Source organism: Triticum urartu, chromosome 6A (genome assembly GCF_056163025.1).
Source record: "Triticum urartu cultivar PI428250 chromosome 6A, HENAU_Tu73, whole genome shotgun sequence".
Taxonomy (NCBI): domain Eukaryota; kingdom Viridiplantae; phylum Streptophyta; class Magnoliopsida; order Poales; family Poaceae; genus Triticum; species Triticum urartu.
Window position 1 is genome coordinate 127,206,349 of NC_141878.1, and position 70,484 is coordinate 127,276,832.

General features: G+C 49.5%; 4 protein-coding genes, 1 long non-coding RNA gene and 4 pseudogenes across 5 annotated transcripts; 3 read left to right on the top strand and 6 right to left on the bottom strand.

The window, feature by feature from the left end:
- Nucleotides 1-10,695: 10,695 nt before the first annotated feature.
- HEMC (hydroxymethylbilane synthase) lies at nucleotides 10,696-14,195 on the top strand. Its single transcript, XM_048681734.2, has 5 exons — nucleotides 10,696-11,016; nucleotides 11,717-12,122; nucleotides 12,598-12,801; nucleotides 13,531-13,708; nucleotides 13,803-14,195. Exons 1-5 carry the CDS (start codon nucleotides 10,868-10,870, stop codon nucleotides 13,919-13,921), a joined length of 1,056 nt encoding a protein of 351 aa, XP_048537691.1. The 5' UTR covers nucleotides 10,696-10,867; the 3' UTR covers nucleotides 13,922-14,195.
- Nucleotides 14,196-14,589: 394 nt separating this feature from the next.
- On the bottom strand, nucleotides 14,590-17,316 carry LOC125516248 (ribonuclease H2 subunit C-like protein). Its single transcript, XM_048681735.2, has 4 exons — nucleotides 17,103-17,316; nucleotides 16,918-17,010; nucleotides 15,883-16,061; nucleotides 14,590-15,023 (listed from the first exon to the last, which is right to left on the bottom strand). Exons 1-4 carry the CDS (start codon nucleotides 17,245-17,247, stop codon nucleotides 14,958-14,960), a joined length of 483 nt encoding a protein of 160 aa, XP_048537692.1. The 5' UTR covers nucleotides 17,248-17,316; the 3' UTR covers nucleotides 14,590-14,957.
- Nucleotides 17,317-17,466: 150 nt separating this feature from the next.
- Nucleotides 17,467-18,619, top strand: LOC125516653 (F-box/kelch-repeat protein SKIP25 pseudogene; annotated as a pseudogene).
- Nucleotides 18,620-25,510: 6,891 nt separating this feature from the next.
- LOC147964440 (uncharacterized) lies at nucleotides 25,511-27,002 on the top strand (annotated as a pseudogene).
- Nucleotides 27,003-28,367: 1,365 nt separating this feature from the next.
- Nucleotides 28,368-29,942, bottom strand: LOC147964441 (uncharacterized). The gene is made up of 3 exons (XM_087529978.1): nucleotides 29,868-29,942; nucleotides 29,677-29,754; nucleotides 28,368-29,045 (listed from the first exon to the last, which is right to left on the bottom strand). The coding sequence occupies exons 1-3, from the start codon at nucleotides 29,940-29,942 to the stop codon at nucleotides 28,368-28,370; spliced, it is 831 nt and encodes a 276-aa protein (XP_087386104.1).
- A 1,975-nt stretch (nucleotides 29,943-31,917) lies between these two features.
- LOC125516652 (protein DETOXIFICATION 33-like) lies at nucleotides 31,918-33,139 on the bottom strand (annotated as a pseudogene).
- An 11,845-nt stretch (nucleotides 33,140-44,984) lies between these two features.
- On the bottom strand, nucleotides 44,985-45,522 carry LOC147964442 (uncharacterized). Its single transcript, XR_015609332.1, has 2 exons — nucleotides 45,354-45,522; nucleotides 44,985-45,262 (listed from the first exon to the last, which is right to left on the bottom strand). It is a non-coding gene; the product is annotated as an uncharacterized LOC147964442 (long non-coding RNA).
- A 622-nt stretch (nucleotides 45,523-46,144) lies between these two features.
- LOC125517378 (subtilisin-like protease SBT3 pseudogene) lies at nucleotides 46,145-48,858 on the bottom strand (annotated as a pseudogene).
- A 1,009-nt stretch (nucleotides 48,859-49,867) lies between these two features.
- On the bottom strand, nucleotides 49,868-50,254 carry LOC147964443 (uncharacterized). The gene has a single exon (XM_087529980.1). The coding sequence runs from the start codon at nucleotides 50,252-50,254 to the stop codon at nucleotides 49,868-49,870; it is 387 nt and encodes a 128-aa protein (XP_087386106.1).
- Nucleotides 50,255-70,484: the final 20,230 nt, after the last annotated feature.

Genomic DNA, 70,484 nt, shown 5'->3' on the forward strand with positions numbered 1-70,484 from the left:
TTGTGTATCAGACATCAAAAAGGAAGAGGGTGATTGCCGAACCTGAAGGAGCACCAGCAAAGTCCTTGAAAAACGTGGTGGTGCCGGAGAAATCAGACAGCACCCCACTTATATTGGTTGTACAACCAGTGACACAAAATGTAGGACCGACTCCAGCAGACTATACCCATACTTCACTGGCCACAACACTAGCCCCACCACACAGGACCTGCACTCCAACAAAAGGTATACCGATTTCATTTGCCATAGCACTAGCTGTACCATAGAAAAAACCCACTCCAGCAAAAAGTACAGCAAGTCCACTGGCCGAAGACCTATCCCAACTGCAGAGACGGCCAATTCTTGCAGATTGGAACCCCATTCCATTTATTCCCAGTTTAAAAGACAATGCTTTCAATGTTGTTAGGGACTATGTGCATATATTCCCATCATGGGAAGATTATTGTGAAGACAAACACCATTTTCACATCTTCCTGTTCAACTTACGTGTAAGTGCTATTATTCATGGTTATTATTTTCCTATTTTTTGCTGATTGAACACATGAATGATTTACATTACATTGTTGTAACTAGGCGAGGGTCAATCTGGATAGTCATGACGAGCAAAGCTTGCTTGTGCTTTTCAAGGAAGCATTGCAGCAGTATCAGTGTTACCTGAGGAAATCACACTTTGATGGCAAGTCTATAAACGAATTTCCGGTGAAGTCTCATGTGCTAAATTTAGAAGACAATGAATGGAAAAACCTTTTTATGCACCGGTCTCGTTCCCAGGATGAGGTATTGTCTATGAAATCACATGACAATTTGAACTTCTACTTTTCCGCATGTGCCTTACGGATCTTTTTTGCAGGAAATCTGCTCGAAAAAGAATTCCGGTTTGACAAGAACGACAGGATATCGCAAATATGCTGCCCGCTGCTTTGCTCTTGTTAGTACATGTTGTCCTGTATCACTGTACTTGCATACATACCTGGTTCATTATGTGACAGCAGTATGCATGATAGCTTGCTTATCAATTGTTCACTCCAAATTATTTGATCTGTATGAATGGTTACATTAGTGTAGAATATATCCAATGCCAATGTTTTTTTAGCTCTGCATTGTTCTTGTAAGTATATGCTGTCCTTTATCAGTGTACTTATAATGACAGGTAGTTGTTCAGGTACCATCACCCTGCAGCTTATTTTCCTTTGCCCTCTATTTTCTACACATCAGATCTATATTTACTCTTACCATAAGGTTGGTACTGAAGAAGTTTAGTTGTGCATTGCTCTTGGCTGTATCTTTTGCCTGTATCACTGCACTTACATTTATAGCTACTTGGTTATGTAGCATCACTCTTCATCTTATCTTAAATATTCTCCATTTTTTCGTATTATCACATCTATATTTACTCTTAACAAAATGTAGAATAAAGGCAATGCTTTTGAAGAAGATTCTGTGGTAAACTTCTTGAATTGCCCCCCCCCCATCAGCATGGACAAGGCCTTTATAGAGCCTGTCTTCACCAATAATGTAAGTTTGTCCATCTCAAGCCTTCAAACTTTGTTGTATATATTTGGTTAGGCATGACTGCAATAGCTGTTTATTTTTGGTGTTTGCATCAAATTGCTTGTTTAAAGTTTATTATGTAGTTCATACACAAAAGTTTGTCCTTTCTCAATTTAAGTTTTCAGTTGTACAACCAACTTCCTTCTTCATACCATGTAAATTAAACTATACAGAGCAAGTGATCTTCTTTTGCACTGCATGTATGCTTCTGTTCTTCATCCGTAATCCAGTGGTGTGGTGAACCTACCCACCACAGCACAATGTCATATTCTGCAATATCTTAACTATGAACAATGTCATATCATTCTACTATTATTTAAACCGCCTCTTTATTTGCCAATCTGAAATGGTATAAATTGACAACACACTAACCATTGATACTTATGAGTTCTTGATCTGTAATCCAGTGGTGTCGTGAAGCTGCCAACTCCTTCACAATATCATTTCCTGCCATGTCTTGACCTGAACAATACCATATTGTGTTAATGCAAATTTAAACTGTGTCACTTTATTCGTCAGTAAGAAATGTGATGAATTGTCAGCACTGATACTTTTATGTGCAAAACCTGTCATCTGTCTGCTTGTTTATCTTTCAGAGTGAGGAAGATATAAGTGTTGAACAAGCGTAGTCTCATCATCTTGCTCAGCTGCTTGCACTGCAGCTCCCCAGCAGGGCTAACCTTTCTTGAACTCTATTGAAGTGCTGTCAGTTTTGTATATTATTTTGTCAGCGTGTTTATTTGCATTGGTGGTGATCTTTGATGCCCAGTGTATGTAATCTGCTGTCTGCTTGTGCTTTATTATCATAGTGGCAAACTTTGATGCCCACTGGATGTAATATGCCGTAATTTCTTTATTGTATAGTATAGGTTTTTTCTTATTCATGATGCTGCAGTTATTTTACTGTATATATATCCTGTCTTCGCAGTAAACCGGCCAAACCGTAAAATTACGGTACATAATCGGGCCGTCATGCAATCACGATGTAGGTTGGGCCTGAAACGTGCCGATCAGCTCACGGGCCGGCAGCAGCCTGAAATGAACCCCGGCCCATGATTGTGCGAATCAAATCACGGGCTTTTAACAGGCCGAAAAATTGTCTCGGTCCTTATTTGGCCCAATCAGATATCGGTTGCGAGCAGGCCGGATGCAAACCGGGCCGTAGTTAGGCCCAACTATATGACGGGCTTTTAACAGACTGAAATTAATATAGGGCCAAAATGTTAAACGGACCCTTAACAGGCCAAAACTAATATCAGGCCGAATTACTAAGTGGGCCTTTAGCAAGTGGGCCCAAAAGCATAGTGTCTAGTTGACAGGCCGAATCCGATATGGGCCATAATTAGGCCCAAAACCTCTTAAAGGGCCGGACCTGATCTGGGCCGTAATTTGGCCCAGAACGTGGTAGGCTTTTAACGGGCCGGATCTCATATGGGCCACTATTAGGCCCAGAGCGTGGCAGGCCATTAATAGACTGGATCAAATATGGACCGGCATTTGGCCCAAAACATGGCAGCCAGTTAACGGGCCGGCCTACTAGGGTCCACAAAATCTTATGGGCCTACAGCTGGGCCGGCCCATTAATGTCGGCGAAATCTCGTGGGCCTTTAGCTGGGCCGGACCATTATGATCCGCAAGAATTTTGTGCGACTTTACCTGGGCGGGCCTATTATGGCACACGAAAATCTTGTGGGCTTTTACCTGGGCCGGCCCATTATGGCCCGCGAAATCTTGTGGGCCTTTAGTTGGGCCAGCCCATCATGGTCCGCAAAATCTTGTGGGTCTTTAGCTGGGCCGACCCATTATGGTCAGCAAAATCTTGTGGGCCTTTAGGTGGGTCGGCCCATTTAAACTTGTTGGGTCGTGCCACGTGTCGACGTATCATAGGCGCATTCTGTCCAGTGAGTGGATGACATCTGTCCCGACGATGAGCCGACACGTGTTTCCTCTAGCCAATGATGATTTTACACATGGAAAATCCCCATTGGTCGGGGCTGTTAACAGGTTATCGGATCCAAAACCCGACCCGATAGCTTAACGGCGTTCCGTTACGGTGGATGCCACGTGTCGGTCACCATTGACGAAAGCACTTCTGTGACGCGCGATTTATCGTCATGGAAGTGGACACTTCCGTGATGATAATTTTGGTAATGTCATGGAACACTTCTACGACAGCACAGGTATGACTATCTTGATTCTGTCATAAAATTGTCATGGATGTACATGCATGACAAAAAAAAAGACCTACTATGACAAACACGTATCATCACGGAAGTGTATTTTTTTGTAGTGACCATACCAATGGAGAACACCCTGGCACCATTACCATGTACTGGCGAGAAATCGTGGTGAGCTTTTCTTAGAGTTTTACACCACACTCACTTGTCGATTTTGGTGCACTCTCGCCTGACTGTAATAGAGGCGAGTGTTATGCTCGTGCTAGGGCTCATGCCAATCATGATCGAACTTCTAGGTTGCACTCTCGATGCTCAAGCTTGTGGCCAATACTAGCGCAACCTTCTTCATCGACGTAGTCGACTATGCCATCGTGCTTGCTTGTGCAAGGAGACTCTGTCATAGCCATCACCTTGAGGGCATTGGAGACTCCGTCAACTTCCGGAAGGCATTGAGAGGGGAAATCGGTAATGACGACTCCGTCATCGCCATCACCTTGTGCAAGGAGACTCGGACATCAACCATCTTCATCACCATCCCATATCCATTCCATTGTAGTACCGAACCCTAGTGGATCCCTACATGTATTACTTTGATTTATCATCCATGTTTATCGTCCCTATTCATATAATGCTTGCCATGTGTGAGTAGTTTTCTTAGTTCTCATGGATATGGATGAACCTTGGTATGTATAGGTGCTGAATGCTTATGTGGATATGCGATTCTCTGTTGAATGCTTGATTTAATAACAGTCGTGAATGTTGTGAAGGAGTCCCACTCAGTATTTTCACCTTGAATACTACAGAGCATATTACTGTCTTTGTAAATGCTAAGATGCTGAGGTTATTCGAGGTGATAGAAAAATTCTCTCTACCATACCTTTGCAACTGATAGGAGAATAACGGAGAACTCTTAGTGCGGTCACGTCCAAGGGAAAACCCTTAATTGTCGTATTGAGAACCGGAACTAGGAAACCACGCTAGTGATGTGCGTGGTATGAAGTCTAACTCGAGCAGAACATATACCCTATGTTTGTACCCGGATCCGCCTAATTACAAATATCAACAGTGGCTCAAGTATCCAACCTAGAACTCCGGACTCTCCGAGAATGCCTTAATTCTCTTACTTATTTTATCGCTTTATTCACCTCGTTGTGCTCTTTTACTTCTTTTATGCTATTTACTTTTGTTTGCACTCTACTCAAAATTATCACAACCATTCACCTTCATTTTACTTTGCGTCTACTTAACTTGCAGGCACATTTCATAAGTCTCTATAAAGGACAAAATCCAATTCATCTGCTGCATGTAGGATCGATACTCTTATTCAAAAAGACTACAACTAAACCATGTGTACATGTCATCAACTACCTTTAGCCCCAATAATTTGGTTTTCTGATGTTTTTTTCCAGAAAGTTGTTGTTTTCTAAATCTTTCGTCTGAATACATGTGGTTCATTGATATTCACTCTTGAAGGTTTACAAAGACTTTTCTCCATCGTCTTCAATACTCAGTCCTTTTTTTTCAGAAAAAATTTACATTCTATTCATCAACTATCAAGATAGTACAAAGAACATAAGAAATAAAAATTACATTCAGATCCATAGACCATTTAGGGATGAGATCGAGCCTTAAGCTCACCACCGCCAAAGCCCCTCCCTCACCGAAGCCGGGCAAACTTGTTGTAGTAGACAGTCGGGAAGTCGTCGTGCAATGGCCTACGGGACCAGCGCACCACAACCGATGCCGATGAAAAGAAGCATAGATCGGAAGCATCCAACCTGTAGACACACGAATAGGGACCGGATCCACTGAAGTTGAACGTCGTCCGAATCCCGTGAGATCTGTCAGATACAAACCTCCACATGCCCTCCAACGACGCTAGAAGCACCGCTGTGACGAGGCCTAGGCGGGGATAACCTTATTTCTTCTTTAAAGAGCTGCCATCGCTTGCCTCTCAAAGCAAGAAACAAACCCTAACAAAACTCACGAAAACATCCAAAAATAAAGTCCTCCGACCAGTAAGGGTCGAGATCCACCGTGCCTCCATGGCCCTAAGACTACAAGAGATGAGGTAGACCGTCGACACAGGAAACCCACGCAGCGGGTTGCCCTTGCATACGAGCGAAGGAGTACTCTTCAATACTTAGTCATTGTAAAAAACATCAAATCTATTAATACATGACGAAAGATAAATCTTCCGTCATGCTAAACTCATCTTCTGTATATCTAAAAGATCCCAACAAAATAAACAAGCCCTATCTTACTCCATCCGTTTTTATTTACTCTGCATATTAGATTTGACTGAAGTCAAACTTCATAAAGTTTGATCAAGTTTATAGAAAACACTATAAACATTTACTATAACAAATGTATATGATGTGAAAGTACATTCAACAATGAATCTAATGGTATTGATTTGTTATTGTATATGTTAATATTTTTGTTTATAAACTTTGTCAAAGTTTGCAAAACTTGACTTTCAATAAAGCTAATACGTGGACTAAATAAAAATGAACCTTTTTTTGAACATCAATACAGACACAAGCGCTCATATACACCCGCATACACTCACCCCTATGAACGCACACACGCACACCCTACCCCTATGAGCACCTCCGAAAGACTGAGCCGGCATATCATTTTGAGATTTACGAAGGCACCGTAGGCACCTCGTCGTCGACGGGAACGTCTCCTTCCACTGAATGCGCATCGCCGGAAATTCTGAAATAAATTCAAGAATAAATGCGAGCATCAGGATTTGAACCCTGATGGGCTGGGATACCACAGTCCCTCTAACCATCCAACCACAGGTTGGTTCGCAAATAAATAAATAAAAACCACAGCAAATAAAAACGAACCTACTCCCTTCGTCCCATAATGTAACATGTTCTACATTATGAGACGGGGTAGTAATAAATTAAACCCAGAACCTAAAAAGTGCGCGCGCACGATCCGGAGGAAACGAGCGGCCGCGCTAGCCGACAGAAACAGTCGTCGCTGACTCGCTATCTCTCTTCAGTAGATGCCTCTCTTCAGAAAAAAAAACAACTAATCCCCTTGCACGCATCTGGTGAAGCACGCCGCCCAGGAGCTTCATGAGCGGCCGTCTCGCCGGCAAACAGGATCCGCGTCACGCCGGTCCCCTCCTGCCTTCCCTCCTCTTTCTTCCTTCGCTCTCCCTCTCAGCTCTCTCTCTGTTCCACACAGGTCGCCGCCGTGGAGGATCCACGCCTCGGGTCAAGCTCGCCCCCGCCGACCACCGCCATGCTGTGCCTCCTCTCCATCTGCGTCGACTTCGGCGCGCCTCCGCCGCCGCCCCTCCCTATCTTCTCCATCGCCACTGGATTTGAGATCCACACATCCTACTTCCTCTCGTTCATCAAGGAGCTGCGTTTCTGCATTTGGATCGAAAAGAACACCAACTGTTCTCAAATCTTCTCCTAATGATAGTATCATTATGCGGGTGTAAGACTGTAGTTAATTACTAGTTTATTAGTTGGAGACAAGGTGTCTTCTCGGGTGGATTTAGGCTGCAAAGTAGTATTACTATTATCTATGGATTTGTTTCTAATGTTGTTGTCAAGGAGTTTCCGATTTGTTCCAAACTGTTTAAGTAGTATACAATGCAATCTGGACATATCCGCCGAAGCAAAGGTCCAGTCTATGTATTTTTCATCTTCCTTGCAGAAACCTATCATTCAGTGGATGATTGGATGCTGAAATAGATGTTTTCTTTAGTCAACTAATACTGCAACGCTTGTATGTTTTGTAATTTATCAATCTCGGATTTTCTCACCATAGGAAGAGTTGCACAACCATACTTTCAGAGTTGCACAGGGTAGCCGTAGAAGTTGCATTCGTACTGCAAGGGGTAGTTGGAGTGGAGGTGACGCAGTGGTGCTCGAGGTGTGACTCACAAATCCATTATGGATGGGTTAACAGGTCATGTTGATTGTGGAAGACCCCTACTCGTGGAGCCGGAGCAGTAGCGCAACAGACTGTCTCTTTTTTTCTCGGTGTTGGAGTTGGAGCGATATCATCGTCGGAAAGACACGTAAAGTTGCACAACCATGCTTTCGGAGTTGCACAACGACTGCCAGGAAGTTGGTCGGGGTACTTGTCAAAGTTGCACATCCTATTGGTACGGAGTTGCTTAAGTTGATCTATGTTTGCTAGTAATATTTTTTTTGTTGGCATTCGCAGTAGTTGTTGCACACATAATAGTTCTCAATTGGATATGACCATTGAGAAGTTACACAACATGGTGATACTAAGTTGGCAAGATGATGACTCGCGCTCGCATTGCTTACTAAGTGTAGCTAGAGTGTGTGATGTTTGTAAGCACGTCATAGTCGCACACGCACATCCATGGAGGTGCACACGCGCGTCGGTGCAGTCGCGCACGCTCGGCCGTAGAGGTGCACACTCTCATCGGTGTGGTAGGTCACGCATGAGTGTCCACATCCACGCTCGCAGCGGTGTTCAGGGTGCGACCGACAAATCCATTGTGGCTACGATTAGCAGGACGCTGGGAAGACCCTGGCCATGGAGCCAAAGCAGTAGCCCCCAGCCGCATCATGTCCTCCTTTTCTCTCGGTGATGGAGGTGGAGCGATGCAGTTGTCGGGAAGCCGCGCAAAGCTGCACACCATGATATCGAAGTTGCCCATCGACTGCCAGATACTTGGTTAGGATAGCTGTCGAAGTTGCACACTCTCGCCGGCATAGTAGGTCACGCACGACTGTGTGAGTTGCACATGTGCGGCGGCATAGTCGCACACGTGTGGTCGTGGAGTTGCACACTCTCGTCAGAATAGTAGCTCATGTCGGGGAGGTGCACATGCATAGCGGCATAGTCGCACACGCGCTGCTGTGTAGTTGCACACTCTCGCTGGTATAGTAGCTCACACACGACCACGAGAGTTGCTCACACGCGGTAGAGTAGTCGCACATGCGCGGCGACGGAGTTGCGCACTCTTGTCGACATAATAGCTCATGCATGCAAGGTTGTCAGAATCGCGATTCTATTATACGATTCTACGACTTTATGACCCAAACTAACCCCTCTGATTCTACGATTTTACTTCATAGAATCTACGCTTCTACGATTCTGATAGTGAAGATTCTATGATTTGCGATCCTACCATCGGGGTTCCGATCCGATTCAAAATCGCGATTCTGATAACCTTGCATGCATGATTATGGGATCTGCACACTCTTGTCAGCATAGTTTCTCGCGCACAGCTGTGGAGTTGCACACTCTCGATGACATAGTCACACATGCAAGGGACACGGAATTGCACACTCTCGTCGGCATAATTACTCATGCACCGACCACAACGTTGCACACTCTTGTTGAATAATTTCTCATGCGCGGTTGCGGATTTGCACACTCTCGTTGCCGTAGTAGCTCATGCACAACTACGAGAGTTACTCCATCGTGCAATTTTAGTACAACATGATTCAACTTTTTTCAAAACCATTTTTAAAGTTGCATGATCGAAATTATTGTGAGATTTGCAACCTAGTAACCACGACAACTAATTTTTAATGATGTGCAACTAGTCTATTATTCGGCCAACTACCTATTAGTCGATGTGCAACCCTCCCTTCCCTATACATGGATGATATAATTTTCCATTGTTGTCATACCATTGCCCCCACCTACCCCTACCAGCTATATGTGCAACTTACTCTATTGTTTTAGCTAATTTTTTAGTAGTCGAGGGGCAACTCCTTTCCCTCCATACTTGTGTATATGTAGTTTTAGTTGGCAGGGGCTATAGAAGTAGTTGCACAGAATCTGCTAGGCAGTTGGCCAGGGCAACATATAAAGTTGCACATCTCACTGGTATGGATTTGTTGAATGGTGAAAAAATGCACAAAGACCATGAGGGTGGAGAAAAGTTGTCTACAGGTGAGAGATCCTCAAGATGCACATCTCACTAGCTGGGGTGGGTGGAAAGGGGTGCTGGCAATGAAAATTACACATCCACGGGTACTGGGAAAAGTTACACATACACATCAACCATTAGGTAGTTGGTTGGGACTGTTTCCGAAGTTGCACATCTACTACTTGGCAGTTGACCAAGGTAGCAAACAGTGAAAATTGCACTTCCAACTAGAGGAGAAAAGTTGCATATCGACTACTAAGCAGTTGGTTGGGGTAGCAGACGAAGTTGCACATCTCACTTGATAGTGGGTAGTTTGAGGTGAGGTGTCATCATTGAAAACTGCACATCCATGGATAAAGGTGTCTAGGGCACATCTAGATGTGCTCTAATTATTGCACATCTAAGTGAGTGAATCAAGCATAAAGAGAAAAGAAAAAAGAAAAAAGAAAAAGGGAAATATCCACACGAATCTCGACGTAAGATCAATAACATAGGACTTAGATGTGCAATACTTATGGCACATCTAGATGTGCTTTAGCAAAACTGATAAAGAAAAAGTTGCACATCGACTATTAGGTAGTTGCACATCAACAACTAGCCAGTTGCACAAAACGGGGACAAAATTGCACAGAAAAAGTTTGTCGAAACATATCCATGTGGAATCTAGTTTCGAAGGGCACATCGCGAGGATTTCAGTGGTGAAAGCGGATCTTAATTTCGATGTTTCGTTTAAAAGTTGTGGCTTTTCTAATTTTTTTTAAAGCTGAATTAAATGCGTTCACACAGGTTCGGGTGTGTGCTTTTATAATTCTGGTTAAACATGTTGTATAGTCTTTGTCTTTTTCTTACTAGGAGGATAAAATAATTCCTAATTTGTTTGATTAAGACAAAAACATACCTAAAAAGGAGAGGCTGCCACGAATTTGCTATCGAGCAACCAGCCGCTCGGTAGACACGTCCTAAATTAAATTCATTCAAGCTGGTTGAGGAAAAGAGCTGAATAAACCGCAGCAAACCTACAAGATCCAATAAACCTGATTTCTTTCCCTCTCCCTCCCTCTCTCTCTGCACTAGAGAGAGGAGGAGTAGGCCAATCCGGACAATACATTATCCTCTGCCCCCTCATCCATCCCTCCGCCCTCTCCATAACAGCGCAGAATTCTGCTCTGCTCTGCTCCTCCCTCCCCCTGCATCTCCCGCCCGCCTCGCCCGACCCCTCTCTCGCCCCCCTTCCCAGCCGCCGGAGATGGCGACGCTGAGATGCACCAACCACACCCTCCTCGGCTCGCCGACCTGCCTCGCGCGCCCGCGCCGGGCGGTGGTGCGCGCCGCCGTCGCCGTCCAGGCCGAGGCGCAGCCCAAGGTCTCCCTCATCCGGATTGGCACGCGCGGGAGGTGATCAATTCGAACCCTTCGTCACAGATTCTCGGTTGCTTGGTGTACAAGAATCGCGTCTCTGGGTGTTAACTCGGTTGGATTTGGGGGCGGCAATGTGCCGGAGGCGCCCGCAAGATCCTGTCTTTGTTTCCCTAGGAGCTCCCGTTTCGAGATGCGGCTCTGACCGACCCGATTGCGTTTCTAGGTGCCAGATATTGCCTGATTCTGACGCGAATTGTTGAGGACGTTTACCAGGATTTGCATTTTAGCTGGGGCTTCGATGGAATCGTGGAACATCGGTAGCACCACGCCGTTGACCTTAATCGTGCTAAATAGTGAACATTTTCCAGTCAGCAAAACTGCACCTATACATGTTAGCAGCTCGATTCGGGGTCAACGTGAGATGTTTCAGAGATTTTTAGTTCGGTGAACTTGCTCTGGGTTTCACGTGGATGTATACAGAGTTTCGTTTAGCTTCTGGCCACCTTTTGCTTGTTTTGGCCTACTGAATTCATGATTTGACTTGGTGGAAATTTGTGTGGCTTCGGCCTTCATTTTTAGGGGTGGGAGACAAATTCAAAGTACAAAAGCGTCCTGTCGAATTCTAGCTGTCTTTTTCAATGTTCAGTTCGATGTGTTTTTATTTCTCTCCTCTGTACCAAAGTGTCTTGCTTGCACATGCAAGTCTATAATCCAAATTGCTGACTATGTAGGACAGTCCTCTTGCTCTTGCACAAGCCCGTCAAACCCGTGACGAACTGAAAGCTGCACACACGGAGTTAGCCGAGGATGGTGCCATTGAGATTGTCATCATAAAGACCACAGGAGACATGATCTTGGACAAACCCCTGGCGGATATAGGAGGCAAGGGTTTATTCACCAAGGAGATAGACGATGCGCTCTTGCAGGGAAGCATTGACATCGCGGTCCACTCGATGAAAGATGTCCCAACATATCTACCCGAAGGCATGATATTGCCCTGTAACCTCCCACGAGAAGATGTGAGAGATGCATTCATATGCCTGACTGCAAAAACTCTTGGGGAGCTTCCTGCTGGTAGTGTTATCGGAAGTGCTTCCCTGCGGAGGCAATCTCAGATTCTCTATAAATATCCATCACTAAAAGTAAGTCTACTTGTGATGACTGCATTAGTGCAATACGTCTTTCCTTATGTTTTGTTCCTTGTTGTTTTTCATTCTAAAAATAATCTATGCTAACCCATCACTGTTAAACTCATATTTTTCTTTTCCATACATAAAACTGCCTGAAACTTGTATAAGGACATACTCCCTCCGTTCCAAATTAGATGACTCAACTTTGTACTAACTTTAGTACAAAGTTAGTACAAAGCGTGGGTCATCTATTTTGGAACGGAGGGAGTATATCACAGATTGCTATTTTGAAGGGATGTTGTTTCATGTCCTTATGTGCCAAGCAGTATTCTTGCAAAAAAAAAAATCTTATCTAAAACCCATCCAATCCCACTGTAAATCAGTCTTCTACTTTAGTAATATGTACTGCTTTATTATTTTACAAGCCATTTTTATTAGAGACTCTTCTTGGTTAATTTGGGCTTAACAATAGTGAATTGGTTTTCAGGTTGTTAACTTCAGAGGAAATGTTCAGACACGGTTAAGGAAACTTAAAGAAGGAGATGTACATGCTACATTGTTGGCACTGGCTGGACTAAAACGGTTAGGCATGCCAGAAACTGCAACATCTGTATTATCAGTAGACGAAATGCTTCCAGCAGTCGCTCAAGGCGCTATTGGAATAACTTGCAGGAGCAATGATGATAAAATGGTAGGTCGTCTAATGTTTCAATCTGCTAGCAGAGTAAAAATCTTAGATGCTGCATGCATGCATAATGCCATACCCAAATGTGGTACCAGCTGTGTTATGCCACTATGTTTTAATACTTCAATTTTGCATGTGCCTCTGATAACCTGATAGGTTCAAGTGTCTATTTTGTGGTCTTTATTGGCCATTGTACCACATCATGTTCTTACAAAGATGCAGTTGTGTTCAATTCTGCATTGTCGACCAACTCTTCATATTTCACATCTTTATTGAGGTTTCTTAACATGCTCCCTCTTACCTCCCCTTTTTACTTGAGAGGTAAGAGTACAAAATAGATCTGAGCCATTGGTTGCATTGAGTAGTGGGTTTGATTAACTCTTACCTTCTTACCTGATTACCTCCCATGTGAAAAGAGGGGGTAAGAGGGAGCATGTTAAAATTGCTCGGCTATTAGCCATTTTGCCTAGCTTGCCTCCAATCATTTTTTTGTTGTTGATTTTTGACCACACCATGTTGAATATTTTAGTTTTCGAAATTACTCAGAGAGCATGGAGTTAGAACATTCTGATTTCCTATTGCATACTGTTGTTTCATTCTGTGTTGTGCGTAGGTGCCCTGAGTTTCATTCTGTGTTGTGCGCAGAACACACCAGCCAATTGCCTGAGTTTTTCTTTTGTTTACACCATCTAGTTAAAGATGCTGATCCCCCCTCTTTCCATTTTTTGTGTGTAGATGGAGTATCTGTCCTCTTTGAATCATGAAGATACCAGATTAGCTGTTGCATGTGAAAGAGAATTCTTGTCTGTTCTTGATGGTAACTGCCGAACTCCAATTGCGGCATATGCTTATCGTGACAAGGATGGGAACTGCTCATTCCGGGGGCTATTGGCTTCACCAGATGGCTCTATAGGTATGGTTTTCTTTTCAATTAAGCTCATATGATATGAACTAGCCATATTTTGTTAGGCAATAATTTCTGTGTTTGTGCATGATTGTTCTTATAGTATACGAGACGTCAAGAAGTGGAACATATTCTTTTGATGACATGGTCGCGTTAGGTCAAGACGCCGGCCACGAACTGAAATCAAAGGCCGGACCTGGTTTCTTCGATGGCTTACAATAGGAAATCCGCCATGCCCTAATAGCGTTCATTTTTTTTACCATCTTCTCGTAGTTATGATAGAAGTTTGTACTACATATTGAGCTGTACCAATCAAATTTGTATCTCTGTTTTTTTGGCTCTGCGGGTTAGAACTTAGAACACGGTTTAGTGGTTTGTTATCCTTCGATTTTCATCGAGTTCTGGAAGAGGCTTCTGCTCGCAGTATTGTTGTAACATTGTAATGTGATGTAATTTTGCAGATGTTTTGCTGTTTCAGGAAACAACCGGTTCTGAATCCGCTGTTTGCCAAGGTTGTTTATTTTTCTTTATATTCATTTTTGAATGGTTTCCAGGACGTCTCTCATGTAGTATGCTACCACGCTTGTGCTACCTAATACCGATCATTGTTTTTTTTTTGCCAGGATAGTACGATCATATCTACTACTCCCTTTGTAAATAAATATAACAACGTGGAAAAGTAGTGATCTAAACGCTCTTATATTTCTTTATCGAGGGAGTACCTTGGAAAAATGGCAAAAAGTCATGTTTAAGTCTTGCAACAAATTTATATGACGCAATCTATCTTGGTGTTAGAAATGATTTCATTATCAAAGCATCCTTTAAAAAAATGACTAAAATGTGGCACTTCTCTTAGGTTGGGAGCAGCGGTAGCACATTGGCACTTATAATTATGAGAATTTCCTGTGTCATATTATGACAATTTAATATGTCCACATCATATCAAGACATGAGAACTTAAATTCACAAGATCACATGTACTCCCTCCGTCCCATAATGTAAGACGTTTTTTGATACTACACTCTGATAGGCTGACAAATGAACTGCTCAGTAGAACAGGAAAGAGCCCCCTCAAGAAGAGAACAACAGGTTGGCAACACAGACTGATAATCTTAACACAAGAGTGCCTGGCCCTCACAGGCTCGCAGCTAACGACCGTTACAATTGCAACATTCCAAGTTCATCAGGGTGGTAGATTGCTTGTTAGATTGGCTCTTGCTGGAACTAAATAACAGATTCACTATGTAATAGATCTTGGTCAACTGTTCTGATTCTGCCTGGCTGACATGTTAGCCATGTCTTCAGCAGTCACTGGCTTGTGCATCTGCACAAACAGGAAGCTTGAGTTAAGACAATCTGATAAAGTTTCACAAGTTCTTTTAGTAGATACCACTACGTGTTACCATACCTAACCGGCTAACAAAATGAAAGGAATATTGGCCAAACAAAGATACATCATGTTGGTCAACTGTAAGCTCAGCACAAGTAGGTCCAGGAACAACACATTACAGAATCAATCAAACGAACAATAATGTTTAGTTTGCAAAGCATTGTCCATTTAACAGTCATGAAGAGAATGTGGAACTTGGAATGCGGAGTTACTAACATAATCAAACAAGCCAAGCAAGGGTACAAGTTAATTCATTGTATGGGCATAGATCATATTGACTTCACCAGTGTCTTATGAACCTTACCCTGACTAACATGGTCAATGGTCGTCTGCCAAATATATGGGGGATGGAAGCTAAACAGTACAAAAGCATAACAGCTCGTCTGCTCAAAATGGATTAAACAAATTCTGGAAGAAAAATAACACTCACTGCATACACAATGGTTAACATAATCAAACTCACCAAGCAATTAGTAGAAGTTAATTCATTCTATGGGAATAGCTCATATTGACTTCACCAAAATTTTGTCTTATGTACCTTACCCTGACTAACATGGTCGACAGTCATCAACCAAATATTTTATTATGTACTTTACCCTGACTAACATGGTCAACAGTCATGTACCAAATATCATCAACCAAATATTTTATTATGTACTTTACCCTGACTAACATGGTCAACAGTCATGTACCAAATATTTTAGGGATGGAAGCCGAACAGTACAGAAGCATAACAACTCAACTGCTAAAAATGGATCAAACACATTCTGGAAAGAAAGGAAAAAACACTTACTGCATTCGCAATGGCTAACCAATGAAAGGACCGTGGGAGAGGATCCTCTGCTGATGGCATGGTGTCATGATTCCAGTAAGTTATGTTCTGGAATTCTGCACGGGATACAAAATTGCTAGCCTCCTCATCCATGCCCTGAGCATCCTTTTCTTCGTTCTTCTTCTTCTCCAGTACATAACCTACAGGTAAGTTTCAGACCACCAAACTCGAGCAACATACAAGAAGATGGTGCCAAACTCAGACATTGTACTGAAAACATGGAAGAGTAGAGTGTGACCAACATCATATCATACCATCGCTATAGTCCAGAAATACTCTTTTTTTTTGACAAATGAGAATGAGACAGTAGGGGAGAACCCCTACTGCACGTGTGTGTATATTAGTGCCTGTTCGGCAACCCACCAACTTCTGAAAATTCAAGGATCTGCGGAGCGAGGAATTAGCTGCTCCCTGATTTGCAACTACAGCTCTGGCTGCTCCGGAGCGGAGTTGTGGAGTCAGAGTGACTCCGAACAGGGCCTTAATAGTCCAGAAATACATTGTTATATTTATAAACCTAGTATCCCTAGACAATTTTACATTCTGCCAGGAATAAGGCATCTAAGATTTTTGTTTCCATGCGGGTTTGACACAAGATAATAAAATAGTAAAAGACCATGTCACAATTCAATGGCCATTTCTGTGGTGAGCTAAACCAAATTTCACGTCCCTTGCGAAGGTTTCCATTATAAGCACCACCCTGTTGAAATGAATTAAGCCTATCTAAGTAAGTACACTCTGGCACATTTTAATTTAACACAGGATCAGGCCACGATACATCTTTAAATATCCAGATCTCAAAGAAAAGCTTTAACATCAAGCAGTAGCGCGCACATTTCTCATATATGGATAGAAGGACAGCATAATTCCAACAGAGAGAAGTTTGCTTTGTGCAGTTTTTCAAATCTGTTCCAGAGCTCCCAAATCTAAGTATCGTCACCGTTTCCACCGAGCAGAAACAGGTTTACATGGCACCATCAGATCGCGGGAGCTCACCTCGGTAGCCATCGGGGAGCGCGACGGTGGCGCCCTGCAGGTTCCTCCCGCGGAAGAAGGCCTCCTCCACCTTCACCCCATCCACCTCCACGCCTGCGCGCACGCACGCACCCACCAATTCGTCAACCAAACAGACAGAAGGTAGACGGACGAACAGAGAGAGGAGGGGAAACGAGCGAACGGACCAGTGTCCCTCGGCTTGAAGTAGTCGGAGACGGCGGCGGCGCTGTTGTGCCTGATGCCGCAGGGCAGGAGGTGCACCCGGCCGAGGTCGGTCGCCGCCGGGGATAGGTCGACGCCAGCGGCGGCGGGAGGGGTGGCTTGCTCCATGGTTTTGGTTTGGGGGTTTCAGAGCAGTCGCCACGTCCCGCTGGTGGACTGGTGGTCTCTTCGTTGGGTTTTATTTTTGAGACAAGTCTCTTCGTTGGTGCGGCACCCCTGGTGAGCTGAATAAAGATGGGCCCGGTTCCAGCGGCCCACGGTTCATGCAAGCCCGCGTCTATCCTTTTTCTTCTTATAAAAAAGAAAGAAGTCCATTTTCACCCCCAAATGCAGTCTGAGGGACAAATAACCCCCTAAACTCAAATTTGGTACGATTATAGCCCCCAAATCCTTGAAACTGGGTAAATCTCACCCTTACGTGGTTTCCGTTTGATTTTAGGCGGTTTTGGGAATAGATCGTGTGACGTGGCATGGTATTTGGGGATGCATAGATAGACAGTAAAGCTCGCCTGCTCCTCATGCACATCGTCTCTGTCGCTCGTGGCGCCGCCTCCTGTACGCGGCGTCGTTCCCGCTGTTCCTCTCGCTCTACGCGCTCCTCGAGGGCACTAGCAATGGTGGCACTCCCTTCACGGCCTACGATCCGATTGCCGCGCGGTGGGACGGGCTGCCGCCGCCGCCGATCTCGTTGCCACCCCCGCGCTCTACCACCAGTCGTTCCTCTCTCGCTGGCTGCCGCTCCAATTCGTGGCCGCGGCGGGGCGGCTCATCCTCATCGTGGGGTTCACTTAGCCGCTCCAGCCGGCGCTTTGCAGCCCACTCGTGTTTGACCCGGCCACCGCGCCCGTGCCGCGCTGGTTGGTCGCCCCGCGCAGTTGCATGGCGGGCGCAGCGCGCGGCCGCCTGTTCATGGCGAGAGGCATGGGCGCTAGCTCCGACCTCGCTGTCGCGCGCTCCGGGTCGACAGGGGACCCCGCCACGCCGTTCGCGCCGTGGGAGCCGCTCCCGCCACTGCGGGACGTGCGGTTCAGCCGGGACGCCGCGGATGTCGTCTGCGCGGGTGGAAGGTCTGCATAGTCAACGTACACGGCAGCTGCGCCAAGGAGGGCGCCGTGTTCGACCTCGTGGCCGGCCGGTGGGAGGACATGCCGCCTGGCATGCTCGCTGGGTGGAAAGGTCCTGCCGCGACGTCCCCGTGACATCGCGCTCAACGCTTCCGACGGCAGATGCAGCGGCATCCTCGTAGCCATGGTCTACAACGACATGCATTATGAATGAAGGAAAAAGAATGAGCGAGGATGACTGGTCTGGTGCCACGTCAAAAGAGTCAAATGTTTAGCTTCTAAGAAAATAGAGTCAAATGCCTAATCATATTCTAAAACCGCCTACAATCTGACAACTCAGCAGCAAAACCACCTAAGGGGGAGATTCATCCGGTTTTGAGGATTTGGGGGTTGAAATCGTACCAAATTCGAGTTGAGGGGAGTATTTGTCCATCAAGACGCATTTTAGGGTGAATGGACTTCTTTTTATAAAAACAGAGAAAGGCCACAACCTCTTAGTCCATAAGCCCAGAAGCCTCTTAGTCCCCACGCAGCATGCTCTTCCCTAAAAGACAGGAGAAGGGTTTTTACACCGCAATGTAGCCCAAGCTTGGGTAAACTGTCGTGTCTTCGTTCGTCTTCCCTAGCTCAAGCGCGCCGGAGCATTGTCGTGAGTTTGTGAGTCGCGAGACAAAGCGTAGCGGGTACAGCGAGCGCACCCCAGAGTTCGAATCTTGTTGGGTCCTCGGAGCCCCGATTCTGACAGGTCGCCGCCGCGACGACGAGGTCAGAGCAGGAAAGCCACATCAGGGCCAGCATCGTCGCTGCCCTAGCCCTGATTGGCGAACCAGCCACCAGATCCGCCGTTGACCGAACCTTAGGAAGCCACCAGAGACAGAACCAGGGCATATTTATTGGTCGCCGCCATCATCATTGAAAACGTACCAGCGGACGAGCACACACGTAGCCCTAACCTATCTACACTACATCGACAGGTTCCTCTCCCCTCCCGTCGCCGGATAAGGGTGAAGGAGCCCCTCCTTTCGCTGGTGGAGAACGCTGGCAGACGGTTCGCCTCCGGTTACGCCCCTGCAAGAGAGGGGAAAGCGGAACTGACAATGTTGTACAAGGACTGGCCTTCCAAACAGGTACATGGTGGGTTTAGGGTCACTATTGACAAGGATCGATGAGTATATGGTATGGACTTTAGGGATTTATACATTGAGGTTCATTTGCGTCGCGCTCTACAATCTCAGGGTTTAGAACAGACTTCACTCTGGACCGACCGACAGTGTGCGTGCGCGGTTGCGGGGCGCTTCAGGCGAGTCAGAAGCCAGTCTCGTGTGAAGCAAGACATATAACTCGTGCTACCCCTAAAAAAACTCTCGTGCTGAAATCTGGCTATAGCAAATCCTGTGGAGAATCAATATTACTCGTTTTTTTAGGGAAAGCCATCATGGCGGTTTATATTTCATGTGAAAACAAGGATACATCGTTCGATAAAACATCCACTAGAAACGCTGGAGGCTCGGTCTTCCAAACAATAGTTCGAGGTGTCTTCGAGTTCCTAGCCAATACATCTGCCACCATATTGGCTTCCCTAGGACAATGATTAAATACTATAAAACTGAAATTACGAGCTAAGAAAGAGCACTCTTCATAGATGGCCGCCGCCGGCCCGAGGGAGTTCCCACCGCTCTGCATAACCTCAATCACCTCCATGCAATCTGCTTCAACGTATAGTTTGTTGCATCCCAGATCATTTGCTAGCAGCAACCCATCTCTCAGGGCCCTTGCTTCTGCCGTCGCCGCGTCCTCCACAAAGGGAATATCACCGCATGAGCCAACCATGAAAATTCCCATGTCATCACGTAATATTGCTCCTGTATTCCCGGAGCCACTATCCAGATCAAAACCAACATCTATATTAAGTTTCACAGTGCCTCCAGGTGGCTTCTCCCAGACATGTCTCCTAATCCTCGTCTTCTTTTCTCTTGCTCTCGTGAAATTCTTTGCTAATGCAGCAATGGCCTGTGCTGATCTGGCTGGGTCCTGTAGGAGATCCTCATGAACGTAGTGGCGTCGTTCCCACCACACGTACCACACAGTAGTGGCCACTGGTTCATTACGTTGGACCCCTGACATCGAAGGCTGTAAATTGCTCCTGGACAAAAATAAATCAGCTAGCGTCGAGCCTCCTTCACAATTTGCAGCAGCACATACTTCAATTACCATATTCCCAGCCCCGGGATGTGCCACTCTTCTTGAACCCTAGGGCATAATAAGAGGGCATGTTTGATACTTTTTCACAATCAGCAGTACATAGAGGACACCGCGAGCTAGTCATCATATGTCTGTTAGCTAGAACCCCCATGTAAGGGATAGCTCCAAGTAAAGCTCTCCACACATGAATTTTTATCTTGGCCGGCACACATAATTTCCAAATGGTTCTCCAAATAGGATTAGTACTTGAGGATTGAACTGAGTTTGTCATTCTCAATTTTCGTTCATGCTGGAGTTCCTATTCTTCATAATAAGCTGACCCTACAGAGAAAATACCATTCTTATTGAAGTGCCAAGAGACAAAATCGCTCATCATTTCGAGGGCCAAGGGAATGTTCAGAATACGTTGCACATCAATAGGCCAAAACAATTCATTAAGCAACTGCTCATCCCAAACTCTATTTTTTTCATCTATTAATTCAGAAACTCTTGTGATAGCAATATTGCCTCTTGGTGTCATTACTCTCCTTGTAGGACTACTTGGGATCCATGGATCCTTCCATATATTTATTTGAGAGCCGTCCCCTACCCTCCATATACGCCCTTTTTTAAAAGTTTGAATTCCACTCCATAGACTCCTGCCATGTGTAAGAACTACCCTTCTTAAGATTGCAGTTAAGAAGGTTGCCATCAGGGAAGTACTTGGCTTTCAAAACTCTAGCATAAAATGATTCTGGTTCAGCCAAAAGTCTATGGAGTGAACAATACATTCTGGAATGAATATTACTCGTTCGCTCGATCATTGGGCCTAAGAGCATCTCCAACAGGCACGCTAAACAGGCGCCGCACCGCAAAATCTCCCGTTTTAGTGCACGAGCAACCCGGCGGATGGCCCCAGCGGGCGCGCAATAAGCGCACGCGCGGTATAAGCAGTTGGACGCGCGCGTGGATGCGGTTCATCGCGCGGTGTATTTGCGGCACCCGCTTCCGCGCGCGGCACACTCGACGCTCGCGCTGTGCGCTCTTCTTCTCCCCCTCCAAAGCCTCGCGCGCGCCGGCGCCGACGACCCGCACCCATGGACGCACGCGCCGGCACCCCGCTCACCCCGTCCTATAGCCGCGACCCCCTCGCCCCCCCTCCCCCTCGCCGCCGCCACAAACCCTAGCCCGGGTGGCGTTGGCCTCGCCGCCGCCGGAGCTCCTCCGACGAGCGGCCTCGCGCGCGGCCTCTTCATGCCGCCGCGGATGACCTCGGCGGCGGGTGGCGTCGCGCCGGCGCCGGCCCGAGTCGCCGCCACCCCCTCCTCAAAGCTCCCCAATGCGGCGCGGCCAAAGATTTTAAACTTGGTTGGATGAACTTGTGGGCATGAACTTCATCAACTTGTTTGTCTGAAATTTTTATTGTGTTGAAAATGTTCATCATTTTATGTTAAAAAATGCCATATGCAATGCACCGGCGGGTCACGCGCGCTGCATTTTGGCGCGCTGCTGGAGCGACGCGCGCGCGCTGCATTTTAGCGCGGCCGCTGGAGCCAGCGCTGCGCGCCGCGCCAAACCAGCCGATACGCGCGTGGCATATGTGTTTTTTACGCGCGGCGCGATCGGCATCTGTTAGAGATGCTCTAATAACACATTCCTTGTGTATACGATATTTAAACAACCCGGCTTTGCCTCAAGAATAGAAAAAAACAATCCGGCTTGGAGTCCAATCCGAGTCCGATCGTCGCTCTATGCTGCCTGCATAGCGGTTGATTTTCCAAGCCTTTTGCATGCACGCGCACCTCCCGAGTCTGTATAAACAGCCTTTGCCTTGCCGCCGAATCATGTACTCGTACAACCACGATGCGTTCCTTTCGCCGTTTCGCGGCGAAAGCGGCCACTGGCGCAAATTCCTCCCCTGGTACCCCTGTCCGCTTATCATGATCCTCCTCGTGGCCGCCTTCTTGGGCCTCCTCGTCACGTTACTCACCGCTGTCCGCCCCGTTCGTGTGGCTGTCGAAGACGCCTCCCTCACCCGCCTCGCCCTCGCCGGGCCCAACGGCACCAGGCTCGCTTACGACGTGTCCCTCGCTGTCTCCGTGCGCAACCGCAACTGGGCCATGCGCGCCGTGCTCGCGCCGCTCGAAGCTGAGCTCTTCTTCGCCGGCGAGCGCTTCGCCCGCGTCCGGATCCAGGGGAGCTCGCGCCGGAGTGTCCGGCCGGGAAAGACCGAGGCCTACAATGTCGTGGCGGCGGGCGAGGGCGTGCGCCGCGCCGCTGGGGAGTGCCGGGGTGGCAACGCTCGTGAAGGAGAGTGTGGCGGATGGCGGGTTTCGGCTGGAGCTGAAGCTTGCCGGCGAGGTTAGGTACCCGCCGCACCGCACGCGCAGGCTGGAGGCCGCCTGCCCGCTGAAGCTGCCTGCGTCGCCCGCGGGGCAGGCAAGGTTCAAGAAGGTCGAGTGCGTGGTGTAATCATGAGTTAATTGCAAGGAGATACCACACTTGCGCACGTTGTGACGAGTCAGTACCGTTGCTCGTGCATGTCGCAGTTCAGTACCACTATTCGGCCTAACCGTTACAAAATGGGCTGGCAGACGTATAAGTATGTATTGACCATGTATCTGACAGACCGGGCCCACCCGTCAGGCGACACGGTGGCAAATCGGCGTGTGCCCGATGCGCTGACTAGGACGAGGCTGGTGCGGTCGAATCGAGCCGGATCCCACCCGACGAACCAGACGAACCCTATCCTTTTTCTCCCCTCTCCATCTCCTCTCTCCCCGTGGATCTCAGGCGATGGCTGCGGCGACCCCCGGCGGCGGCGGTGTCGTGGGCGGCTACGGCGACCTTCCCGGCCTGGGGAGCGATGACCACGTGGGGCTGGACTGCTCCAGGTCGTCCAACTCCACCGACGACGAGGAAGAGGAGGAGGAGGCGCCCCTGTCCATGGAGCAACGGTTGCGGCTCGCTGAGATGTGGTTGGCCAACCCAACCACAAGCCATCACTGGACCAGTGGAGCGGATGGAGTGTTGTAAATCCCTCGTTTTTAATTTTGTCTGTTCATATCATAGGGCTAGGGTTAGTGTTCTTAAAGCACTGAATTTTTTTCAATTTTGCCGTGACTTGTAGGTTAGATGATGCTATATGGGATGTTAGGATTCACTTTGATGCATGGCATAATTTGGATAGGAAGATCTGTACCTCAGATGTCACATTTCTGAACTTGTATGCACTGTTGACAGTAGTAGGATATAATTTTGATGATGAACTATATCACATGAGAAATACAGCTGCAGCAGGAGTTGAGAGAGAGCATGGACTAGATCTGATTGACACTAACATCAAATTGCAAGAACTAAAGAAGCAATATGAGGATTCATTAGTTCTGAATTTGTTAGCTAGGGCAACAACACCTGTCAGTTCAGAGTCAGGATTAGTTAGTGATGGTAACATCCATCAGAGACCAAATGAATTAGCTGCTGTTTTATATGAACCACCTGTTGTTTATGATCTCAGTGAGCCTGCTGTGCTTGCTGTTGATGATCATGGTGTAGTTTTTCAGAGTCAGTGCAGCAGCAGTAGTACAGTTCATCCTACACAACCTACTGGTATGTGCACACAAGAGAGTAGAAATGTCAGGGGGAAGCTGAAAGCTGTGTTGGAGGAAGAGGAATTATTTGAGGAGGGATATAGGAGTTACTCTGACTCTGAGGGTGCAACTGACACTGATAACTACATTTTAGCTGAACACACAGAGATAATAGAGGGGAAGAGACTGGCAGAGGAAGAATATGAAGATGAAGATTCTAATGAAGAATCAGAAGAGGAACCACCGCTGCATTATGAGGGTGACACTGATGTTGAGGATCTATTTGAGGAGGAGGAGCAGGAGGAGGAGCAGGTGAATGTTGCAACTGAAAGGAGTGCTCCAACTGAAAGAGAAAAACTAGCCATACCAGAACCTGCAAAGAAGAGGCAGAAGCTGCCAGTCAGGAGATGCCCCACCACTAGGTCACACTCTAATGTTTTAGAGGAGGTGAAACCAGATTTCAATCCTTCATCTGATGAAGAAGATCATGGCTTGCTGTTTGACAGTGATGATGGACATGAGGCGCCAGCATTTGTCCTACAAAAAGGTAGAAAGAGTAGGGCAAAGAAAAGGAAACCTAGGATATGGTACAATGAAAATATTGAGCAACCACATCAGCAGTTATGTATGTACATGTGCTTCAAGAATCAGCAGCAATTCAGAGAAGCATTGTTGAGCCTACACATTACACAGTGCAGAAATTTCAGGTACCACGGAAACTCAGACAAAAGGATCATTGCCTGCTACAAACAAGAGCACTGTCAGTTCTTCATAGTTGCTGCAGTTATCAAAGGGGAAAAGACATTTGCTATCAAAAAGATGAGGCTGCAGCACACTTGCCCAAGCAGTACAAAATCATCCAGGGTTAGTGCAAAGTGGCTTGCTAAAACATATGAGTCACTGTTTAGGTCTGACCCAACAACTAGCATAGCTACTATGATTGACAACTGCCAGGAGAAGTATGGTGTTGAAGTGCCCGGGCACATGGCCTATAGGGCCAAAAACCTTGCTGTGGAAGCTGTATTAGAAGAGCACAAGAAGCAGTATCCCAGGCTGAGGGACTATGCCCAAACCATCATGGATACAAACCCTAGAAGTAGAGTTATTGTTGCAACAATAACTCCAAAAGCTACAACAAAAATACCACACCCAGGACCAAGGTTTCATGCTATGTTCTTCTGCATAAATGGAGCCAGGGAGGGATTTCTCAATGCATGCAGGCCATTCATTGGTTAGTTACATGTTTCCTTGCTTTAATTAGAATGTTTCTCAATGTTCATGCCACATTTGCTTGTAGATGACAACTTTATACATGTTTGTTGTTTGCATCTAAATGTAGGTGTTGATGGGTGCTTTATCAAGCTGAATACTGGTGCTCAAATCCTAGCAGCCACTGGCAGAGATGGCAATAACAACATATTTCCACTTGCATTTGCTATTGTTGGACAAGAGGACACAGCAAACTGGTGTTGGTTTCTACACCAACTGAAGATATGTCTAGGAGGAGAAGTTGGTAAATTTGGCCCTTACACTATCATGTCTGATAGACAGAAGGTATGCATCTCCTTGTTTATTTATGCATATAAGTTATGTTGTAGATAGTAGCTTCATCATGTCCTTGTTTATCTTTATGCATATAAGTTATGTTGCATATAAGTTTCTGCACACACTCAGTAGCTTAGTGTTATATTATGTGAACAGGGGCTACTAAATGCAGTAAATCAAGTATTTCCAAACTGCCATCAAAGATTTTGCCTTAGACACCTATATGCAAATTTCCAAAATGCTGGCTTTAGGGGGGAAGATCTAAAGAAATGCATGGATAATGCCAGCTATACTTATAACCAGCACAAGTTTAACATTGCAATGAATGATCTCAAAAATGAGAGTGAGGAAGCTTGGAAGTGGCTGAGTGGAATACCCAAACAACATTGGGCTAGGCATGCTTTTGACACCAACTGCAAGACAGACTTGATTGTTAACAACCTGTCAGAGGTGTTCAACAAGTACATCTTAGATTTCAGAAAAAAAAACCTATTAGGACTATGGTTGATGGTATTAAGGACAAACAGATGGTGAGGTGGCGTAGGAATAGAGAGAGAGGAAAGACAGCTATGTGGGAGATCACACCCCATTATGCTGAGAAGCTAGAAGTGGAAAAGGAAAGGGCCAGGTACTGCAAACCCATTCAAGCAGGTGTAAATCTATGGCAAGTGACCAGTGGGCAGCAAACACATCCAGTCAACTTGGACATGCATACATGTGGTTGTAGAAAGTGGGACCTGTCTGGCATACCATGCAACCATGCTGTATCTGCCATTAACAAGGCAAAAAGGTTTCCAGAGGACTATGTTTCTATATTCTTTAAAAAAACCTTTTTACATAGCATCCTATGAGCCTATGATATATCCTGTCCCAGGTGAACATGACTGGACAAAGACAGCTAGCCCAGACATAGATCCACCTGATTTTCATGTGAAGAGAGGAAGGAAAAAAGAGAAGAGGATAAAGGGCAAGTTTGAAGTTCCAAGGCCAAAGGATAGTTCTAGAATGGCCACTATAACATGTAGTAATTGTGGACTTCAAGGACACAGGTACACCAACTGCAAGGTTCAACTAAAACCAGAGCTGGCTATGAGGAAACACAAGCATGTGGTAATCCCTTTTTAATTAGTTCTATGGTTTCTTGTACTGTATTTTTAGTAAATACCATGTTTGACTTACTAACATGTTTCTTTTTGTTTGCAAGGCACCTGCAAGATCAAGGAATGCTCATGAAGCTACTCCACCTGCAAGATCACAACCCCCACCTGCATCTGGTGGTAGATCTGCTTCTACAAGGGCATCTGGGGCTAGATCTTCTGCTGCAACGGCATCTGGGGCTAGATCTGCTTCTGCAAGAGACCAAAGGCCATTCTTTGCTCCAAGATCTGCCTCTGGAGCTTCAACTTCTGGTGCATCTGATGACCCAATAAATCATTTTGGATGGATGTCCTTTTTTAATGCCAGTAGGGGAGGAAGGAACTGATTGTCATGAGGGTGCATCTGGGTTATGCTACTTGAAACCAGTCTGATGAGTACTAAGTTATGTGAATTAAGTTTGTGTTCATCTTGGTCATGTGCGTCACATTTTTAACTATGTTATGTGTGCATCTGGGTTATGTTTGTGAACAATGTTATGAAGTGATGATTACTAAGTTTGTTATGAAGTTATGTGAACTAAGTTTGTTATGATGTGATGAGTACTAGGTTTTTTATGATGTGATGATTACTAGGTTTGTTATGAAGTGATGATTACTAAGTTTGTTATGATGTGATGAGTACTAGGTTTGATATGATGTGATGAGTACTAGGTTTGATATGATGTGATGAGTACTAGGTTTGTTATGATGTGATGAGTTAAGTTTCATATGATGTGATGAGTTAAGTTTCATATGATGTGATGAGTTAAGTTTCATATGATGTGATGGCTAACCACTATGGTTTAGGGGGTTCTCGACGTCGACGGAGCCTAAATGGTTAACCACTATGGTTTAGGGGTTTCTCGATGTCGACGGAGCCTAAATGGCTAACCACTATGGTTTAGGGGTTTCTCGACGTCGACGGAGCCTAAATGGCTAACCACTATGGTTTAGGGGTTCTCGACGTTGACGGAGCCTAAATGGCTAACCACTATGGTTTAGGGGGTTCTCGACATCGACGGAGCCTAAATGGCTAACCACTGTGGTTTAGGGGGTTCTCGACGTCGACGGAGCCTAAATGGCTAACCACTATGGTTTAGGGGTTTCTCGACGTCGACGGAGCCTAAATGGCTAACCACTATGGTTTAGGGGTTTCTCGACGTCGACGGAGCCTAAATGGCTAACCACTATGGTTTAGGGGGTTCTCGACGTCGACGGAGCCTAAATGGCTAACCACTATGGTTTAGGGGTTCTCGACGTCGACGGAGCCTAAATGGCTAACCACTATGGTTTAGGGGGTTCTCGACGTCGACGGAGCCTAAATGGCTAACCACTCTGGTTTAGGGGGTTCTCGACGTTGACGGGGCCTAAATGACAACCACTATGACAGCAACTATGGCTTAGAGTAACCACTATGACAGCAACTATGACAACAACTTAAATCATGTAACATATCAACCAACTAGACAAGCAACTCAAATCATAAAGGATAGCTTCATGCAACATAATTAATAGATTCTTACACAACATACTAGAGTTCAACTTATGTCACAACTTAAAGCAACAACATAGTTCCAACTTAGTTCACAACTACACATCCATAGTACATAACTTAGTTCACAACAACACCATACTTCACAAAAGGTCAGCAAAGCAAGCATTCTTCTTCTTCATGTTGATCTGGATCTTGCTCTTGCTCTTCCTCTACATCTTCATTCTGACAAGATGTCCAGGATGCCCTTCAATTCCTGCTTGTTCTTCTCCTCTGACTTCAACAGTTCAGCAATCTGAATCTTTAGCTGATCCCTCCTTACTGTGAGCTTGTCATGCCCCTTCTTGAGATCACCCATGTGAAGGACCAGCTGGGTGTTCTCCTGGGTGAGCTTTTCCTCAGATTTTTTGAGTTCATCAACCTGGAATTTGAGGTTCCTGATGGATGTACTAAGCACTTCCTTCTCTTTTAGATGATTGAACTTCAGGTTCCTGATGCAAGTGCCTTGAGATTGTGTCAGGTTCATTAGTACTTTATACTTCTCCTGCAGCTTGAAGATCTCTGCATCTTTCTTCTCCATCTCTGTCTTCATGTCAGATACAACTGAATCAGCGACATGCACATTCTGCATCTTAGCCTGCAAATGGCTGAAATCTACCATCCTATCCTCTTGAGCATTGAACAGTTGGTGCACATCTTCAACCAATTTGTCATAGTTGGCCTCTAGATTGTTTTTTTCTTCAGTCAAATGGTGAATAGTGAGTGAACTCTCCAGGTTATCCTTCCTCCTATCACTCTTGCTGTCATGATACATTTCCCATAGCTTCAACAAGGCATTCTGCAAAGTAGGAGGCCACTCTGGGTCAACCCAGAGAACAATACCATAGTTGTCATCTTCCTGCAATATAAACAAACATAGCCACTCCAGGTTATCCTAGGTAATTATTGAAGCAATAAACTTTGAGCAACTGGCTTTAAATAATAACTGAACTTTGAGCATCTAACTTTAAACAATGAAATACAAATCAAATCAACTTTAAGCATCTGCCACTCAATTAAATAATGAACTTTAAGCATCAACTTTAAGCATCTTTGAGAGGTTCAGGATTTAATGATCTAGCCAATTAAAGAATGAGCCTCTGACACTAAACACTCACTGAATTTTGAGCTTCTGACATTAAAAAAATCTCTATGACACTAAACACTCACTAAATCTCTATGACATTAAACAATGAAATAATTGGCAACTTGTGAACTAAACAATGATCTGCACTGCAAACTAAGTTGTTGACCAATTATAAAATTACTGGCCAAATCAACACATTTTCTAATCCAATGATTAGCATCAGTAGTACTAAATGGCTACAAAATGACCATCACAGCTACCCAATTAAACAACAATACTGATTAAACATTGTGCATCAGCCCATGGCTAGATTAAACAACATGATATCTATGCACTCCACAATTCTATGCACATGGCTAGACTAAACAATACTATTAACAAAGAGATTTGTACATAATCTTACACTCTTAGGACACACTAAGAACCTCCTGCCCGTGTTAAATGCTTCAAATGCTACACGCCTCTCAGCCGCCACACCATGCTGATGGCAAAGAATGATGGGATCTAGAGGAGCAAAAGGAAGAGACAATCCCCAAACCAAATCAAATCCCCAAATCAGAGAAACCTAACCCTAACCCTAGCTCTACAACTCACCCGGTAATGCATGGCTTCGTCGTCGGAGAGGTTCATGCATTGAACGTTGGAGTCTTGGCTGCTCTCGTCCTCCATGGCGCGATGGCGAGCCGGTTGAGGTGGCGGCGGCGGCGAATCAGAGAAAGGAGGGAGAGCGAGACTGAGCTTGAGGGAGAGTGAGGACCGACCGACGACCGATCCGACCGAGACTGTTTAGACCACCGCACCAGCCTCGTCCTAGTCAGCGCATCGGGCATGCACCGATTGGCCACCGTGTCACCTGACAGGTGGGCCCAGTCTGTCAGATACATGGTCAATACACACTTATACGTCTCTCAGCCCATTTTATAACGGTTAGGCCGAATAGTGGTACTAAACTGCGACATGCACAAGCAACGGTACTGACTCGTCGCAACGTGCGCAAATGTGGTACCAACGTGCAATTAACTCTGTAATCATGGATGACGATGTAGCCTTCTTCATCTTAGTAGGATGGAAGTTATTTATTCTTTGTGCTTTCCCGTCCTGTCAAATGGTGTGTGCAACGAGCCGTCCCTCCCCCCCACCCCCCCCCCACCCCCACACGTTTCATCTCGTTTCTTGCATGGCCGGCAGCTCGACGTCTCGTCCCATGCTCCGTACCGGCTCTACCACGATCATAGCCTGCATCACGGCCGCACGCAAAACTCTTCATCAGAAACCCAAAAACCTGATGTTAATCTGATCTTTTTTTAAAAAAGAAGGATATACTCTCGGCCTCTGCATCTAGACGATGCATATAGCCATATTATTAATTATTCATAAAAACCATACAATGTGATACATTAATAAGTCTGAAGTCATCATCTTGACAACACCGTTGCTACTCCTATCCACTTGATGAAGGCGTGCTGAATGTCCGGACTATTACCAAACAAACATTGCATCAAAGACTAACATCTAAAGCCGGGTGTCCCATCCAAGACACTACCTGGATTGGGTCCCACACCGATCTGACACACTCCCAGTGAGCACCGCACGCTGCAAGGGCCGTCACCTCCATCATCCCTCGGTCCATCCTCAGAGCAGAACTGAAGCACCGACCTTGCCAGGCCTATCTGCCATCAACGCCACCATGACGCCAGACAGCTTCCTCCTCCTGCACGAGTCCATCTCCGCGCATCAGACGCCGAGTCTCCACAGCGCCGCGCCGCCGAGATCCGCCACCATCAATGTGCAAGATGAAGCACCGCTCCACCAAAGTCGCCGTCCTCTAGTCTCTCGAGCCCGTGTGCACCTCCAAGAATGACGCCCTCAGGGAGAAAACGACACCAGAGAGCCGCCGTCATCCGATCTACTGATCTAGGGTTTTCCCCGAAGGTAGCAGAGAGTGGACTTGAATTTCTCCACGGTGATGCCTTCAGGAAGGAAACAGCGCATACAGCGTCGCCATCGCCAGCCTTGGCAATAGCCAAAAGCAGGTTTTACCCAGATCTGATTGAAGACCTTCATCTCTCGTGCACGGGTCGCCGCCATCCTTACCGGGATCTGGATGATCCTGCTGACAGATCTCGGTAAGGAGAAGCCCCCCCACCGAGACCCGCCGGCCGAGCAGGGGAGGCCGAGACCGCGCCCGCAGACCAAATCCACGATGGATCCGTGCCCGCGCCGCCGCCCCGGAGTCAGCCCCGTGCGCAGCCGTCATCGCCTGCCGAGGCCCGCCGCCGCGTGCCCCGCCACTGCTTGCCGAGGATTGCCACCTCGCGCCAAACCGCGAGCGCCGCAGGACACCGCTGCCCGTGGAGGAAGGGGAGCCGGGAGAGGGAGTCCCCCCGCCGCCGCCGTCTGCCACGCGAGTTTCACCCGGGGGCGTCATCCGGCGGCGGCGCGAGGAAGGGAGGCGGAGAGGGTGGCGGCAGCGCCTAGGGTTGGAGAGCCCCCGAGTCGGCCAGGGCGGGGGCGACGCGAGGGACCCACCCAAGTGTATATGTACCATGTTAATCCGATCTAAGATGCTCTTTAGATGTTTTCTCAAAGAAAACAGTACGGGTAATTACTTTCCAATTGCTGCAAGCAGCATGTTAAACATGTCTTAAAAGGATTGCCACCCAGCACCAACAGCCATTCCTGAAATCATACACGCACACAAGTGACATCGCCAATTTGCTCTGAACAGATTGACATACTTAACAAAAAGCGTGAAGCTCTCGATGATGATGCATTTACCTGACAGCACCGGCTGGATGCTGTTGAGGGATATGGTGGCAGCCAGAAGATAGCCCAGTCTTGCAGTCTCCCTGAAGCCTCGGAAGTTGCCTCCTCGCCACAAGGGCGACGACCGTGAAGATGAGCCCGACGGCGGCCGACGTGGTCACGGCCACCACGACCGATAACTTTGCTGCTTTCGGGTGTCTGGCGCCAAGCTCGTTCGCCACGCGAACGCTGGCCAAACCAAACACGAGAGACAGGACAGGTGAGAGTCATTTCTTCTGCTGTTTGAGAGCACAGAAACTCATCAGAGTCAGAGGAGATGCGCGCGTACCTCACTGCTGTGGCATTGAAACCGAATGCTACCGTCAGTGTCCAGATGTTGTAGTTCGTGCTGTTGCAGCAAAATTCGAGCAAGCATCGGTAGAGATTATCTATGTCCACTTCAACTTTGAGAAGCAAAAACAGACACTGTTGACAGGTGCACTAACCATATGGTCACGGCCCCAACAACTTGAATCACTGGGTTGTTCAAGCAACCCACCAGAATGAGTACCACATTTCTAAGCTGCAGAACAAAAATACGGAGTAGAAAATACGAGTTTGCCCACCACGGCCGCCCCGACGAGGCCGCGACGGAGCCTGGCTACGTCGACGACGACCCAGTTGAGCAGCGCGTGCACGGCGACGAAGGCGCCGGAGATGAGCGTCATGACCCACACCCGGCTCTGCGCCTGGAAGAACTTCTGCATGGTGAAGTTGACCGCGTACGCGAAGAGCTGCGGCACGCCCCACCGCGCGTACCGTCCCGCTGCGGGCTGCGGCTGATTATATAACTAGAAGTAGCAGCTTAACTAACGAGCAGCGCGATTATTCGGCTACTGGGTAAGCCCGAAGCCGAGGCCTTGGAGATGACGTTGATGACGATGGAGACGGCGGCGAGCTCGACCTTGCCGATGCGGCCGGCGATAGGCCACGGTGATGAACTCGATGAGGAACTGGAAGAGCCCGGTGAGGATCACCGGCCCGGCGATGTGCCACAGGCTCTTGCACTCCTCCGGCAAGGTCTTGCGGCCGGCCGCCACCCGCTCCTCCGGTGCCACCATATCTATTCTTCGGGCGCACGCATGTAAGAACTCTACTTCGAACGAACCCGTTGCCTCACACGCACACACCAAGCCACCAGCGACGCACACACGCCAAGTTTTGTTTACGTACGGGTCAAGGTTGGGGTCCCACGTTCCAGCTGCTGATCGACCGACGCCTGCAGTGGGCTGCCTGCACCGTGTTATGCATGGTTCGAGCAGATCGGTTTCACTTTAGCTACATTTCAGTCAGCTGACTTTTTATTTTATGATCAGTCAATTTTCTGTTCATTGGATCATGCTTTGAGATCTGTGTTGTTTTTATTATTTTTTCTGTTTAATTCTGTTGTTGGGCTGGGTTGCAAGGAATCGTTTGACGCGTTGTTTTGCTTAGTCAAATCGGTACCGGCCGATTTCTTTGTTTTGGTTGTGCCCGTTAATTCTGGGTAGCATATTTTACTATTCTTTTTTGTTTCCTTTATTGGTTATAATTTTGTTTTTTTGGGGGTTTTAACTGCATGTAATTATATACACACAAATACTATATAATATGTAACAAAATTTCATGATTATACGATTATTTTTGCATATTCCAAGAAAATGCAATTTCAGCGTAATGTTGTGTGTAAGTTTTTGTTATATTTTTTTCTTCTTAAAGAAAATACCAACGCCACTAATTCATTCTTTTTTAAAAAAATAATTATTTTGATGTTGTTTTCGTCTTTACTTCATTTTCATTCTACTTTAAGGTTAATACCAATGCCACAATTCATTTGTTCTCAGATTTTGTTTTTGCAAAAATTCTACTTTTATATGATTATTCTTGCATATTGTAAAGAAGCACCTTTTTTATGTATATTTCGTGCAAATTTTGTCATTGTTTGTTTTAAAATCTTTTTCCCATTTTTTGTCCTTAAATGGTAATACCAATGCCGATCATTTATTCTTCCTTAGGAAATTTAATTCTTTCTCTTATGGGTATTTTTGCTTCATTTTTTATTTCTATTTTATGTTTCTACGCATTTCTTTTTTCTTTTTTTCCTTTGTTGGTTATTTTTTGTTTTTTGTGGGTTTTTGGCTGAGTGTAATTATATACAAACAAATACTATATAATATGTGCCAAAATTTCATGATTATATGATTATTTATATATATTACGATAACGTGCAATTTCGGTGCAAAGTGGTGTGTAAGTTTTTTTAGTCTTCTTCTTAAAGGAAATATATTATTTTAGTTGCACTATGTGTAAATTATAGTAGAATGCAAAAGATGCATTATTATATGCTTATTCGTTGCATATTTCAAAAAGTGCAATTTCGGTGCAAATTGTGTGCATGTTTTGAAAAAATTTCTTTTGCATTTTGTTTCTTCTTAAAGAGTTTCATTCTTTCTTAGAAAACTTCATTATTTTGATTTTATTTTAGGTTTTTTTATTCTGAAATGGTAATACCAATGCCATGAATTCATTCTTTCAAAGAAAACTCCATTTTTATTGTTTTATTTTCATTTCATTTTTTATCTTGTTTTAGTTTTCACTAATATATATTTATTCCTGCATATTATAAAAAAATGCAATTTATGTGTAAGTTGTCTGCAATTTTTTCATCATTTGTTTAATTTATTTTCAATTTTCCTTCTTTTTGAATGGTAACACCAATGCCAATAATTTGTGCGAATTTAATTTCTTTCTCTTTTAAAAAGTTCTTTTGATTTTGTATTAGTTTTAGTATTAATAACTCTCCATCCGCACAACAAAAAAGCTAATGATGAGTGTGTGTGGTGCTTGTGTGTGTATGCATGTGGGCGTGTCTTCATGTTGATGCACGCGTGGTGCCTACACGTGCTCTTGCGTCACAGGCTAACATAGTTTCGGCCGCCAAAGTCCACGGTTTTCATGCATGCTTTGAGATGAATATGTGAGGCTACAAGGTGGTTAAGAAAAAAAAGTGTCTGGCCCTAAAATAAAATCTAGTCGACTGGGCTATAGCCAGTCGATTTTGTGACCGTTCGATTATGCTTGGAGATTTGTGTTGTTTTCTTTTTTTTTTCTATGTCATTTTGGTGGTGAGTTGGGCTGTGTAGAATCGATTGACCCCTATTTGTGGAAATTTAATTCTTTTGTGGGTATTTTTGCTTCGTTTTTATTTCTGTTTTATGTTTCTATGTGTTTTTCCTTTTTTTTCCTCTTTTCTTTCATTTATTTCTTTTTTGTGGGTTTTTGGCTGAATGTAATTATATACAAACAAATACTATATAACATTTTCCAAAATTTCATGATTATATGATTATTTTTGCATATTACGATAAAGTGCAATTTCGGTGCAAAGTTGTGCGTAAGTTTTTCTTTTTTTTTTTGACTTCTTAAAGGAAATACATTATTTCAGTTACACTATGTGTAAACTATGGTACAATGAGAAAATATTCTTTGCAATATTTCAAAAGGTGCAATTTAAGTGCAAATTGTGTGTAAGTTTTGAAAGTTTTTTCTTTTTCATTTTATTTTTTCTTAAAGGGTTTCATTCTTTCTTAGAAACATTCATTATTTTGATTTTGTTTATGGGTAATATAAATTTATTCCTTCATAGGAAAATAAATTTTCACAAAAATCTACTATTATATGCTTACTCTTGCATTTTATAAAAGGGTATTTGTTGTGCAAATTGTATGCTAAAAAATTCATTATTTGTTTTCATCATCTTCTTCTTAAATGGTAATACCAATGCCACTAATCATTTCTTCTTGAAAAATTTTTATTGCGAAAATTCCCTTATTATATGCTTATTCTTGCATATTATTAAAAAACATAATTTTAGCGTAAATTTTGTGCAAAATTTTTCACCATTTATTTTTAGTTTGTTTATTCTTAAAGGGTACTAGCTATAGCACTAATTCATTCTTCCTTAGAAAACAACATTATTTTAAATTTATTTTATCTTCTATATTTTTTATGGGTAATACCAATGCGACTAACTAATATTTTTTATAAAACTTATCATTTGCAAAAATTTGACTGTTATATTCTTATTGTTGCATATTAAGAAAAGCCGCAATTTATGTGTAAATTATGCACAAATTTTGTCATTATTTTTTTTGTGTTCTTAAAAGGCAGTCCCAATGTTACTAATTCATTATATCTTAGAAAGTTTATTTTTATTTTAGGCTCGATTGAATAGGGACGGGCATGATTGTCGCTTGAATATTACACAGGAGAATCAGATTATGTTACGTACGTATAGTTGCCACCATGAGAATAAGATTAGGTACCTACAGTTTTCATTAAAAAAAAGGTTCTGATACATACATCCGGACGCAGCAAGAAAGAAATACATGCATGCGTGAAGTGAAATGAGTAGTTAGATGATGAAGTGAGCAGGTCGTACAAGAACGCTCGAGTAGAGCAAATCGGCTGAAAAAGTTATTGGTCAGTCGACTAACCGGAAAACGGAAATCAGCCTGTCCGGAGTGTGACGACCAAAATCAGCCTGTCTGTATGTTGAGCTTGCCCTTGTTGAATTATTGATCTGCCAACATGAGTTCAAGAAAGAGTGTAATAGCTTGTACATAATGAATGAAAACAATTATTCAAAATTACATAATTTCATTCCTCCATGCAAAAATAACAACACTTCTCTTGCTCCCTCTAGTGATACACATTTGGTACTGTAGATAGGGATAAAAATGGAGTGGAAACTTTCTGATTTATCGGAAGAAAAATGAAAATAAAGAGGAAATATGAAAACGGAAACGAAAATTTGCAAAACGGAAGTGGAAATGGATTTTTTATACGGAAAACGGAAACAAAAGCGAATCTGTGTTTTCCAGTGGAACAGGCGTGGAGATGAAACTTTCCGTTTTCGTGAATATATAATTTCTGTTTTTACTATAGGCTCAAACAGCACACAATGACATAATGAGCAGAATAGATCATTTGAATCCCAACTTCTATTACCACACCCATACTCAACTAGACTCTATACACAATTGTCCAAATACTGTTGCAATACTATGCTAAGTTGCTAATATAATCATATTAATTCCTAGCCATGTTACTAATTCATTAAATTAGTTTGATTCCTGCGTGCATTTCTCTACGATTCGGGGGATTTTTAAGTTCTGGCCAATGCCCACTTTTGTTTTCGTGTCCGCTCTGTATTACCTCCGTGTCTGTTTCCGATAGCATTTGTTTTCGTTTTCATTTTTGGGATTTCTGTACTTGTTTCCGCTTCTGCAATAAATAAATAAATATGGTAGCACTCAGTTTCGTCCGTTTCCACTTCGTTTTCATCCCTAACTGTAGATATTGATATATTCTACTAAAAACTTGGTCAAAAATGCACATGTTTGACTTTACCCGGATTAGATTCAGGCAGATAATTCTTATATTGTACCCTATTCCATATTTATGCTTGAGTTCGGAAGTGGAATGGATGCAGATTGGAATATCAGATTATGTGAATTTTAATACCGATTATGCGGATTCGGACATGGTACAGTAACAGACTGTTGTTGGATCGAGAACGATCATTTACCATATTCATATACGAGTAATATATAAGTGCTTTTAACTAAAATTATACATAAACAATGAGCAAATATTAACATGTATACACTTTTAAAATACATAAACACTACATGCTACTAAAATGTGCCAAATAAATCACTAATAAGCATATGTCTTGTCTCATAAGCAAAGATAGCATTCACTTATTGCTAGTTAATACTTAAAATTTCACTCATAAATTGGATTCGGAATTTAAAAGGTCTGATTATCCGGCTAGAGAAAGCGGATTATCCTAATGTGTTGTATATCTATAATACCATATCTTATACAATAACCTATCAACGTACTCGGATTCGGATCTGCTTGTTGTGGGATGTCAAAAATCTCTTACCACATCCTAAAGAGCGGGTTCAGAAACGGTTTCAAACGGAAGTCCTAACCACTTTCACCCTTAATAACTGCACATTGCCATTAGCTTCAGGCACGTCTTGTTCGGCTAGTCCACGAGCAGGGAGAGGGAGGCGCGGCCAGCGACGAGCGAGCACACGGGTGGTGCAAGAGGCGACATAGAGCGGGCGGAGACTGCCAGTGGTGGGCAGCGTCAGCGACCTCGTGGGGCCAGCACTAGCGGCTTGTAGGTGAGCACCGTGACTGGCAGGCGGACGGGGCGAGTAAGGAGCTGGAGGGGCGATCGGTGACCAGCGAGAAGAGGCTGCAGCGACGGCGAGCGGAGAGCGGCAAGGACAGCCTCACGGAAGAAGCCAATATCTGGTACGAATTGAGTACATGTTAAAACCATATACATACGAGTAAACCAGATATACATATGTGTATAGCAACAGGGGTAGGCTAGTCTTTTCACTACCCTGTTAATGTAAAAAACAATTAAAATAAAGCTAATGGCATATAAATCAAGGTTGCAACGTCTTAAGTGGCAATTGTGCGAATCAATTCTCTAGAGTGGCAAATCAACGAAGCCCTACAAAAGAAGTGGCAAAAATACAAATCTCTGAGGCTATGCAGTTGTCTCGCGATTTGTTGCACAGCAAGAAATTGTCATGCACGCCACAGCCGGCAATAAACGCACTCTTGTTCACCGAGATGATATCTCCAAGGAGTGGTGCGAGACAGAGCGATAGGACTTTCGCGAACAATTTCGCAAGGAGATGGATCAGGCTAGGGCGATAGTCGAAGAGCGAAGAGGCGTCGAGTTTCTTGGGCAACAAGGAAAGCAAAGCTTCATTGAGTTTGTGAAAGCCGCACCCGTTCATCTGGAATTGCTTATGAAAAGCCTCGCAAATGTCCAACTCCGAAGACATTCATCACCTTCTCGTGGGTTGCCTGTTCTGGAACCGCACTGCCTGGTGCAAGTTCACTAAACCACCGCCTGATGGACGTGCTACCCTCTACATCTGGTGGAGCATGGTGCTGGGCCGCGTCACCTTCATGCCTACGGAAAGGCCTTGCTCCATTGTCTCCTTGGTGGCTTGGGCAATATGTAAGCATCGTAATGTTGTTATCTTCCATCATCGGCACCCCTCAATCGATGATCTGTTCTCGACCCTTCAAGATGAAGTGCGCGCTTGGGCCAAAGCCGGCGCCAAAGGGATGCAAGCCTTGCTTGATGTAACGTAAAACTTACATTTTGGGGCCGAGCATCCTCTCTTCTGCTGCTCATGAGAAGCCCCCACATGCCTCACTAGTATACATGTTTGAGATTCCCAAACCTTGTAACCAACTCTACCTATCAATGCAATAATACACTTTTAAAGTTTTGAGTTGGTGGTCGTCCGTTCACTTCCAATGCCCACCCCATATTCATCCTGACAAGTGGACCATTCAATTTTTCACATGCGAGGCAGCAGCCAGGCAACCGACAATTTTTTATGGGCGATGCTACGCATTGGCCGTCAGATCTTTTTTCAAGATCCGCTGCCTTGAGAGCTGTTTGATCTGGCCCTATTCAGCAGTCCGACCCTTCCATCATCATTACAACAGAGATAATGTTGCAGAAGTCTTATAACCGACCTTGTGTTGCAGAAACATTTGCAATAGAGTTTTTGTGCATAATTTTTTCGTCTTAACTTTTCTGCAACATGGGTGTTGTTGCGGAAGAACTTCTGCAACACATTTGATGTTGTAGAAAAAATCTTAGGATTGCAAAGGTATGCATCCAGTGGTGGAGGTCCTTGCCGACTAGTGAGGAAAGGAGAGGAAACCCATGGAGGGAGGGAGGAGCCAGGGGCGGTGAAGGGCAGCCCTCCGGCGACCAGCCAGACGGTGCGGCGGCGCATGGATTGAATCGGCGAGGTGGTTGGCGCAACTCTAGATCCAATCGAGATGGATGACTCAAGGGTTTTGAAACACCTAGTGTGTTGCAATTAGGAGTTTTGCAATAACTAGCGTGTTGCACTAAGATGTACTACGTTGTATGCTGGCGGATCGAACTTGGATTAACGGCTGTGCGGCTGATAGAACTCTATGCGTGATCGGCCGGTTGATTCTAATCATTTCTCATTTTTTTAAAGGAAACATAGCGATCCCTACCTCTCGCGATGCTTCTCAGCTCCTCCAGGCCTGCACCAATCCAGTGCCTCGGTGCTGCTGAGCTTCGCCAATTACTCTTCCTGTATCATGACTCACGAAAGCCTTGGTTCAAAATTCAAATTGCCATGCCGCCACCCGAATCCTCCCCGGATCAACGCTCTGTTTCCGTCGCGGCGCGACCCTCGCTCGCTCTCGTGTGTACTGCGTGGAGGCTGCACCCGCCGCCGGCACCGATTGCTGACGACTCACCACCGCTGAAGCGTGGAAGCTGCAACTCCTGCATGTCTCCTCGCTCGTCGTCGCCTGGAGGCCTAACCACCCACCACATGTCCGGTCGGATTCCCTGCGGGCGTGCAAGCTCCAGAACTGGACCGCGTCCTAACAAGCGCAGTGCCACACCACATCAAACTGCACCGCGACCTCTCGAGCGCGGCACCGCACCACGTCGAGCGCTTACATTTCCATCCAAGCTCATGATGCCTCTTTTATTTTCTGCTTTCTATACGTCTCCACACCACATGTACACCATGTCTGCCTAATTAATTCTTGAACCAATCATATTATAACTTACTGAACTGCAGCTCATGATTGTAATTTTGGATTCTCATCATCTTCCACGCTTATGGCCTAACTGAGTAATGATTTCAAATGGATTATGGCTTAATGAACTTCACAAGGGCCATGTATGAGACAGAATCTTGGATTCTAAAATTTTCTTCCACAGTGTTCAGAATTCCTAGACGTTTTGGGCTACTGCATGCAACTCTTGAGTTGTTCCTGCTTGCTTTAGGTAATGAAGCAATACACATGCGAGGAAAGAATTATGAAACATGTGGAAGACCATGCATGGGTGGATCTTCGATGGCCAAATTATGCTGGTGTATGAGTAAGTACTGGCATTTCAAGATACAAAATGTGTGGCGGTAGCCGTATAAGAACATCCCATCCTGGTGTATGTCGATGTTAGATCTTGCAATTTTGTGGCATGCTTCTGAGTACCAACTCTGCACTAAAAGTCTCTTAATTCGTATGGGATGGACTCTTACTAATTTTGTGGCTCCACATAAATCCTATTTGTGTTAAGGGTGTCATTGAACAACAAAGACTCTTGTTTAATGTGATTATATACTCTCTGAAAAATCTCTCTATTATTTTTGGCTCCATACTTTCTCCCCCACCGCATTCCACCTGGTTTGGTGGCGTAGCACGGGCATGTTACTAGTTGAGGGGGAAAATCCAAATCTCTCAATGAGCATAGGTGTAAGGTCAGGGCAAGCGACCCTGATTATGACCACCCCCATCATCAAGTTTTGTGGTGTGGCCACACTTATCGCCTAGAAAGTGGCTTCAGATGAATTTGTGTTTTATCTTGTAAATATTTATTAAATAATTTAATAAAAATAGTTGTGTGTAGTTTTTAATGCAAAGGCTAGGGTTTAATCTCATTTTCTAAGAAAAATGACACTTGGAAAGAAAATGGCACCAAGACGAGCCCCCACGCGAGGTGCTCAAGATATGTTTTACAGTTGTATCAGCGATGGTTTCCGTCAAAGCTACCGGCTGAGGAGTGCCATTGTAGTTTCGTAGACGGCCGAGGCCTCCTACAGGCTAGCGACCGAGTCGTCGGCTGGTCTCGTTGGACATGTAAGAGTATCTTCAATAGATGATGTAAAATACATCACCATAAAATGCTAGATATAAAATTTACATCATCAAAATACACCCAACTCCAAAACATGATGTAAAATACATGAGCCGCGCAGCCGCCGCACAGGTGATGTAAAGATGGTCAACGACCGTGCGGTAGCAGCGTTATAGCCGCACTCTGGCAACACTGCGGCCGCACTCATTCGAATCAAAATATCACATGGACATATAAAATAAACAACATTTCAATTTCAACATGAACTCAACTTCCATAGCAAACAAAGTTCATAATCCAACAAACAAAAATGCATCATATCAAATAAAGTTCATGATCCAACAAATAAAAGTGCACGTAAACACAAGATAAAACATAGCATCTCAACTTTCATCCTCTTCGTTGTCACTTGTCACATTATGGACATTGGCATCATCACTAATGGGTTCTTTCTCAACGTTCTCATGCGTTGATGCATCAATGCCGCCACCTCCACCGGAAGAACCTCCCATGCCACTCATGTTGCTACCGAAGCCACCTCCCGTGCCACTCAAGTTTTCACCGAAGCCACCATCCATGTTGCCACCGAAGGCACCACCCATGTTGCCACCAAAGACACCACCCACATTGCCACCAAAGGCACCACCCGTGGCACTTTCCATCATGTTCATGTAGCCACCCCTTCCACCAATTCCACCGCCCATGCCACCTCCCATTCCTCCCATTCCACCGATGGCACCTCCTATTCTACCCATTCCTCCTCTCGTTCCACCCGTGGAACCTCACATTCCTCCTCCCATCATGTTTCTCATGAGCATGGTCTTTTTCATGATCATTTCATCGCGACAAAGCTCAACATACGTTTTTTGCTTGGGGTCAAGGCCACTTGTGTCCATGAACATAAACTTGAGGGCCCTATCCTCTACCATCTTAAGCTCATCGGACTGCGACTATCCCTTTAAAGGTAGTCCAGCTTGGTTCGATGCGTTATCTGTCGAACCACATCTTTTGCAAAGTGCCCTCATAAATGAGGTTTAGGCTGCTGTTGCCGTCCATGAGGACTTGGTCAGTCGATAGCCATCAATGATAGGGTCGAGGACGAGGGCCGCAAATCCTTGGCCGTGAGCTCCCATCGTTTGGTCCTCCCAATCAAAAGTGATCAGCATGTCCGACCATCTGTTATTTGAGGTCACTACATGGTTGACGTACCAGATCTCTCGAAAGAGCTATTTTCCGTTGATTTCTGAAGGAGTGAGTGTCGTATATCATTACGACCTCCTTGTCTTCGTACAATTGCTCGAAATAGCTAGGTGTAATTCCACGGCTTGTTAATACACCAAGGTTGTCGAGGAGTTCCACTCCTCCCTTACTACCTTCCTGACAATCCAGCATGCTTGAAGCATGTGTGTCGGCGGTTTATCTGAGGAGACGGAGTGAATTGCGCTAGTCCAATATCACGTCTAGCGTCGATTTGGGTCCCTTAGCTGGTTGTTTTTTCTTCCGTGTCAGCTGATCTTCGGATCTATCGGTGCTGGAGCGCTTTGGGCGTCGGTTATGATGCAGGCGTCTGCCATCCTCGCCTGGCTCGGGTTGTTCCTGCCTCAGATTCTGGTACCGTTGATTGGCCAACCAGGCATCCTCCATAACGCAGTATCTTGTTACTATACCAAATAGATCGGCAGACATTCTGGGGTGTTTCGGTGCCATAGTTTTTCTGATTCCTTCGTCGTAACAGTTGTGAAGGAGTGCCGCTAAGGCCTCCCATTTCATACAATATGGGATTTTTTCTTGACGAACAAGAATCTCATGTAGAACTGTCAAAATGTTTCTTTTGTCTTTTGTATGATGAGAGCTAGATCCCAGATGTCGGCTGCCCCTGAGTTATCGGGGCAATAGGTGACATGGGGGTGGGTGAGAAATTTTTATTTCAAACCGGCCTGACATCGGCCTCCTGGTGAGGTTTCACGAGGTTGATCCAGTATAGACCTTGGGATCGCCTGTGCAGCCTGGCTATTCTGGCCATCATTGTGAGTCATCGGAACCGAGCTCCATGCTTGATCTGGTGAAACGTAACTTTCGTCCCCAGCTAGTGCGAAACTGGCAATTGGGCGGTGATCCTCTATGGCTCCTTGGCCAGACCTAAATTCATGGCCGAGGAAGTATCCAGAAAGTTTGGGTTGTCGACATCGATGTCCCGGTGAAATGCTTCGGTTGAACCGAGGTTTAGGTGCTCTAGCGTAGAAACTATGCCGGAGTGGACCAGTTCGTTGAGCGATGATGCCATTAGACCGTTTTGACCACACAGCGGGACCTGTATGGGCCACCAATGTCGGGGTTGAATCCGATAGATCTTGGGTAAGGGGTCCCAAGCTGGTGATTTTAGCTTGATAGTAACAGAAAAAAGAGGAACACCATGTTTTACCCAAGGATGCATCAAGAGAGAATGGCTTCCACGCTATACAAATCAACACATCTTCGGTGTTCAAATAATTTGTGGTTCTTCCCTTCACACTGCCAATGAAGCCCTCCTCCATGTTGAGATTCTCATCATCAAGTTGAGTATCATATTCTAGCAGTGCATATACTTGAGAGAGATAAATCTTCGTTTGTGACATTTGTCATGCGCATGAATGTCTCATAATCAAGACTAGAAATGCACGTACACACAATCTCACCTGATACTCGTATGGGACATGAGAAAAGAACAATCAATAAAGAAAAATATTTGTTTTAACCTTTGCGACATTTCGTCAAGTACGTTGAGGGCGGCGGGGTTGCACGGCGGCCGCTTGGTGCTGCCACCACGGGATTTGGCCGGGGGCGCCTTTTTTGCTGGCGGCACATGTGCTCCGACGGCAGCCACGAGACGGGTTGGAGCGAATCCGGTGCAGCGGGATGGGGTCGGCATGACAGTGATGGCCGCATCTGGAAAGGTGGGAGCACCGGGGGCGACCGCGACAAGGTGCGTCACAGCGGCCCGGGGAGTCGGCTGACGGGCGGGAGAGGGGGGAGGGGGCATGAAGTTTCAAAACAGGATGAGAGGGCCTCATCTAATTCGAGAAGAAAGAGCCCACCCTAAAATCTGGGGGGGGGGGGGGGGGGGGGGGGGGGGTTGCGGGAAGTTTCTAGCAATTTTATAGTGGCCGGAGATATATGACCAAACATTCAAAAAAAAAGAGAGGAAAAACTGCGAATTCATTCCATTGTTATTGTTTGCAATACATTACAAGTTTTCTGCTAAATTAAAGCCTGCTGGATCCCGTACATCGTCAGACCCTGTTGGGCGGAAGAGTTTGGTCGTGACACTTGTTAGTACAGAGGCATGTGTTGAGCCTTCCGGGGCTGCAGTATCCACCTTTGTAGTCCTCGGTGATGCAGGCCGCGTCGCAGGCTGGGTTGGCGCAGACTGCATGGTAGGTCTGGCTCGGCCCTTCGCATGGCGTATCCTTCTTCCCTGCTCAGTCAGTCATCGCCAGTTATCAGCTTAAGAAGTTAAGAAGATGATGCCATGCTTAATAAGAAATTTCAGGGGAGAAAGGGCTCACCATAAGCAAAGGTGAGGAGGAGGAAGAAGAGGGCGGTCGCTGCAACCTTGGCACCCATGGCAGACAGTCTCAATCGATCCAAGCAGGTGAAAGAAACTCTTGTTGCTGGGGCGAGGAGAAATGGGTCTAGCTAGGAGTCTATTTATAGGATGGATTGCGCCTCCCTCAATACCTCAGATATTATGGATATAAAATCAATTTCTTGATTTTGGGCAGTACATGCGCCTTATCTTTCCAGGCATAGAATCGACATCATAAATGCCATTACTTAATGCCTCAAATCAGGATATGCATGTCCACTGCCGCAATTTACGTGGGCCTCCTAACCTGGTTCCTCTCTTCTTTGTTGCTGTGAGTACGAGGTGCTATGCGTTGCCGTCGTCTAACCTGAGGGCTACCATCGTTTTTTTACTTTCCTTTTTGCACTTTTTTGTGAAGTGTAAGTATAAATTCACATGTCATGTCAACACTTGAGTACTGGTACCCATACCAATCGAGTTGGAACGAGCTCTTCTACAACCATATATGTGTTCAGATATACTAATTATCAAGTTCGATCGTTCTTGCCACAATGCTCGAAAACTTGAACTTCCGTCAGCCCTGAACACGGCCAAACACCGGTGCAGGATTCAGTTTGGCCTACACTAGCTAGCATTATGGCTTACACCCGGGCCCTCTAGGGGCTCACCAAATCACCAATAGACAATGGTCAACACATGTCGCGCCGACTCAATCGGTTCAATGGAAAAGAAAGAACAATTATGAAGAGCACAAAAGATAACCGAAGGAACTAATAAGCACAAGCACCTGCTTTTTTCAAATTGATAAGCACAAGCAACTAGTAGGATGAGATAGCGATAAGTCTGACTAATAAGTTAAACCTCAGTCCACTGTGACTGAGAAATATAAGGTAGAGTACTTAATAGGATTTCTGACTCCTTAAGCCCAAGTCAAACTACATCATCGGAGCGACATAAGATCAAGTTCACAGCACCGAACGGCGCCGTCACACCACCACGTACGGGAGCCTGACCTGGTGACTGCCGCCGACCAGCTCCGTCCAGAGCACGGCACCGTGCGCCGGCTCTCCTCCGGTGGGCGCGGTCAGCACAATTTCCACCTCGAATGTCGCCTTCTCGCCCGCACCGCCGAACTCCAGCGTCCACGGCGTCACGGCGACGGCCACGTTGCTCGGCGCCGACCACGACGCCTGGTACGTGGCCGCGCCCGCCCCGACGTTGGTCGCCGTCCTGCTGAAGCGCATCCTCCCGGAGGTCGCGTTGGCGCCGAACGTGGCGATGAACGACGGGTAGTTCACGTCGTTGCTGGACGAAGCGGAGCAACTGTACGCCGTGGACGACCGCGTGACCGCCGCGATCTGGGTGACGGTGTAGTTCGCGGCGCACAGGAGCGCGACGAAGTCCCGCGGCCCGGCGTCAAAGACGAGACCCGGGTCCAGAGCAGAGTTGGGGTTGACATGCCCCGAGCCCATGGCCAGCGGACTAGCCATGCCGTTGCCGTTGCCGGCGTCGGTGATGGGACGGTGCAGATTGTCGACCGCGCTCGCCGTGGTCACCATTGCAGACTTAATCATGGCCGGACTCCAGTCCGGGTGCGCCGCCCGGAGCAGCGCCGCCACGCCGCTGGCGTGCGGGCACGCCATTGAAGTCCCGGACGCGACTTGGAAGTCGCCGCCCAAAGCCGTCGACCCTACGTACGCCAACGGAGCAACGGGTGGCCAGGAAGCTAGTATACTGTCACCCGGCGCCAATATGTCCGGCTTGAGGACGCCCGCAAAACTCGGCGACGGCCCTCGGGAGGAGTAAAAGGCGACCACCGGCGCCGGTGCTCTGCCGAGGACGGTCTGCTGGAACTTGATCGTGGCCGTCGGCTGCGAGCTGGAGGTGATATACTTGAGCAGCGCGGGCGCATCCTCTGGGCTAATCACGATAACCGGCAGCGGATACTCACCCATTAGGGGTTCGTCCGTCTCGGTCTGCGGGACGAAGATAGCGGCCGTGAGACCGGCCGCGGCGACAACCTTCATCTGATGGTCCATCGCACCAAGCCCAGTGTCGCGGCAGACGATAATGCTCTTCTTTGTCTCCAGACTTTGGAGCAGAGCTGACGAGGTGCACGCGGACAGCGTCTCGTTGTAGACCAGCTTCACTTGAGAAACCCAAGCATTTGCTGGATACGACGTGACCCCAGTGATCGTGGTGATGCCTTGCTTCGTGTCTCCGTAGCTCACAGTGCCGGCGAACATTTGCCGGTCCACCGTGCCGGCCGCCACCGTGAGCACCCATGGGATGCCATTGTGCAGCGTGGCCAACCCATGGGCGCCATCGTTCCCCGCTGACGCAGACACGAAGATGCCGCGCTCCATGGCAGCGAACGAGGCAATTGCAACTGGATCCGTGTAGAGCGGCTGGTTGTTGAAGCCGAGGGAGATGGACACGACATCGACGCCGTCCGTGATCGCCGCGTCCATGGCCGCCAGGACGTCGGACATCACCGTGTCGCTGGGCCAGCTGACCTTGTACGCCGCGATATGGGCACGTGGAGCTGTTCCACGCGCCGTGCCGCGCCCGTAGCCGAAGAAGGACGCGCACGGCACAGGGCTGCCCGCGGCGGTGGACGCTGTGTGCGTGCCGTGGCCGTCGTCGTCGCGCGTCGAGTTCATTGATACGGTGGCGTTGGGGTACATGGCCACGTATCCGCGGTTGAAGTAGCGTGCTCCGATGAGCTTCCTATTGCACGTGGTGGCGGGGAAGGAGACGCCCGGCACGCACGCCCCGCGCCACCGGGAGGGCACGGCCGGCATCCCGTCGTCGTGAAAGCTGCTGCTCTCGGGCCAAACGCCGGTGTCCAGCACGCCAATGATGACGCCCTCGCCAAGGTTCGCCGCCGGCCACAGCCCGGCGTCGGGGCGGAGGCCGAGGAACCTCTGGGAGTGCGTCGTGTCGTGGGCGACGTCCGCGCGGCGGTCCGGGTACGCCGAGACGAACCCTGGCGTGTGGCGGAGCGCGCGTAGCTCGGCAGCGGAGAGCGTGGCGGCGAAGCCGTTGAGCGCGTTCGCGTAGGAGTACACGTGCTCCGGGCGTCCTCGGCCGCGCGGCAACGCGTCCGCCACCGACTCCAGGATGGCCGAGTGCCACGCGTGCGCGTCCTCGGCGAAGTGCGGCGTCACGGCGGACTTGTCCATGTGGACGATGTACACCGTGCGCGCGCGCTCGCCGGCGGCCACCGGCGTGATGGTGAGGGAGCAGAGGACGAGGAGGAGGAGGAGGAGGAGGAGGGGCGTGGGAGGTGGTGCCATCTCGACTCTCGAGGACTCCGCTGGAGTGATGCAGGGGAGGCGGAGAAAGAAGCTAGAGGAGGGAGAAGAGGAACTCCATCATTCCATCAGAGACTAGAGGAGGAGAATGGAGTGGAGCTACACGAAGAGGAAGGCATTTGTAGTTCGGATCGACACGCACGGGGCGGTGTGGTGGGGCAGCGCGGATGCGGATGCAACGGCATGCATGTGTGTATCAAGCGCAGCTCGGCTGCTGCTTAGCCTGCTTGTATTGTACTACTAGAAGCAAACTTCGCTGCGCCGTTGGATACCAAACATCAACAGTGCTGTGGCAATTAAAGTTTAACGACACCATAGCACACACTCCGTGCACAAGATAGATTCAGTTTTTGAGAAGCACATCTCACCCATATTTTTTACTCTCTTTTTTAAAAACACTACGGAGCACTCCAAGCTCATATGGTTATTTTCCTTCGGATCAATGCCAATGTTTTTGATCCCCAGCCATGCCTCAACAAGCAACATGTACAAAATTAACATTTATGTCCTGTTCTCATACTGATATCGAGATGCATACTGCGATATTAACAATAGTATGCACATTTTTTTTTTTGAAATAAACGCAGGAGAGCTGCGTATTTCATTGATTAGGAGGGGACGCGAGAGAAAGCCGAGTACAGGGTGCAGGCTAATGCATTAGCTTGCGGAACAAGAAACTGAAAAGAAAAGAGAAAAAGAAAATAAGAGAACGGCCTGGGCTACTCTCGCAGAGCTAGATGCCGACCTCCTGCCAGCGGCCAGTCGCTTGCCTCCGATAGCAGGAGGTGCAAGACTTGCCGCGGCGAGCGTTCCGTGTCGCCGTCGAAGATGCGTGCGTTACGTTCCTTCCAAATCCACCAAAAAACAAGGAGAGCAACCGATTGGCCAGTTTCCGAGTGGAAGTCACACGGCTCATGTTGCTGATCCAGTCCACCCAGGGCGAGCCCAGCGTCCATGCGCCAGGGTTTAGCTCCAGGATTGCAAAACAAAGCGCCACCATTGCCCATAGCCGCCGCGCCCAAGGGCATTCCTTCGTGAGGTGAGCCGCTGTCTCCAGGTTCCGCATGCATAACGGGCAGAAGTAGGAGTTGGGCCGTTGCCGGGCGAGCAGGCGGTCGGCCGTGAGAATCCGCCGTTGGGCGAGCAGCCAGGCAAAGGTGCGGCACTTGGCCGGGGCCTAGGCTTTCCAGATCTCCTGACTCAATGGGAAAATAGTGGATCCGATGAAGAATAGCTTGTACGCGGAAGCTGCCGTGTAGACGCCATTGTCCGTTAATCTCCACCAAAAGGAGTTCACGGTGTCCGGGGTGAGTGGCTGCCTGGAGTTGACACACACCCATAGCCTCACGAAGGAAGGCAACAAGTCGGTGGTGACCCGGCCGCGGAGGTCTTGGATCCATCTGTCACCTGACAGTGCTTGACGCACGGAGCGCACCTTGCGTCTGGAAACCACGAATAGGTCGAGGGTGATCATGAGCGGCGCCCCCTCAGGCAGCCAGCTATCATACCAGAAACTGGCTCGGTTGCCATCCCCGATGGTGACCGCCCAGGCTGCCGCGAACATGCGCCGCTCCGCGAGTGTCACCGGGACCGGTAGCCCATGCCAGGGAACGACCGAGGTCCTTTCCGCCCAAAGCCAGCGAAGGCGAAGCGCCACATCAAAACACTCCAGGTCGACGACACCGAGCCTGCTAAGGTCACGCGGGCGGCATACACGACCCCACGCGACCTTGCAGTGCCCGCCCTAGCACGTATCCTCCCCGCGCCATAGCCAGGCACGTCGAAGCCGGTCCAGCTCCTTACGAACCCAGGGCGGTAGTGCGTAGACGGCCGACTAGTAGACGGTAAATGCTGAGAGGACGGAGTTGAGGAGAACGAGCCTGCCAGCAAGGGTGAGGAGTCTGGCCTTCCAACGCGCCAAGCGCGCGCGGAGCTTGTCAAGCAGTGGCTGCAGGTCCACCTTACGCAGAGTCCAAAGCGACAGCGGCAACCCCAATAATTTGCAGGGGAAGCTCTCAACCCTAGCCCTCAAGGGTGAGATCACATCATGCACGTCCAACTGCTGACATCTTATAGGGAGGACATCACTCTTCTCAAAGTTGACCTTGAGCCCGGAAGCCAACCCAAAGGCAGCGAGGATGGAGCGGAGAGCGGCTAGCTCTGTCTTCACGGGGTTGAGGAAGAGGGCGACATCATCGGTGTATAGGGAGGTACGCAGCTGCGGCAGCCGATCCTGAAGCTTGGAGAGCACCCCTATGTCCACTGCAACTTCTAGGAGCCGTTGGAGGGGCTCCATGGCGAGGATGAACAGGAACGGCAACAGGGGATCACCCTGACGCAAGCCACAATAGTGTATGATGGGCCGGCCAGGTACCCCATTGATCAGGACCCGCGACGAAGAGGTGGCTAGAAGCATAGAGATCCAGTCACACCACCTCGGACCAAAACCCCGGGCGCGGAGCATGTCGAGCAGGTACGGTCAGGAGACGCTGTCAAAAGCTTTGGCGATGTCGAGCTTGACAAACAGCATGGCACGCTTGACGCGGTGGAAGTGGCGTGCCATCCCATGAGCGAACAGAAAATTATCCTGAATGCAACGCCCTTTGATGAAGGCAGACTGGGCAGGGCCAACGAGCTTGTCAATTCACCTCGCGAGGCGCATCGCAAGTACTTCATGAACAGCTTTACCGCACTATGGAGCAAACTGATCGGTCTGTAGTCCGCCATCAAAGTCGCCTCCACCTTTTTTGCCAGCAAGACAATGTTAGCTGTGTTCAGGCGATGCAGACTTGCACGGTTCATCTGGTGCAGCTATTGGAACACTGCCAGCAGGTCCGGCATGATGGTGGTGGCCACCGTCTTGTAAAAACCCCCGATGAAGCCGTCCGGCCCCGGCGCGCGGTCACCGGGCATATTCTTAATGGCCGCGAGGACCTCCTCCTCTGAGAAAGTCGCCTCAAGCTCATCAAGGTTGGCCTACTGCAGCCCGAGCCCGTCCCAGTCAACTGTGGCATGACAGGTTTGTGGAGTGCCCACAAGCTGCTGAAAGAAGGCCATGGCGACCTCCGTCTTACGGGCTTGATCAGTGGCAATGCCGTTGCCATCGCGCAGGGATGCGATGATATTCTTTCGGCGCCGGGAGCGCTACTTGGCGCGGATACGCTCGATGACCGTGAGGGCCAAAATCCGGGACTTTAGAATTTTCCGCAGCTGCAGCTCATCCGCCTCGAGCGTACGGGATTCCTGGGCCGTATCAAGGTGAAGCACAACCTCCTGGACGAATAACAGCTGCAGGCGAGTGTCTCCGATGCATGTGCGATGCAACCTGCGCAATACCACGGCAGTTTGCCGCAGTTTGAGGGCAAAGCGGCCGAAGGCATCCATTGGCGGGCACCCCTCGTTCCAGGCCGTGGCTACGAGCTCCTGAAATCCATCGACGTGCGGCCAGAACGCCTCAAAGCGGAAGCAAGGCGGCCGCCGGACCGGTGGCTCACAAGTGAGCAGCAGCGGGCAGTGATCCAACATGGCGGTGGCCAGCGGCTGAAGCCTGGCACCCCGAAAAGCGAGGTCCCAGTCGCCGTCGCAGAAGGCCCGGTCCAAACGCACCAGCACCGGCCGAGCCTGCTCATTGGACCAGGTGAAGCGACACCCGTCCAGCTTGTGCTCGCGGAGTTCACTAGCATTCAGCGCGTCCCGAAAGCGGGTCATGAGCCGGCGGTTGAGGTTAGCGCTGCTCTTGTCACGCGCCTAGTAGATGAGGTTGAAATCGCCGACGGTAAGCCAAGGCCCGAGCGCCATCGCGCGCAGTCCCACGAGCTCGGCAAGGAACCACAGCTTGTCCGCGTTACCATTGGTCCATGATAAAAACAGAATTTTTGATGCAGAGTGCTACTTGGCATAATTTCAATGTAATTCTTCTTAATTGTGGTATGAATATTCAGATCCATAAGATTCAAGACAAAAGTTTAATATTGACATAGAAACAATAATACTTCAAGCATACTAACTAAGCAATCATGTCTTCTCAAAATAACATGACCAAAGAAAGTTCATCCCTACAAAATCATATAGTTTAGTCATGGCCCATTTTTGTCACACAAGAATGATCTCATCATGCACAACCCCGATGAAAAGCCAAGCAATTGTTTCATACTTTAGTAATCTCAAACCTATAAACTTTCACGCAATACATGAGCGCGAGCCATGGATATAGCACTATGGGTGGAATAGAATATAATGATGGGGGTTATGTGGAGAAGACAAAAAAAAGAGAAAGTATCATATCAACTAGGCTAATCAACGGGCTATGGAGATGCCCATCGATTGATGTTAATGCAAGGAGTAGGGATTGCCATGCAACAGATGCACTAGGGCTATAAATGTATGAAAGCTCAATAAAAGAAACTAAGTGGGTGTGCATCCAACTTGCTTGCTCACGAAGACCTAGGGCACTTGAGGAGGCCCAATGTTGGAAAATACAAGCCAAGTTCTATAATGAAAATTTCCCACTAGTGTATGAAAGTGATTGAGGGAGTCCTGGATTAGGGGGTCTCCGGATAGCCGAACTATATCCTTTGGCCAGACTGTTGGACCATGAAGATACAATATTGAAGACTTCATCTCGTGTCCGGATGGGACTTTACTTGGCGTGGAAGGCAAGCTAGGCAATACGGATATGTATATCTCCTCCTTTGTAACTGTCAGATTTCGGGTTCCGGCAGACCCTTGAGGTTCGAACACTGGGGTGCGCGCGGAGATTTCACCTTCTACCTACCTGCACCCCTCCGCCTCGCTAAGATCTAAGCTATGGAAAGAACAGCACAAGAGACACAAGGTTTATACTGGTTCGGGCCACCGTTGTGGTGTAATACCCTACTCCAGTGTGTGGTGTGGTGGATTGCCTCTTGGGCTGATGATGATGAGCAATACAAGGAAGAACAGCCTCGCGAGGGTCTGTTCTTGGCTGAGGGGATGAACTGCTAGGAGGAGTTCAGTCACCCCCCTCTCTCTCTCTTCTCGATTCTCTCTGATTTCGATCCCTCCTACCCTGTGGGTGGCTAGTCCTATTTATAGGCAAAGGCCCTGGGCCTCTTCCAAATATTGAGCGGGAAGAGCGCCAACAATTGGCCATTTTGGAGGGGACATCTGGTACACTTATCCTGACTAAAGTTGTCCTCGCCTGCCAAAGGCTCTGGTGGTGACGCTGGCTTGGGCTCCACAATGACTTCCTCCCTGCCGTTGGACTGGTCTTGGTCTCGTTGCACCGAAATGGGTGCCTTTGCTTGATGCTCTCGCCTGCGCTTGCTCCCTTTGCACCAAAGAGGAAAGGAGGACACTGCGCGGCTGGCGCCCGCCTGGCGCCTTTGGTCGTCATGGCTTGCGTCACGGGCACCTCGTGAGGTACCCCGCCTTGATCTCTCCACCTCCTCGCGAGCCAGCCTAATGAGGCCGTTCCTGAGGAAGCTCCGTGTCATCCGCCCCGCGAGGCTTGGCCCCTCGCGAGGGTCTTGGGTCTGTGTTGATGAAGATGGGCCGTGCTGGGCCCCCCTTTGAGCCACGCCGCAGGCCGCAGGCAGGCAAGTCTGGGGACCCCCGTTCCCAGAACGCCGACAGTAGCCCCCGGGCCCAAGGTGAGCCCGGACTTGGCCGTGCAGGGAGGCGAAAGGGCAAGAGCGAAGCGCCGCAGGCCCTAACAGCCTGCGGCCTCGGGCGCCGCATGGCGGTTGATTGGGCGTGGGCGGCACTATTCCCCCACGCCCCTTATTTTGCGCCATGCTAGGCGGACTCGTAGTCGTACACAGCCGCTCCCCTTTCTGTTGCTCGAGCGCGCCCGGGAGCGTCGCGCTCTTCGCCAAGGATTCCTTCGAAGGGCGGCTGACGCGGTGAGCCTGCTTGGTGAGGAGCTTGCTGATGAAGACGCGCGCCTTGAGGCCGAGGGCCTGCGCCTGGCTGCAGAGAGGCGTGAGCTGGAGGGCGCCATCACCCTTGCGCGCCGTCAGCGCGATCTTGACGACGCAGAGGCCAAGGCGTCGCTGGTGGCCTCTCGGGAGGCCCGATCTTGGGCCGCTGAGGAGGCCCGGGAAGCTGACCGGCGGCGAGAGGCGGCGGAGGAGCGGGCTCGGGAGCTCCTGGCCTGGTGCCACTCACTAGAGGAGCAAGTGGAGCTGCGCGAGGCAGCCCTCGCGTCGATGAAGGTGGCCTCTGGCGACCCAGCAGAGCTCCAGAAGTGTGAGGAGGCGCTGACGCTGGAAGCCGCCGAACGTACCCGCGAGTACGAGCGTCTGGAGACGAGGGAGTGCTTGGTGACGCAGGCAGAGGATGATGTCGCTGCACGGGAAGCCTGTGTCCTGGAGGAGGTCGGACGTCGGGTGGCGATGGCGCGCTTGAACCTCGAGCACGAGTTCGAGGAGAGGCTGGAGTTGATCCGGGCCGAGGCTGAAGGTAGGACTGCTGCCTTGAGGGCCAAGCTGGAGGAAGCGACGCCGCGGGCCGATGCTTTTTGGGCCGCCCTTGAGGTAGTGCAAGGGGAGTCAACCACCTCCCAGGCCGAGGTGCTCCTTCTTCGCCAGCGGGTGGAGGAGGCTGAGGTCGTCGCGCGCCAGAATGCGGACGAGATACGTCAGCGGCAGATCCTGGAGCATGAGCACGGCCCCATGCTCACCACGCTCCGGGAGAGAGCCAACACAGCGTTGGGCAACATCTGCGAGGCGGCTGTTGGCGAGCCGCACGCAGTCAACTACGCCGGCAACCTTCAGTTCTTCACCGACGTGGTGACGCAGCTGGAGGCGCAGTCGGTCAGGGCCGACATGTTGGTGGAGGAGAGGAGCCGCGCCCTGCTCGGGCACGCCTTTCTCGCATCTTCAGCCATCTCCGGAACATGGATCCCCACTTCGATTTCGACGCCGCCATCGCCCCAGTCCCCCAGGCCGTCCGAGACGACCTGGCGCACTAGGTGGAAGACAATGTGGATGCTCTTGTCAGGGCCTTCGCTTCAGACAACGATGGCGTGATCGTGGCTGCCGACGAGGGCGGTGTGGTGAACGGCCCTGACGCCGCTGGCGGCGACGCAGACAGCGATGGCGAGTTCAGCGACGCTAGCAACGGTTCAGGTGGTGCTACTGAGGATGCATTGGGGATTTATCCGACTGATCATGCATCGTTCCTGTTTCCTTACCCTGCATGAATAGAACTCAGGTTTTGGCCTGATGGCTGTGAGAGCATTTTGGAGGGGGAGCCCCTCATGTAAAACTTGTGTTCTTCGTACTAGTAGACGTTACATTGCCCATGTGCCCGTGCCAAGTGGTTGGCTTAAGCGACGCGCTGGTCGGCTAGTTTACCTTTGTCCCGTGCGGGCCCTGAGGTAGCCTGTGGGAGGCCGTGGTGTCCCAAGTGTTCCCTGATCGAATCCGTAGGATCTGCAGTAAAAAACCCTCCTGAGAGGACGCGGCAGCGGCAGTCTGGGCTGCGCGCAAGCTAAGCCTGACCCGGCTCGCGAGGGGCTCACGAGGGGAGGCAGCTGAGGCGAAGTGGTAACCAAAACGCGAGAAATTGCTCGAACGAGACTAAGCACCCCTTCCCCGAACACACGCAAATCTCAAATTTGAATCCAACTTAAATCCAACGGGGGAAAGCGACAACCAAAGGGAAAAGCAACGAAAGCAGACAAAAGGCCGTGTCCGGCACCTAATCTAGTCTTGGACGTCTTCTCACCAGCGCGGAGCTAAGTGCTGCCACTGGGCGTGGGAGGGAGCCCCAGGGCCTGAGGCCGGCACCCCTGAGACTCCGGGGCGTGTACAGCCCCACTCATTATTACGTGAGAGTGTCACGGGGCGGTGAGCTTCACAGGCGTTGGCCTTCTTCACAGGCTCCGGGCCTTTCTTGGGGGAAGCAGGCTTCACGGGCATTTGCCCTCTTCACAGGCTCCGGGCCTTTTCCAAAACGCGACAGCTTCACAGGCATTCGCCTTCTTCACAGGCTCTGGGCCTTTTCCAAAACGCGACAACTTCACAGGCATTCGCCTTCTTCACAGGATTTGGGCCTTTTCCAAAACGTGACAGCTTCACAGGCATTCGCCTTCTTCATAGGCTCTGGGCCTTTTTAGGGGTAGAACCTCCGGAGGTGCTGGATGTTCCATGCGTTCTGGACCGGCACCCCCTCCTGAGTCTCCAAGCGCGCGGAGCCGGGCCTGGAAACATGAACAACCTTGAACAGGCCCTCCCACATGGGAGAGAGCTTGTGCAGTCCCTCCCTGGAGAGAACCCGCCTGAGCACGAGCGGGCAACTAGGTCAAACACATTAGCCGCGAAGGAGTGGAATCATTCAAATAGATGCTGGGAAGGCGGACATCACTGGGTCAGGCCCGAGCGACTTGGGGATGATGCAGCCCAAGGGGCGCCCCCAACAAGGTAAGCTAACAACATAAAATAAAAGGGATACATGCCGCAGGGACGGACCCACGCGGCCTGGGAATAATGCAGCCCTGGGGGGCTCTCCCAGCTGGAAATGAAACTTGAAAGATGTCACCTGATGATGTTGAGGACGAATGAGCATTGGCGTAGCAGACTCGGTGGGCTGCGGAAGCCGATCCTCACGAGCCCCCAGGCCCAGGGGCCTCGGGAGGCTCCGGAGGCGCTGGTGGCTCCTCGCGGACCATCTCCATCTCCGCCAGGGCTGCGGAACGCCTGGCCTCTTGAGCCTCCATGATGCCCCTCATGAGGCGCTGGTACGTGGCAGCCGCGTTCGGCAAGCCGTAAGGCATGCAAACGTAGCTGTGGGGTGGACCTTCGCAGCGCCCCACTCGCGAGGGCCAGAGGCGCTCCAGAGAGGTGACTCGATTGAGCCCTGGTATGTCAATGCAGACGCGCATCCCACCATCCTCGCCTGGATGGGGAGCCACAGCTGGTAGGCGGCGGCCGCCTTTCATGACTCTTGACTCCTGTAGCTCCTGAATGGCCTTGCTGACGAAATCCTGAGGGTCTGGCTCTCCTTGCCTTACTCCTTCTTGAGGGAAACATGCTTCGAAACACGCCTCCATGTGGTGCCCAAGCGCCTCCCTCGTGACCTTAGCCAGGTCGGTGGCCCTCCAGGGGAGAGCCCCCGAGCCCTGCCTAAGGAGGGCGCCAGGCGCGCTTTCCTATGCGATGGAAGGAGGTTCCCCCTGGGCAGGCACGGGCCCTAAGGGTCCTGCCTCCTGAGGGGCTGGGCCGGACAATGTCTTCTTCTTCTTGGGGGCGGTCTCGGGAAGCCTCCTGCTTCCGCGATCCGGGTCTTCCAGTGATGCGGCCTGAAAGGCTCGTTCCAGGGAACGCACCGCGTCCTTCTCTTCATAGGGCACCGTGATGACTCCGCCACTTCCTGGCATCTTGAGGACGTTGTAGCCGTGGTGAGTTACGGCCATGAACTTGGCCAGCGCTGGGTACCCAAGGATGTCGTTGTACGACAAACAAATGTGAGCGACGTCGAAGTCGATGAGCTCGGTGCGGTAGTTGTCGCGTGCCCCGAAGGTGACAGGGAGGCCGACCTGCCCAATTGGGACCCTGGAGCCGTCGGTGACTCCGGAGAAAGGCTTGGTTGGCTGAAGCTGGTTGTAGGGCACTTGGAGATTGTTGAATGTTTCCACGAACAGGACGTTGAGCCCTGCCCCGCCATCGATGAGGGTCCTGGTGACCACCACGTTGCTGATGATTAGGGAACAAAGCATCGGGAGGACTCCGGCTGTAGCCGCACACTTGAGCTGATCTGCTGAGCTGAACGTGATGGCGCACGCCGACCACCTGAGAGGGCGCGTGGCTTCGAGTTTGGGGAGGACTGCATTCACTTCGCGGGCGAACTACTTGAAGATGCGTTGAGAGGCTGGGGCTTGAGCCCAGCCCAGGATGCAGGCGATCGCGCGCGGCTCCTGGAAGCCCCCAGCCCCCTCGTCCTGATGGCGGTCTTCGTTTCTCCTTGGCTGCGGCGGCAGCGGAGGGAGGCCTGCGTTGCCTTGCGTGCGATCCTCGCGAGGCTGATCCCTCCAGTCTCCCTCGCGAGGCGGGTCTTGCCAGCGATCCTCGCGAGGTCGATCGCGCCACCCTTGGCGCGGGCAGCGGTCTTCCCAGCGTCCTACGTTCCTTCCTCCTCCTCGACCGTAGCCCCGGTCACCGCGGTCGGGGCGACGACCAATCCTTCCTTCTCGCACGGCTCGGAGATCTTGACATTCGTTGGTGTTGTGGGTGTGGAGGTCGTGGTACACACAGTACCGACTACCCTTGGAAGGTTCGGGCTGATCTCTGCCCCGCTTGGTGTCTGGTTCTGCCGCGAGCACGGCAGCCCCCTTGCGCTTCACATCCTTGGCCTTGGGCTTCTTCTCTTCTGGGTCTGCGGCAGGCAACTAGAGGAGGGAGAGTCGCCCTTCCTCAGCCTTGGCACACTTGGTTGCCAAGTTGAACAACTCCAAGGAAGTGCACAGGTCTTCATGCATCGCCAGCTCCTCCTTCATCTTGACATCGCGCACGCTGTCGGAGAAGGTTGAGATGATGGCCTCCTCGGTCACCTTGGGAATCTTGAGGCGTGCGTTGTTGAAGCGCTGGATGTACTTCTGCAGGGTCTCTCCAGGTTGTTGCTTGATGCGGCGCATGTCGCTCACGGCGGGTGGCCGGTCGCGAGTGCCTTGGAAGTTGGTGATGAAGCGGGTGCGCTTCTCGTCCCAGGAGGAGATCATGCCTGGAGCCAGGTTCAGGAGCCAGGTGCGGGCCCCGTCCTTGAGCGCCATGGGAAACTAGTTCGCCATGACCTTCTCGTCTCCGTTGGCAGCTTTGATGCCCAGCTCATAGAGCTGGAGGAACTCTGCAGGGTCGGCCGTGCCGTCGTAACGAGGAGGCAGGTCTGGCTTGAACTTGCCAGGCCACGCGACGCTGCGTAGCTCGGTGGTGAAGGCACGGCAGCCAGCTGTGGCCACGGGAGGCCTTGGGTGACGGAGAGCTTGGTCTTGCATGTCCCCACGCGCTGCAGCTGGGAGCAGCGCGGGGTCTTGACGTGCGGGAGCAGGAGCATGGTCGCGACGTGCTGGAGAAGGGAGCGCCCGGGCAGCTTCTTGCGGGCGAGGGACTTCTTGGCAGCTCTGCTCTTGTCGTGCTGGCACCTGACGGAGCGGGTTCCGCCCAGGGGCCACGCGCCTTGGAGCCATGGCGCCTTCTTGAGGAGGAGGCGACCGGGGTGCCGCCGGAGCTTCGTCGCCTGCGCGGGGCGGGGTGCGGTGCAGCGGAACGGACGGCGCAGGAGAGCCCCCTGCGGCGCGGACGAGCTCGGCGACGCGGTCGAGCCATTCTTCGTAGACGTCGTTGACAGGATGGTAGCGCAGGAGCTCGTTTGCCGCGATGAGCGCAGCTCGAACCTCCATGGGTGCGCGGAGCGCGCGGGACGAAGAACCAGCTGGGGTGAGCGAGGGAGTAGCGGTGCGGCCGTCTTGCCGCACGGACGGATGCTGAGACGACGCTTGCTGCTCGTCCCCCGCCGGGCCGGTGGTGGCGTTGACGGCAGGTGACGGGGAACGGCGAGGACGCCCGCCGACAAGAGCCGTCTGGGTGACGCGGGAAGCAAGAGCGGCCCGGCGCTCGGCGTGAGCCCGACGAGCGTCAGACATGGACGCGATGGTCGGAGGAGAACGGGGTGGTGGAAGACGAATTCCGGCGCACCCCTACCTGGCGCGCCAAATGTCGGATTTCGGGTTCCGGCAGACCCTTGAGGTTCGAACACTGGGGTGCGCGTGGAGATTTCGCCTTCTACCTACCTGCACCCCTCCGCCTCGCTAAGATCTAAGCTATGGAAAGAACAGCACAAGAGACACAGGGTTTATACTGGTTCGGGCCACCGTTGTGGTGTAATACCCTACTCTAGTGTGTGGTGTGGTGGATTGCCTCTTGGGCTGATGATGATGAGCAATACAAGGAAGAACAACCTCGCAAGGGTCTGTTCTTGGCTGAGGGGATGAACTGCTAGGAGGAGTTCAGTCACCCATCTCTCTCTCTTCTCAATTCTCTCTCTGATTTCGATCCCTCCTACCCTGTGGGTGGCTAGTCCTATTTATAGGCAAAGGCCCTGGGCCTCTTCCCAAATATTGAGCGGGAAGGGCGCCAACAATTGGCCATTTTGGAGGGGAACATCTGGTACACTTATCCTGACTAAAGTTGGTCCTCGCCTGCCAAAGGCTCTGGTGGTGACGCTGGCTTGGGCTCCACAATGACTTCCTCCCTGCCGTTGGACTGGTCTTGGTCTCGTTGCACCGAAACGGGTGCCTTTGCTTGATGCTCTCGCCTACGCTTGCTCCCTTTGCACCAAAGAGGAAAGGAGGACACTGCGCGGCTGGCGCCCGCCTGGCGCCTTTGGTCGTCATGGCTTGCGTCACGGGCACCTCGTGAGGTACCCCGCCTTGATCTCTCCACCTCCTCGCGAGCCAGCCTGATGAGGCCGTGCCTGAGGAAGCTCCGTGTCATCCGCCCCGCGAGGCTTGGCCCCTCGCGAGGGTCTTGGGTCTGTGTTGATGAAGATGGGCCGTGCTGGGCCCCCCTTTGAGCCACGCCGCAGGCAGGCAAGTCTGGGGACCCCCGTTCCCAGAATGCCGACAATAACCAACCTTGTGTAACCCTAGCCCCCTCCGGTGTCTATATAAACCGGAGGGTTTTAGTCCGTAGGAAAACATACAATCATACCATAGGCTAGCTTCTAGGGTCTAGCCTCTCTGATCTCGTGGTAGATCAACTCATATAATACTCATATCATCAAGAACAATCAAGCAGGACGTAGGGTATTACCTCCATCGAGAGGGCCCAAACCTGGGTAAAACATCGTGTCGCCTGCCTCCTGTTACCATCTGCCTTAGATGCACAGTTTGGGACCCCCTACCCGAGATCCGCCGGTTTTGACACCGACATTGGTGCTTTCATTGAGAGTTCCTCTGTGTCGTCACCATAAGGCTCGATGGCTCCTTCGATCATCGCTAGCGATGCGGTCCAGGGTGAGGCTTTCCTCCCCGGACAGATCTTCATATTCGGCGGCTTTGCACTGCGGGCCAATTCGCTTGGCCATCTGGAGCAGATTGAGAGCTACACCCCTGGCCATCAGGTCAGATTTGGAAACTTGAACTACACGACCGATATCCGCGGAGACTTGATCTTCGACGGATTCGAGCCCATGCTGGACGCGCTGCGCAGTCACGACGAGCAAGACGTAACTCTACTGTCGAACAGTGTTCGGGAGATCGCATCCGTAGCCACTCCGGCTTTTAATCTGGAGCAAGTCGCGCCATCCGAGAGCGGAGGGATGGACCCCGCCATGGAGGCCGCACTCTCAGCAGCGATAGAGCCGGATACTGACTTCACCCCTTACGAGAGCTGTGTTGCCGAACCACTGGATTCATCTTCGGCCACGGACTCCGAGCCGCTCGTATTTGTGCCCGTCGAGTCCAACTGGGTGCCGACCATGGAGTTCACCTCCGCGGATATCTTTCAGCACTCACCTTTTGGAGATGTGCTAAATTCATTAAGGTCTCTCTCCCTGTCAGGAGAACCTTGGTCGAACTATGTCCGGCTAGAATGGGATGCGGACGACGAAGAAATTCGCCGCCCATCCACCACCCACTTAGTAGCCACTGTCGACGACTTAACCGACATGCTCGACTTTGGCTCCGAAGACTTCGACGGAATGGACGACGAAGCCGGAGATGAACAGGATCCACCACCCTCGGGGCACTGGACCGCCACCTCATCGTATGATATATATATGGTGGACACCCCCAAAGAAGCCAATGGCGAGGAGAAAGCGGAGGATGACCCCTCCAAGAAGCAACCCAAGCGCTGACATCAGCGGCGCGGCTCTAAGTTCCGCCACAGTAAGAGCAGCGATACCGGCACAGGAGATAATAACACTCCGGATAGCGTCGAAGACAACAACAATCCCCTCCAGCATGACGAAGAGCTGGAGGACGAACAAGCTAGCCCTCTAGAGCAGGCAGCAGATGGAGAACCAGAGGAGGACAATTACATGCCTCTCTTCGAAGACGAGGCGAGCCTCAGCGACGACGAATTTATCGTGCCTGATGACCCCGTCGAGCAAGAGCGCTTCAAGAGCCGACTTATGGCCACGACAAATAGCCTAAAGAAGAAACATCAACAGCTTCAAGATGATCAAGACTTGCTAGCAGACAGATGGACCGAAGTCCTTGCGGCCAAGGAGCATGAACTCGAGCGCCCGTCCAAGAGTTACCCAAAACGCAGGTTGCTACCTCACCTCGAGGAGGAAGTATTAAAACCTCATTCACCAGTGTACAATGCGGCTGACCGGCCACTACGCGGCCGAGCCAGAGAGGCGTTTCAGCCCAAAGTTCAGCCCGCACCCCGTCGCCACTCAGTCAAAGATACTAAGGCCTGGGGCAACACAGAGGACCTGCGAGACATCTTGGCAGCAAGGCAAAAATCGCAAGGTTAATATACGGGACACGAACACGTGCGCCCACACGGGACGATGATCGTCGCGTCGGATACACCAAGAGTAAATCCGGCCGGGCCAAATACAGCAGATAAGACTCATACGAACTACGTCGGGATATAGCTCGGCATAGAGGCGCCGCACACCCCCTATGCTTCACTGATGAAGTTATGAATCACGAATTCCCGGAGGGTTTCAAACCCGTAAATATCGAATCATACGACGACACAACAGATCCCGCGGTATGGATTGAGGATTTCCTCCTTCACATCCACATGGCTCGCGGTGACGATCTACATGCCATCAAGCACCTCCCACTAAAACTCAAAGGACCAGCTCGACATTGGCTGAATAGCTTGCCAGCAGATTCTGTCGGCAGTTGGGAGGATTTGGAAGATGCATTTCTTGACAACTTTCAGGGCACTTATGTGCGGCCACCGGACGTTGATGACTTGAGCCACATAACCCAGCAGCCAGGGGAATCGGCCAGACAATTCTGGACACGGTTCCTGACTAAGAAAAATCAAATTGTAGACTGTCCGGATGCAGAAGCCCTAGCGGCATTCAAGCATAACATCCGCGACGAGTGGCTCGCCCGCCACCTCGGCCAGGAGAAGCCGAAATCTATGGCATCCCTCACAACACTCATGACCCGCTTTTGCGCGGGCGAGGGTAGTTGGCTGTCTCACAGCAACAACACATCAAGGAATCCGGATACCTCGGATACCAAAGACGTTAACGGTATGCAGCGTCGTAATAGACCAAAGCGCCGCAATAACGGTGATAACACCGAAGATACGGCAGTCAATGCCGGATCCAAAGGCTCTAGATCCGGTCTGTGGAAAAAGCCATTCAAAAGAAATACTCCGGCTCCGTCCAGTCTGGATCGCATACTGGATCGCTCGTGTCAAATCCACGGCACCCCTGACAAGCCAGCCAATCACACCAACAAAGAATGCTCGATGTTCAAGTAGGCCAGCAAGTTAAATGTCGAAAACAAGGACAAGGGGCTGCATAGTGATGACGAGGAGGAGCCCCGGCCGCCGAACCCAGGAGGACAGAAGGGGTTTCCCCCACAAGTAAAGATAGTGAACATGATATGTGCAACCGACATTCCCAAGAGGGAGCGGAAGCGTGCACTAAGGGACGTCTATGCGATGGAGCCCGTCGCCCCGAAGTTCAACCCATGGTCTGCTTGTCCGATCACCTTCAATCGCAGGGACCACCCCACTAGCATCCGTCATGGCGGATCCGCCGCATTGGTCCTAGACCCCATCATTGGCGGATTTCACCTCACTCGAGTCTTTATGGACGGCGGTAGCAGCCTGAACCTGCTTTATCAGGATACAGTGCGAAAAATGGGTATCGATCCCTTAAGGATCAAACCCAGCAAAACCACCTTTAAAGGCATCATCCCAGTGTTGGGGAACGTAGCAGAAATTCAAAATTTTCTATGCATCACCAAGATCAATCTATGGAGTAATCTAGCAACGAGGGGAAGGAGAGTGCATCTACATACCCTTGTAGATCGCTAAGCGGAAGCGTTCAAGTGAACGGGGTTGATGGAGTCGTACTCGTCGTGATCCAAATCACCGATGATCCTATTGCCGAACGGACGGCACCTCCGTGTTCAACACACGTACAGCCCGGTGACATCTCCTACGCCTTGATCCAGCAAGGGGAGAAGGAGAGGTTGGGGAAGACTCCATCCAGCAGCAGCACGACGGCGTGGTGGTGGTGGAGGAGCGTGGTACTCTAGCAGGGCTTCGCCAAGCACCGCAAGAGACGAGGAGGGAGAGGGGTAGGGCTGCGCCAAGAAGGAGATTGAATCACCTCTGGCAGCCCAAAACCTCAAGTATATATAGGGGGAGGGGAGGGGCTGCGCCCCCACCTAGGTTTCCACCCCTAGGGGTGGCGGCCAGCCCTAGATCCCATCTAGGGGGGGGGGCAAGGGGGGAGAGAGGGGGCGCACCACTAGGTGGGCCTTAGGCCCATCTGAGCCTAGGGTTTGCCCCCTTCCACTCTCCCTTGCGCCTTGGGCCTTGGTGGGGGGGGGGGGGGCGCACCAGCCCACCTGGGGCTGGTCCCCTCCCACACTTGGCCCATGCAGCCCTCCGGGGCTGGTGGCCCCACTTGGTGGACCACCGGGACCCTCCCGGTGGTCCCAGTACATTACCGATAAAACCCGAAACTTTTCCGGCGACCAAAACAGGACTTCCCATATATAAATCTTTACCTCCGGACCATTCCGGAACTCCTCGTGACGTCCGGGATCTCATCCGGGACTTCGAACAACATTCGGTAACCACGTATATCTATTCCCTATAACCCTAGCGTCATCGAACCTTAAGTGTGTAGACCCTACGGGTTCGGGAACCATGCAGACATGACCGAGACAACTCTCCAGTCAATAACCAATAGCGGGATCTGGATACCCATGTTGGCTCCCACATGCTCCACGATGATCTCATCGGATGAACCACGATGTCAAGGACTTAATAAATCCCGTATACAATTCCCTTTGTCTAGCGGTATGATACTTGCCCGAGATTCGATCGTCGGTATCCCGATACCTTGTTCAATCTCGTTACCGGCAAGTCTCTTTACTCATTCCGTAACACATCATCCCGTGATCAACTCCTTGATCACATTGTGCACATTATGATGATGTCCTACCGAGTGGGCCCAGAGATACCTCTCCGTTTACACGGAGTGACAAATCCCAGTCTCGATTCGTGCCAACCCAACAGACACTTTCGGAGATACCTGTAGTGTACCTTTATAGCCACCCAGTTACGTTGTGACATTTGGCACACCCAAAGCACTCCTACGGTATCTGGGAGTTGCACAATCTCATGGTCTAAGGAAATGATACTTGACATTAGAAAAGCTTTAGCATACGAACTACATGATCTTGTGCTAGGCTTAGGATTGGGTCTTGTCCATCACATCATTCTCCTAATGATGTGATCCCGTTATCAACGACATCCAATGTCCATGGTCAGGAAACCGTAACCATCTATTGATCAACGAGCTAGTCAACTAGAGGCTTACTAGGGACATGGTGTTGTCTATGTACCCACACATGTATCTGAGTTTCCTATCAATACAATTCTAGCATGGATAATAAACGATTATCATGAACAAGGAAATATAATAATAACCAATTTATTATTGCCTCTAGGGCATATTTCCAACACCCAGGTGTAGAGGCCCATTACACAGGCTCAATCACACTGGAAGTGGTCTTCGGATCACCGGACAACTTCCGAAGCGAAGAGTTAATCTTCGACATCGTTCCGTTTCGCAGTGGCTATCACGCACTGCTCGGACGGACAACATTTGCAAAATTCAATGCAGTGCCGCATTACGCATACCTCAAGCTCAAGATGCCAGGACCTCGAGGGGTCATAACAGTAAATGGAAACACAGAACGCTCGCTCTGTACGGAAGAGCACACTGCGGCCCTTGCAGCAGAGGCACAAAGCAGCCTGTTCAGACAGACCACTCATTTGGCATTACAGCCCCCGGACACCTTCAAGCGAGTCCGGAACAATCTGCAACAGGACCGCCTGGCGCGATCAGCGTTCGCCTAGCAATCTGGCCCCGCCCCAGTCCCAGTGCAGCGACGAAATTCGTGCCGCGCGTACATAACTACGCGTTGAAAATACTATGGACATAGGCGGGGGCACAATCAGGACACGCCCCGCATTGTGGCTTAACCACACCAGGGGCGGTATACCCGTGACATTCTTTTTCTCTATCAGGACCTAACTCTTCGGAAGCCCTTTCCGGCAGTCCGATTGCCGGACACATTCCGGAAGCAACAACCAAGGCTGCAAGAATCTAAGACAAACACTGGAACCGCCAGGTGGTCTCTAGTACTACTTGATACACCCACTTTTTTACTATTTATGTGTAGCTTGCCTTGGGATAGGGCATTTCGAATTGTCCTACTTCATGCTTATTGCATACTTGTACCAGTACGCTTCGACGTATTATTCAAATAAATGCATATTATTAATCTGTCATTACATTATTTAAGTTTTTCTCTTTCTCTTATATGTCCATTTACGACATTCCACACCTGCCCATTCGGGTACGGTCAGTACGCCAGGGGCTCTCGTTTACCCTGCAGTATGGCTCAAGAAGTCCAAACACTTTCGACAGTGCGGCATCCCGAACTTATAGTATTATATGCATCAGCTCCGAATCATGTCTTGGGTCAAATGTTGGGTTGCCCGGCTCCCATGCTTTGGTACCTTACATTCCTCTATATCGGCTAAGGTAGCGGTGGGAGAACTACTGCGATTGTGTCCCGGTTCTTCTGGACAAGCACCTCAGTAGAGAAAGCCAAAAACTGACTGTCATGATAAGGTGAGAGACTGGTCGCTGTTCGAGAGGTCTCAAGTCCTTAAAGACTTTTTCCGCTTCGGGCGAAGAGTCGGCCTTGTCCGTCTTAGGCGTGTATAGCGCCCCAAATTCGGCCTTCCGAATACCAGGGGCTTCGCCAAAAAATTAAAATCATAGACTTCTATGACTAAGTGAGAGTGATAAAGCATTATAGTCTATTTCCTGGTTTGTTGCGCTGAACACCTCCCTTGGAGGACCCAAAATTGGGGTAAAGAGTGTTCAGGTTTATCCCGAACACCCCGGTACTAGTTACATGGGGGCAGAAGCTGACGACTGTCCAACTCTCAGATTTTATAAACGGCCGCACAGAAGGTAATATTTTAAATTAAGAAAGCGCTGCATGGCGTAAATGAACTCGTTTCATATTACAGGATCACATGAGCATGTTCATTCAAAAATTACATCCTTGGCACACTCATCTGCCACTAGGCGGGAACCCTCCAGGACACCCTCATAATAATTCTCGGGGTGGCGATGCTCCTTGCCCTCCGGCGGCCCCTCCTTCACCAGCTTCACGGCGTCCAGCTTCGCCCAGTGCACCTTTGCCCGGGCAAAAGCCCTGCGTGCACCCTCGATGCAGACATACCGCTTGATGACTTCAAGCCGCGTGCAGGCTTCCACAAGCCACCTTACCAGGCCGAAGTAGCTGCCGGACAGGGGCTCACCAGGCCACATACGAACTATAAGGCCCCTCATGGCCTGTTCGGCCGCCTTGTGAAGCTTGACCAACTGCTTCAGCTGGCCGCTCAAGGGCACGGGGTGTTTGGTCCCAGTATACTAAGAGCAGAACAACTTCTCCGTTGAGCTCCCTCCTCAGCCCGGTAAAACTCTGTGGCATCCAGTACACCGCGGGGAAGATCTGCAAACACTCCTGGAGAGCTCCGAACTCGGGTAAGAAAAAGGAAAGTCTCCTTCACGTGCTTGCTTTGCATAATGAATGCCTTACCCGCTGTTATCTTCTTCACCGCGTCAATCTCTTGGAGGGCCTTGTGGGCTTCAGTCTTGGCACTCCGGACGCTTTCAAGCGCCTGCGTGAGCTTGGACTCTCGCGTCTTGGAGTCCAGCTCCAAGGACTCATGCTTTTTGGCGAGAGCCTCGAGCTCTTGCTGCACCTCGCCTACTCGGGCTTCTTGTTTCTCCCTCTCAATATGTTCTTTGGCCGCTTTGTCTTTGGCCGCGGACCACGCCTTCCTCAGGGTCTCCACCTCGGTCGTGGCCCCTAACAAATTCATGATGATCCTATTACTTTACACCAAACTTCTTTTTACCTATATAAACTGGGGTATATCTTACCTTTGCTCTCTTCGAGCTGCCCCTTGGTAAGGCCGAGCTCGTCCTCGGTCCGCTTCAGGGCCTACTTCAGCGCAGAGACCTCCGCAGTACGTGGGGCAGCGGCCAGCAGGGAAGCCTGCACATACACATAGACATACTCTAATTAGACTCTTGAGTTATCATTTGATACTCTATTCGGCTTTTCTTTGCGAACGCCGAACAGAGCATCAGGGGCTACTATCTATGCGGTAATATTTTTATATTTTGAATGCTTATGTCAAAGCTTGTTAGGAGGCTGGCGCAAGCTTCGGTCAGTCCGTTCTTGGCGGACTGAACCTTCTTAACCACCGCACTCATGATAGTGCGGTGTTCTTCATCGATGGAAGCGTTGTGAAGCACTTCCAGCAAGTTGTCCGGTGCCTCTGGTTGGACAGAGGACACCGGCACGGATGGTTGGCCCCCCTTAATGGGGGACCGCCTGCCGGAGTCCGGAACCATTGAAGGTTCCGACGAAGTGTCCGGCTGGGGCCCGAACTCGAAGCCCGTAGGAGCCTCGCTTCCTTGGTACCCAGGGTCCGGGAGGTCGCCGTGAGGCGCCCCCAGGACCGCCTCCCCTTGGGTCGGTGCCTTTTGAGACACCACCTCGGCGTTGTCCGTAGGGCGGGGGGTGGAAGCCGTCGGAGGAGAACCGCTGTTCATATCCGATGTGCTCAAAGAGCCGCTCGACGAGGGTACGTCGAGACGAGCTCGGGTCGGACTGCATGATCAGGTTCGGCATAAGCAAAGGCAGTATAATAAAACATACCACAAAGTACTATCGTGTCCGGACACTTACGATTTCGCTAGGGGCTTGTCCCTGGGTAGCCACTCGTCGCCGCTGTCGGCGGCCGTCGTGGCACAGTCCGGAGGGAGGGTCTTTCCCTTCTTGGACCCTTCGGCCTCCTCGGATGGGTCGGCCTTCCTTTTCTTGTCCCCCCCGGCTGGGGGGGGGGGGGGGAGAACTTTTCTCCTCCTCCTCGTTTCCGTGGGAGGAGTGCGCGTCGGACTCATCGGGTGATGAGTCCGACAGAACCATCTTGTGCCGGAGACCCTTTCGGGTCCCCTCGGCCTTCTTCTTGGCCGTCTTTTCCGGCACCTCGTAAGGTGCCAGGGTCAGCATCTTCGTCAGAAGAGCGTTTGCCAGATCTTCGGGCAGGGGGGCTGGGCAATCAAGCTGCTCCGCTGTCTTTATCCAGTCCTGTTAATGACATAAAAAGCTTAGATCCAGCACATAACTAAGCCAGGGCACATAAATACCCTAAGTGATATAAAATCCTACCGGATGGGCGCGGCGCTTTGCACTGAGTCCGCGGTCCTCGGTTAAGGAGGGAGGCATCTCGGCGCCCTTGAACAGCACCTTCCAGACGTCCTCGTGCATCGTGCCGTAGAGCTCTCGCAGCATCTGGTGCTGGGCCGAGTCGAACTCCCACAAAACAAATGCCCGTTGTTGGCACGGAAGGATCCGGCGGAAGAGCATAACCTGGACTACGTTGACGAGCTTGATTTTCTTGTTCTTCATGTTGTGGATGCAGGTCTGGAGTCCGGTCAGCTGTACCGGAGAACCCCAAGACAGACCCTTCTTCTTCCAGGAGGTAAGCCGCGTGGGGATT

Coding starts and splice junctions, on each gene's coding strand:
- HEMC (XM_048681734.2), top strand. CDS start 10,868: ATGGCGACGCTGAGATGCACCAACCACACCCTCCTCGGCTCGCCGACC. Junction 11,017..11,716: donor CGGATTGGCACGCGCGGGAG/GTGATCAATTCG, acceptor TATGTAGGACAG/TCCTCTTGCTCTTGCACAAG. Junction 12,123..12,597: donor ATAAATATCCATCACTAAAA/GTAAGTCTACTT, acceptor ATTGGTTTTCAG/GTTGTTAACTTCAGAGGAAA.
- LOC147964443 (XM_087529980.1), bottom strand. CDS start 50,254: ATGTTCGCGGCAGCCTGGGCGGTCACCATCGGGGATGGCAACCGAGCC.
- LOC147964441 (XM_087529978.1), bottom strand. CDS start 29,942: ATGGAGGACGAGAGCAGCCAAGACTCCAACGTTCAATGCATGAACCTC. Junction 29,755..29,867: donor ACGAAGCCATGCATTACCGG/GTGAGTTGTAGA, acceptor CTTTGCCATCAG/CATGGTGTGGCGGCTGAGAG. Junction 29,046..29,676: donor TCTTAGTGTGTCCTAAGAGT/GTAAGATTATGT, acceptor TTTATATTGCAG/GAAGATGACAACTATGGTAT.
- LOC125516248 (XM_048681735.2), bottom strand. CDS start 17,247: ATGGAGCAAGCCACCCCTCCCGCCGCCGCTGGCGTCGACCTATCCCCG. Junction 17,011..17,102: donor CTTCAAGCCGAGGGACACTG/GTCCGTTCGCTC, acceptor GCGTGCGCGCAG/GCGTGGAGGTGGATGGGGTG. Junction 15,024..15,882: donor GGTTAGCCATTGCGAATGCA/GTAAGTGTTTTT, acceptor CTGTTTGTGCAG/ATGCACAAGCCAGTGACTGC.